The sequence below is a fragment of the Antechinus flavipes genome, chromosome 2, assembly GCF_016432865.1.
Source record: "Antechinus flavipes isolate AdamAnt ecotype Samford, QLD, Australia chromosome 2, AdamAnt_v2, whole genome shotgun sequence".
Classification (NCBI taxonomy): domain Eukaryota; kingdom Metazoa; phylum Chordata; class Mammalia; order Dasyuromorphia; family Dasyuridae; genus Antechinus; species Antechinus flavipes.
Window position 1 is genome coordinate 435,128,296 of NC_067399.1, and position 71,023 is coordinate 435,199,318.

Here is a 71,023-nt window from a genome sequence, read left to right on the forward strand (position 1 = left end):
AAATGTGTTAAGTGACTAGGTTCATTGCTCTAACAGAAGATGTTTTAGCCCATCAACCTAAATGTCACCACCCGTGTGAGCTTCCTGTCAGATTCACAGATATGCCATCTACAAGAAAACCCAACCACAGCACATGGGCAGCCAGAGCCCAGCACCGACTCTGTCTGGGGACTGACCCCCTGCCTCTGGCTGGCACTGCCGCGAAACCCGTCGTTCGCCTCGGGGCAAGTCCGCGAGCCCCCCCCCCCCCCCCCCCCCCCCCCCCCCCCCCCGTCTCCTCACGAGCCTTTGCTAGAACCCTGGCTGGGGGGGCGCGCATGCTCTGGCCCCATCCTGCCCCTCTTCCTCCAGGGCCACAACCCTAGGGGCACAGGACCACCGGCCATGGCAGGGACCCCAAGAAAGAGGCAGGCTGGGGAGGTGTCATCGGTTTGTGCTCTTATCATATTCACGTTTGCATGAAGGAAACAACAGAGACACTGGGTATCGTACAATGAATAAAAGGCATAAAAATCAGTCTTTACATATTGGAACATCAGTGCAGTGCAAGCAAATGCTACCACAGATATGGTGCCATATTGGGTAAGTCACAGTCCCAAAAAGCCTGGCTCAGTGGGGTGACAGGGCCCAGGCCGAGGGCAGGCACGCCACACGCTCAGAAACACGAGGAAGGGGCAGATTATTGCTAGGAACTCACACAGGGACAAGTGGATACTGTGCAATGTGGCTGGAATGTTTTAAAAACTGTCTCCCCCACCCCTGGGAGGGGGGGATGGTGCTATGCTGGGGAGGGAGGAGAGTCTGGCCCCTGGGAAGGCACATGAGCTGGAGGCCCCCAGGGGAGAGGGGAGGCCTCTCAGCTCAGCCCTGGCAGGGGCTTTATGGAAGAGATGCCTTCTGGGAAGACTAAGGGCGGTATGCAGACAACCCGCACCCCATGCACTCCTTTCCAGAGGGTATGGTCCCCATGGCCCAAGTCCCCGGGCAGGGGGTACTGGTCCTATGGGGGGACCCTCTGTCCCCAAGCTTGGGGCCCCACCAAGCGGCCCCAAACTTTCCTATCTGGAAGCAGGCAGGGAGGGAGTTTCCAGCGGTCCCGAGGCTACACCAAGCCACTGGAAACAAGGTAGTGGGATATGTAGGCACAACTGTCACTAGTTCACGGTGGGTGACACAGTGAGTGTGATGGGGGAGGGCCTGGGACCCAAACTAGCTGCCCAGCAGCCCCTATGGGCCAGGGGGGGCCCTTTGGTTTGGCAATAAATCTTCCCCCTCTCTGCTCGGGCCCCGGGCAGGGCCACAGTGAGTATCGTGGGCAGTGGTGGGGAGGGAGATGGCTCCTCTGCCCAGTGATTTAAAAATCTACAGTTGATATATACATACATACAGATATATAAATATATAAAACTCCAATGACTCCTGGGGGGCAGGCTGGGGGCCCAGGACCTGCGGCACCCCGCCAGGCTGGGTAGGAAGGAAGGACGGAGCAGACTTCTCCTCCCTGCTCCACCCCCAGGGTGCGGGGAACGTCCCTGGCAGGCCAAAGATTTAGAACAATCCTGGCGTGGGCAGGGGCTGTCCGGCTCTGAGGCGCCTCCTCGGGCCTTCGCAGACATCGTTAAGGACGATTGTGCAAAACTGTAAACAGGCAGGTGGGCAGCTGCTACCGCCATGCGCCGGGCGCGGGGGTCAGGCCCTCGGGGCTAGAGGCGGGTGGGGGACTCTTCCTCACTGTCGCTGCAGTTCCCACAACAGTCCTAGGAAGGCGAGGGCCGGGAGGAGAGACAGGGGAGAGGAAGCAAAGCAGGCAAGGTTGGACAACGTCACCGGACTCGGGAAGCCGGGGCCGCCCAGAGGTGCTGCAGAGACGCCCCTGCCCACCCCGACCCGGGAATCCGCGGAGTGGCCACCCCAGGGGATTCTGGGAGGGGGCGAGTGCCGAGGCCCGCTGCGGAACACGGAGTTAGGGGCCGAGGGGCTGGGAGAGGGGAAGAGAGAGATGGGGCGAGGGCCGGAGGCACCCAGCGGAGCCCACCCAGGTTTCCCCCGCAGCCTGAGCACCCAGCCGGCCACAGCCCGAAGGAAGGAGGGCGGCAGCCAGAGGGGCTGAGATGCGGCGCGGTCTGCGGGCCACCGCCCCGTTTGAGGAAGGAAGGCTCTCCCACATTTCCCAGAAGCAAGCAGGTGCCCCCGCTGTGGTCTGGGATCTGTTCGCATTGAGAAAGGGGGCCCCATTCCCCCATCAAACCATTGCCTCTGAGGATAAACTTGGTGGCTTCTAGGAGGCACGGCAGCCTGGGCTGAGCAGGGGGCAGCCCAACTCCCTTCCCGGAGCCTCCCCCCAGTCTGAGCAAAGTGGGGCCTGGGCAGCGGGGGCAGCCAAGCGGGGATTAGTGGCTCGGGGCAGTGAGGAGGAAGCAGTGGGCAGGAAGGGGGGGGGGGGCACCAGCACCGGACTCCTCTTGGCCACTGCTGCAGAAGGGATTAGGCCCCGCCGGGACCCACACACTGCTCACCTCTGGAAAGAGAAAACACAGCATGAAGGAGGCCCCGGCAGGGGGGGAGGCCTGAGGCACAGGGAGGGGAGCTTGGGGAGCAAGCCTGGGAGCAGGACCAAGCCCAGAACAGTCCTTCCCCCGGGGCAGAGCCGCGCTTGGGCTCAGTGCCCGGCACCCGGGAGGGCCCAGCGTGGCCGGCTCCGATGGGAAGCCTCCTGGGTACCCACACATGCTTGCCCAGTACCTGTCTGCTGAAGAGCCGCTGGAGCAAGCCCTTTTTGGGCTGTGGGGAGGGCAGGCCCTTCCAGTCGAGGTCCGGGGGCACTGCGCCATCCATGCCAAAGACGTTCAGCTCCTTAAAGCACTCCGTCTCAATCATCTGCGGCCGTGAGGAGAGAGCTGGGTGCCGGGAGCCTCGCCAGGGCAGGCCCCCTCCCCCCCGCGCGCCGGGCTGCCACCTACCTCGTTCTGCCAAGGGATGGGCACGCTTCCCGTGGCAAACTTTTGGTAGAAGTCATTATCTGTAGACTCCAGTTCGACACCCTTGACCGTGGAGAACTGCTCGATATCCAGCACATCTTTGCAGTAAATAGCTTGGGGCTGGGAGGGGGGAAGAGAGAAGGGGCGTCTGGGTGATCCAGAAGCCAGAGAATGGGAAATGCCAAGAGGTGCAGTGGAGTACGGGCTGGACACCCTTTGCCGGGGTGGCTCACGCCCTTCCTGAGCCCCAGCTGGCCCACCGGGCCCTCCTCACATCTGGGCAGGGCAGGTAGCGGGGCTGTCGAGTCTATGACCAGCCCCTGCCCTCTCAATCCCAGTGCTCCAGCCTCTTTTATCTCACCCACGGCCTCTGGCAATTCGTGAGGCTGGGCTTCTGACTCCCTCCAGTTGTCAACAGCAGCGGCCAGGGGAGAAGGGCCCCGGTTCTGCAGCTGTTAGATGGCCTCAGTGCAGGCTGGGTTGCTGGAGCCCAGCCTAATCCTGCCCCGGTCAGTCCCCAAAGCTGGCTCCCACTCTGGGCCACCCAATTCAGGGGAAGGGGCAAGCACTCACATCGGGCTTGAAGGGAGGCTCGAGCATCCCAGCCTCCAACCGCTTAAAGTTGATACGTTTGAAGATGGGGTGCTCCTTGACTTCCTGCGCACCGCCCCCTCGGCAGCCGAGCCTTTCCCGGGGGTCTTTGCACAGGAGCTGCAGAAAGGCAGGGAGGTCAGGACCCCCAGGCCGGCGGGAGGGAGGAAGAGCCTCTTCCGCCCCAGCTGTGGAAGCCCCGCTACATACCGACGTGCAGAGAGAACGGGCTTTGGATGAGAACTTGCCCGAGTATTCTTCAGCCACCTCCTTCACCAGCCGCTCCACCTCCTCTCGCTTTATCTTCTTCTTTCGCTGCTGGAAGGGCGACTGGCCCTCGATCATCTCGTACAGGAGGCACCCCAGGGCCCACCAGTCTGGGCTGAATGTGTACCGCTCGTTCTTCACCACCTCAGGGGCTGGGGACAGAACACAGTACGCCTTCAGTGCCGGGTGGGGGGCGTGGGGCCAGGAGAGGGCCTCCGGAAGGGAGGAAAGAGTGAAGATCACGGACTGAGAGAAGGACCTGAGGGATGACCAAGGCCCAGAGAAAGGGCGGGACTTGACCATGACCAGAAAGCCCCGAGGCAAGAAGAAGCTTGGGTTTCTACTTTCAGATTCAGGGCTCTTTCTACTTTGACTAGCCATGCTGCCTCCCTGGGGCAGGGCAACACAAGCGGTGCCCAGTGTGTCCTTCCACAAACAGGCAGATGAGCACTGTCAGCAGCCACAGGGCCAGGCCGGGTCTTTGGATCAAACACAATCGAGGCTGGCTCTCCCCCGGGCAGCACTGAGGGGGTGATGGGACAGGGAGGACCTGGGGCCCAAGCCAATGCTCTACCAGCCCCTGTGGCACAGTGGTGCAGGAAATATTTTCCCCAAGGTATTACAAAACGGCTGCTGGCAGGATAAAGGCGCTCAGCCCGTGCCTGGACCTCCTCAGTCCTGGAGACTAAGGCCCCATGAGAGCCAACATCTTTAATCACCCCAAAGCAATGAGTTTCCTTGAAGAATTTGTTACTACCCTTGTCCCTCAGGGAGAAGAGACTAGGCAGAGTTGGGGGTGGTGCCCAGAAAGGCTGGCAAGGGGCCGAGGGCTTAGAAGCCTGTCTGGACTAAGCAACAATGGGGAGTAGTGAAGAGCCCACGAAAAAACAAAATGGGAAGAGGGGGAGTGTGTGGGGGGAAGGCAGTTTTGCTGAAGATGAGCGGGCTGACCTAGCCGCGTACGTCTAGCAGAGGATGGATGCAACCCAGACCTGGAAGGCAGCCTTGATTTTCAAGGGAAAAGATACTCACCCATGTAGCCCACAGTGCCCACTCGACCTTTCATGGTCTGACCTTCAGGCACATACACAGCCAGTCCCAGATCAGAGATCCGAATGTGGCCTGAAAAGGAAGGGGCGGTCACAGGGCATCCAGAAGAGCCAGCCCCACCCCCCCAGGCACCTGCTCCCCGACTCACCGTGGTCATCCAGCAGTATGTTCTCTGGTTTCAGGTCCCTGAGGGAAAAGGGGCAGGATTAGTGCCCCATCTGATACGGGCTGGAAGCTGGGCGTTCCCCAGAGGGGGTAACCCTGCCCCTCTGCAGACCAGGCTTTGACCTGGTTTCTTGCAACAATGATCCCTGCAGCCACACAGAGGCCCGGGCTGGAAGGGACCTCACGGAGCTCACGGGTCACTATAGCTCGAGCATGGCTCAGAAATCACCTGAGCCAGTTCCCTTCCAGAGAGGAGGAGAGAGAGCGGCTTGTGCGAGGTCCCTCACGAGTGCCTGACAAAGGCAGGAGGCAAGCCCGGCTCCGAATCCTGCCTAAACCCTGCCAGGTGAGTCCAGCCTCTGCTTCCAAGAGCCTGCCATCTCTGGAGGGGGCTCACGCCACTTCTGGGCAGCTTTAATTTCGAGGAAGTTCTTCATATTAAGGGCAAACCTGCCCCTTCCTTGAACAAGTTCCACTCTTGATCTCTGGGGCCCCCAAAAGAGCTGGATCCCTTTTCTATGGCAGTCCTTCAAAAGCTTGAAGATAATCGTTCCCCATAAGAGGAGGGCTGGGTGGTTCCGACCAGCCCCAGTGCCCCCCTCTGCAGCTATGCCCGCCGCTCTCCTCCCCTGGCCTTGGCCCTGCCCGCCGGTCCTCCGCCCCGGCCCACCTGTACACAATCCGCTCTCGGTGAAGGTCCTCCAGGCCGCAGCAGATCTCCGCCGCGTAGAAGACAGCACGGGCCTCTTCAAAGCCCGCCTCCCCCATATGGTAGATGTGGAATTTGAGGTCTCCGCCATTCATCAGGGTCAGCACCAGGCACAGGGCGTCCTTGGTTTCATAGGCATAGGCCAGGCTCACCTGGAACAGCCAGCAGCGACGGGGGTGAGGTGCCAGCGGACGCTGGGCCGCACCCTGTCCTGGGAGCCTGGGGGGAGCCGGAGCCTTTCCTATTTCAGGGATGAGGAGCCTGCTTTCCAACCCCACCTCGAAGAGCAGACCCAGGGAGGGACGGTGGTGGCCCGAGGCAGCGGGCAAAGTAGGGCCCCTCCCTGAAGCCCCAGATGGGGCGGTGGGAGTGAGCTTTTCTCAGAGCCAGACACCGGCGTGCCTCGGCATGCACAGGGTGACCAGCTCCCTGAGGGCCAGATTATAACTGCCTCATTCACAGACATCCCAGGTGTGATTAAGAAACTACCTGGGGATGTGGAGGAACTGATGCCTTCTGGGGAAGGGCTGCAGCTTTCCCCAACCACCAAGCCACGGCCTCCTGGGTGCCATTAGGGGATGCTGGCCCAGTGGGACGAGTCCTATCCTGCATCAGTTCCCAGGTAAGAAAGTACCCAGGTGGGGCGGGGAGAGCCAGGGGAGGCATGCCAAGGGCAGGCCCAGAGGCCTCTCTGGGAGGTGACTGAGGGGAAAGGAAAAGGCCTCCTCTGTACTTACTACAAACCTACTGTTCACTTTCTCCAGGATCTGCTTCTCGTTGAGGGCCATGGCTTCTCCTTTCCTCTTCTTGATTCGCTTCTTCTCCAGCTTCTTGCAGGCGTACATCTTGCCTGTTGCTCGCACCTGGCATGCACAAACCTGGGAGGGAAGGGGTGTGGGAAGAGGTGTCCCGTGAGTCTGTGTTCTTCTCACCAGCATCCCCAACCAATGGGCTCTTTTTTGTTTTTTAGTTTTATTGAAGTTTTTTATTTTCAAGCATATGCAAGGATAATTTTTCACCATTGGTCCTTGCAAAACCTTGTATTCTAATCCTCGCCCCCCTTCTCCCCCCAGCCAATGGCAAGTAATCCAATATATGTTACATATGGTAAAATTATATGCAAACTCAATATAGATACATATTTCCACAATTCTTTTGCTGCACAAGAAAAATCAGATCAAAAAGGAAAAAAATGAGAAAGAAAATAAAATTCAAACAACAACAAAAGAAGTGAGAATGCTATGTTGGGCTCCACATTCAATTCCCAGACCTCTCTCTGGATGTAGATGGTTCTCATCATCACAAGATCACTGGAACTGGCTGAATCGTCTCCCAGTGATCTCTTTTTGATTAAAGGATCCATCTTTGAGGACCTGCTCTCTAATTCACCTTCCTCAGCTCCAGAGGGAAGGGGGCATTCTGTGCCCCCTTGCCCAGCCCCGCAATCCATCTTCTATCAGTTTCCTAAGGTCCCTTGGTTTGCTCTAGTGTCTGCTCAGCCCTGGAAATAAGGCTCTTTTCCCTTTAAATCCCATTCTGACACAATGGAGAGAAAAGGGAATTTTTATAGGAGAACCAAGGTGAAATATTTCTCAGCAGAAATCATCAATGTGGATATTGTCTAGCACACTCCCTCTCCTTCCTGCCTTCTCATCCCGTGAGACTTTTGTCCACGTTTGGCTGGCTTGAAGGACTGTCTGAATCCCTGCAACTTTTTTTACATCTCTGGGTACTGGCTGATGCACTTGGCTCATTCAAATGTTCTCCATCATCTGGACAATGTTCCTTCTGCCATTTTCTGTGCAGAGGTCAGTAATGGTGCATCTCCCCATGGACCTTGGCACACACACAACTTTGATTCTTTGGTGGCTGTGGTGTTTTAAGATGCACAATTACAGAACAGAGAATCTTAATCTTAAATAGCAGAGGCTGTATGTTAGGGAGAAGCTTGGGATCAATGAAAGGATCTAGTTATTAAGCAAATGCAGCTTGGCCTTTTCTTATCTTCCTAATCTTCTTCATATTTGGGCCTAGCTCACTGTTCATCCCATACAGATATATTAACATTTTTAGACAATAGGCACTTGTTCATTTAGTTTTTCCTACATTTAGAGGCAGTGTTGTATAATGGATAGAGCTAGCCAGAAAGCCCAGGCTCAGATTTTTGACCCATTCTCTGCTGTGTGGCCCTGGGGTATTTAACCTCCATGTATTCTGGAGAATATAAAGTTGCAGAGGGGCTGATTAAAAGTAGTAGAGGGAGTTTCCTCTCCTGCGAGTATACCACACCAAAGAAATCACAAGTTCAATTCCTTATCTTTATATAAAATGTGAGGCCTACCTTTTTTTGATTACAGAAAGAACTCATCAAGGAGCCCAAAAATATACCAGGGCTGAATTAATCAGTGTACCATTTGCAAACATGAGCAACATAGATAAGTATCTTTGGCAGGCATTCATCTCCCTGTTTTCTGTCTTGCTTGATGTTAATATAACCATTTGCCTCAAGAATGTCAATATTGATGTGGTTTAGTTCTATGAATAAAAACATAATTCAATAGTTGGACAAAAATCACAATTTGGAATACCTATAATAAATACTGATTTAAAAAAATCTAAAAAGTATCTAAAGAGAATGTCTCCTCCTTTTGAGTCCTTTGTGGGCTATCTTCATAATACTGGCAAAACTTTGGGCAGAAATGCACAACCTTCATATTTTATGGGTGTTAATAATCTGTCATCTCTGTGGATGCATGTAGTCAGGCCCTTTACAAAGGGATGAGACAACCCTTGTTAGAAGACTCTCTTTAAGGCTGCATTTTATTCTACCAAGTCAAATGAATTTGGCCTTATTTTTCTTTTTTGCATCAAAAAACAATAAATACAATGTGTGACCCTGGGCAAGTGGCTCAGTTTCCTCATTTGTAAAATAGGGGTAATAATAAAACCTACCTCTCAGGGTTGTTGTGAGGAACAAATGAGAAAACAATTGTAAAGCCCCTAGCAGAGTACCTAGCATGTTGTACTAAGTGCTATATAAACGTTAGCTATCATGTGACTTTGAAGAGGGCTCTGCTATGGGGCATCTTCTCCCAAACTTGCAGAATGATTCCTTGATGTTTCTCAGGATATTATTGCTTCTACTTTGGATACTTTGTGTGGAACTTGGTGTGGTCCAGGCACTTTTTTCTAGCTTCATCTTAAGTGCCATTTTCATTCTTTCTTATAGAGACTAAGGCATTAAGATTTAAATGTTATGATTTTACTGTCATTGATGAAAATGAATGGTCCTATTGCACTTGCTCTACTTATCTACTCTATTTGTTATCTTGAGCCAAGATTTCTACAGAATTTAGCCCATGTTGCTTTCCAATGTTCTGGCTGTTAGTAACTTTCTATCTTTCTTTTTTGTAGTATTTGCAAATGTGCTTAATCTTGTATTTTAAACCTGTTCTGTTCTAAGCTACAGTATCTGGCAAGGAGATCCAGTGTTTGCTCAGTAAGGTCACTTTGTTCTAGGCTCCTTTAACCTTCCTGTGGTGGTAACTATTTAATGTTAGTTAACACCTAAAGAAAATGGTGAAAAAATGATCACTGGTTCCCTTCTTGATATCAACAGTTTGTTAGGCCAGGTTAAAGCTGATGGATACATATCCAGTTCTTCTCATTCCTGGCCTTTCTTTCATGCCGATGCCAATTTTTGATTCTGCCTCCCTAGTGGATGATCTGACAGCCCAGAGATGGCTAATTTTCATATGATTCCCATAGCAATAATACCTCTTAGGGTGGCCAATTTCATTTTTTTTTTTTTTTTGTGATGTTGGGAGTCTGCTTCCTCCAACCAACACCTTCTAATTTACTTATTGAAGCATTCCATATATTGTATCTAACATATACTTTAACATATTTAACTTGTATGGGACTACCTGCCATCTAGGGGAGGAGGTGAGGGAAAGAGGGAAAAAGTTGGAACAGAAGTTTTTGCAAGGGTCAGTGTTGAAAAATTACCCATGCATATATCTTGTAAATAAAAAGCTATAAAAAAAGAAAAAAAAAACTTATTTAAGTATTCATAATATATAGACATGAAGCTTCTGAATTAACTTATGAGTTTCAGCCTCTTTTTGTTTCTTAAAATGGAATCATATTTCCCAATGTACTGAGGGCCTCAGAGTTAGAGCTGGGAAGGATCTTGGGGACACTAAGGTCAACCCCATTTTACAGATGAGGAAACTGAGATCTAGAGAGATTAAGTGACTTGCCCAAAACTCGAGAGGAAGCAAACACCAGAGATGGGTGGGAGCCCAGCTCTCCTGACCCAATGTTCTTGCACTTAACATTCTACCCTTTTGGCTATCTATCCATCTTGCAATGTGGTCACTAAATATAAAAGCTTGGATTGACTTGGTTTGTAAGGTTGTCTAGTTTGTCATAGGATTTCTCTACTCATCATTTTCAACGAATGCTGGTGTATTCTCTTTTTGATAGTCTTTTTGCTTATTCTTAATGAGAGCATTACAACGGGAGCTGACCAAGTATGCCATTATATGTTTCTTGTTTCCTCTGAAAGCGCAATAAAGCCAACTTTGCCAAGTCTGTTTATACTTTCCAAAGGAGAACCAGTGAGCCATCCTTTTACTTAGCTGTGACTTATAAGAATGACAATACTGATATGGTTCAGTAATTTCAACAACATGTAAATTCATTGGTGAGAGATCTCCTATTGAGAATAATCTAAAAGTTAGTATTTGTGGATACTCTAAAATTGGATCTTTACCTTCTCTGCCTCCTTTTCTGTAGGCAATAGCAATGAAAGTGGACCCCACAGGTCCAAGAGTCATTTGCAACAGCTAGTGAATTTATTACCTAGCAGACAACCTATGGGGTTAGTCCTGAGTAGACTCAGTCACTGGGACTGTATTCAAAATCTTGTCCTGGGGGAAGAGCTTATACTCAATTGACATGGCCTTTGGGAACTCAGGGTCCCCTTACCTTAATGAGGACTAGGGTCCTCCTAGTAGTAGCAGTAATAGCAGCAGCAGCAGAAGCTGCTACTGCTCCTGTTTACTTCTGCTGCTTCTCTAGGGCTTTAAGGTTTACAAAATCTTTTTAGCCAAATAACCCTATAAAGGAGTCAGGGAAAGCTCTCTTATTCCCACTTTATAAAGGGAAAAACTGAGGATCAGAGAGTGCCCTAACATCCTAAAGCTATTAAGCTTTAGAGCCAAGATTTGGATCTTCCTGATCCAAGCCAAGTCTTCCTGAGCCCATACTCCACATCACAAATGGAACAAAGATCCTTCCACTTAGTTGGCAGGGCCAAGTTTATCATTTCTCTTTCCTTAAATGCTCTAAGCTTGTCTCAGTGGGAATAAGTTGTTTTTCCCCTCTTCTTACCCTGATCTCCAGAAAACAAGCAGAGACTGGGGCAGTGCAGACAAAAGTTCAGGCCCATTAGAGAAGAAAGCCAGAAAAGGTGAGAATTGAGGCTCCACTGCTGCTCTTTCTCCCTTGAGTTATGCTTCTGTGAGTGCTGATGGCAGTGGGAAAAGACACAAAGGCGACTACCATTCTAGAAGCTTTGGGGATTCATAAATAAGAAATTACAGCAGTAGGTACAAGAGCTGACCCCCTTGCTCCATCAAAGTGCTCACAGATTCCATTTTATTCCAGGCCACTCACCTCCCCAAAGCCACCCTTGCCCAGGACACGGTACTGCCGGAAGGTGTTTTTAGTCACTGGCTGCCTGCGGAGAGAAAGGAGAATTAACAGAGGCTTCTGAGCGGGGATGGGATGTCTGCCTGGCACTGCTGAGTTGGGAAGGCTGTGGGTAGTGCTGGAGCGTGATGGCAGGTAGAAATGAGAAGGGGGAATGTTTATTTCTCCTCTTCTTGTCCAGAGCTGGTCTCGTGAACCTCATTCAGGATCACCAGCTGCCCCAGACAATTTCTATCAGGATCCTCCTCCCCTAATTGCTCAATACACACCCTCTGCCCCTACATACAACAGGAGTACAACAAAAGTAGTGAATCTAACCTTTCCATCCATTTCCACTGGAGGAATCGATTGAAGTAGATGCTGTCGAGGTAATCGGCAAAAGGGGCCACGCTCAGGTACTCATGGGTCAGCCTGGAAGTCAAGAGAAGGCCAAAGCCTCAGCTGGCTCCAGCCCTCCCAGGGAGGCCCTGCCCTTCGCCCACAGTGGGAGCTTCCCCTTTCCTTCCCTTGCCAGGCCTTCACTCCACCATAGCGGGCTCTCCCAGGCCAGAGCCCCGTTCTGAGGAGAGTGCTTTCCCGTCCCTTCCCTGCCAGGCTGACCTGCAGGCTAGCTTCCTCCTGTTTTCACTGGCTGATACTCACCTGGTGAGCTCTTTGAAGAGGTCTTTGCAGGGTCCCTGTTCAAGTTTCTCAGCACAGGCACTCACCAGCTGGGAAGGAACTTCGGGGATGTGGTCTGTACACTGGGGATTTTGGCAGAGGCAGAGAAGGGTCAATGTGAAAGGCTGAGCTCCTCATCCTTCTCTAACCCCGAGTGAGCCCCTACAATGGAAGGGGCAGCTGAACTTTCTCCTAGGTCACACTCATGTACCACGGGACTGTAGGCCCTCAAAACTTATAAGACATAGGAACTACTGGTCAGAACCCAAATCACCAGCCCCTTCTGGAATACTTCTTTTAGAACCTCCCCAACAGGAGGTCTACTCTTGCCTTCCTCTGCTGATGGGTTCACTCCCCCCACTGCCGAGCAGCTCTGGATAATTGAGAAGGGGGCACCCGGACTACTCCTGGAGGATTCCATAGCCCAACCCAAGGACACTCAGGGGAGAGATCATCATGGCAGCCACTGGTGAATGCCTTGTAATTTCTTGTTTCCACTTTTGAACCTGCACACAGGTACTCCTTTGGAAAGCAGTGAATCTTTCATGCATTGGTAGGGTGTGGGTAGGAACTGAAGAACAGAATATAGTGTCCTATAAGCTAAGGATAGAAGGCCTTTTTTAAGGAGAGTAGTGGGTTTTAATCTGAGATTTACAAAACTTATTTCTTAAAAAAATTTTAAAACCATATTTCAAATTGGTTTCTTTTGTAGTTCTATGCATTTTCTTTTATATGTTTAGAAATATGCTTCTGTGACAGGGTCCATAGGATTCCCCAGATGGCTGAAGGGGTCCATGACAACAAAAAGGTTAAGTACCTCTTCTGTGGAAAGACTATTCAAGAAGAACTAGGAGTTTAGAGTAGATGACCACCACTGCTCAGTTCTCAAGATCTAGAGGAGTTCCCAACTCTAGGAGTCCTCCTGGTTCTCCCATTTGCATGCCTCTTCCTGTCAGAAAGACTCCCTATATTCTGGCTGCCACCCAGTCTGAGGCTCACTTCCCATCATTGCCCAGACCAAATCTTTTACAGACTCATTTATACAAAATATATATATGAAGCTCTTTCACTGGTCCTAGTAGGTTCAGGTTACAATTCACTTACCTTGGGGTTCAGGTAGTTCTCCATCAGTCTCTGGGCTGCCTCTTTCCGCTTATCATCAGGGGTCACCTCATATTCAGCCTACAGGAAGAAAGACCCTTAGCCTAAGAAAGGCAGAGACTATAGGTAGGCCAGAGGAGGAATATTCAGGGGCGGAAGGCATAGTTTTCTGGTCTGGCCTTGAGAGCCAGGGTCCAGTGGGGGTTGGCTAAGGAAGATATTGAAAGTGTCCCTACTGTGGGACCATTGCTGGTAAGAACGGCCTGCTTAGCTTTCCTGGCCCTTGGCTTTGGGACATGAGGCCCCACAGGAGACCTGCTTCCCTTACCCTGGTTACAGGAGCCCTTGGCAGGCAGGGGAAACCCTTACCACCCCATCCAGGAAACTGATGCATCGGGATAGTTCCGGCCGAGTCTCGCAGAACTGCCGGAAGAGCAAGTGACCGATGGGCTGCTTCTCACACAGGCTGTGGTAGTCCCGCTCTACAAACAGAGGGAGCATCCGTGGCCACCATCAGCCCAGGCAGCACCCCCACCTCCCTGCCACCCCCCAGAGCAGAAGCTGAGTGAGGAGAAACTCTGTTTGGTTGCCAAGGCAGTGTGTTGGCCAGGTACTCTGGGTCTCTCAGCTCTGAGGAAGTGTGGCTGGAGTAAGTCTAGGGAGGCTTCCTGGAGGAGGCACAACAGGAAGGAAAATTCCAGCAAGGAGCATTGTCAAGGGCATTGGATCTGATTCTGCCTCTTCTCTCTAGCTAAGTCATTTTACTTTTTACTTATCCATTGGCCTAAATGATTTCTAAATCCCTTGTGCCTAACAGAAAGATGGCGAGAACACTGGTCCATGAGCCTTCACTATGGGCCTCAGGGCCTCTCTGACCTGAATAGGCCATGAGGAGTGGGAGAAAAGGAGAACATCTCTGCATTCTGGATGTTTTAAGTGTGGCACCCTGGGAAGAAGCAGGGTTTTCCTGTATACCTTTCAAGAATACAGGGCCCAGAGGCAGAGAGGTATCCACTCATCCCTAGTGTTAGGGAGAAGGGAAAACCCTGGTGGTCTCCAGAGAATCCCTCTTCTCCTTTTAAAAACAAGCCCTAGGACTGTCTCTTCTGATATTCCAGCTTCAGCCCTACCTTGGGGAGCCAGCGAAGAGGGACTAAAACTTTTGGGGCCAAGCCAGCTTGGAGTCACCCTAAACCCTTTCCAGAAGCATGAGAGGGAGTAACAAGTTGACTTCTAAATTTCAGGGTCCAGTTGGACTATTCTCCCAATGGGCAGCTGGCACAGTTGGGGATATAGCTCCAGTCTACTTTTCACCTGTCTAATCTCCCATCCCATGACATCTAGCTCTTAGTCAGTCTCCTCCTGGTGAATCTTTTCTGGGATTGACTGGAATCCCTTTCTCTTTCCTACTTGAGGCACCTGCAGCAGTTCATGCGAACCTGTCACAGAACAGTGCAGTTGGTAGGGGCCTTGGCAGCCACCTAGCCCACCCCTTGTAAGAGGGGAAACGGAGGCCCAGGAGAGAGTGCTCTTGGCCACAGCACTAGTTGAGTGGGGGAGCCACGATCTGACCCAGGCCTCCTGCCTCCAAATCCAGCACTGCTTCCTCTGGAGTACAAAAGTAACAACAGTAACAGTGTTCCTATTTGTTACATTTTCAAGTTTACAAAGTACTTTCTTTACAATAGTTCAATGAAATAAGTAACAAATTCCTAAGTGTGAGTTAGGCTTGCTGTGAAATGTTTATCATCTCTAGCCTCCTGTCTAACTCTAGCATTATTTAACATTTCATGGGCAGCCAAGACTGTGAGCTCCCTGAGGGCAGGGCTGGACCTTTGCAGAACACACCGGAAGGGGGCTCAAGAGCAGTAAAGTATCTGAAGAAAGCAGCTGGGTTGAGGAAAAATTGCTTCCCAGAAAAGATCCTATGGCTGAGGCTGCTCCTCTTGAGTTTAAACCAGCCAGAGAACTGGGCCTGGTCAGGCTGAGAGGAGCGCTGTAGCCAGTCTCCTCCCCTCGGACAGCCTGCCTTCCTCCCAGGAGGCGGCTTCCTTCTGTGCAGAAGGGTTGGGGTAGTCTGCAAACGCTAGGGCCCAGGAAGCTCTTACTCGGGGTGGGGCAGGCTTTCCCCCCACCCAGGCTCAGGAACTGAAACCCTCTGGGGAGGGAAGGGGGTGTGGGTGGTGCTCACAGCCCGGCTTCCTGTCACGCCCCCTCCCTAAATGGGGGAACGATTCATCCCAAACCACACCTGGTAAGCTCAGCAGGCTGGGCTCAGAAGAACCCCAACTGGGGCAAAGGTGCAGGAGCAGCCTGGGTAGATAGGCTGCTCTCTCCCAGGCTAGAACCACCCGACTGGAGACATCTAAACCCCTCCTTTGAGAAGCAAAGGCCCAGAGAAGTGGACTGACAAGCTTGGGGTCACACAGCGTATGGCTGAGCTGGGGTCTGGATCTAGTGGTTTCACGTGGCCTGCCCTGATGCCCCTGAGGCAGAGGCCTCCAGGAGCCGCTGGGCCCTTCCTTACCCACACTTTGACGAAGATCCTCACACAGGCTGATGTGGGGGAACTGAAGCATCTGTCGCCATTTCTTGCTTTTTCCTTTCCTGTTGCCACCACCACCTGTGAGGGTCATGGGAGGATTAGGTCATAAAGTGATAGGGGGCTTTAAGTTTCAACCTCCTCCTCTTCACTTCCCTCCTGGGGTACACCCAGGCCCCTAGGGCTAGCCATGGCCCACTTCTCCATGTCCTTCTCCTTCCCCAGGTCCCTGGGGACTTCTGGACAGGAGATTTGGGATTTATACAACTTGGTCTCAGGCTTTCCCTACCCCTTTCCTCTGTGCAGGGGAGACAAGGTTTGGTCTAAGATTCAGGGTAACTTCTGGGCCTATGGGAAGATTGGAGAGACACTTAGACAAGTGGCTGAATGTGGCCTGGACCTCAAAGGTCCTACAGAAAGAATTGAGGTATCATCATGTGGACATTTATTTTACTTAGTTCTGCTAATTTGTTACAAAGGTTTGGTTTTTCTGTTTGTGTTATTTCTCCACCTCCCCCCCACCCCCCAACCCCAAACTAGGGAAGGAAGTGGGAAGGAGAAAAGAAAAAGTGTTTGACAACTAAAAAAATTTAACAACGACAAAAAAAGAACACTGAATAGTAAAAAGAGCACCGGATTTAGGAGCTAATTCTAACTCTCCTTACTACCTGTGTACAAAACACTTTCCCTTTCTAAGCCTCACCTGTAAAATGATGGGGGTGAAGGAGATAACTCCTAAGGTCCTTTCTAGCTCTAAAATCCTAAAATTCCATGAGAGACAGGAAAGAACGGTAGTTTTGAGGAGCTAACCCAAAACAGCTCCCCTCAGCTTTCTTCCTTAGGGAATTCAGAGAGTTATTGAGAGGGATGCTCTATGGATATCCACTGGGCCCTGGACAGAGCCCAAGATAGGGTACTCTGCACCTCAGTACTACCTAGAACATGACTGGGGCACAACTGCTCCAGCCTGAGGCAGAACTTCAAAGAGGAAGTGTCCGTTGGGAAATCCTTCCCTTCCACCCCTGCCCATAGGGGCCTGCCCTCAGATGGTTGCTTCACTCAGTAGCAAGGGTGTCTGAAGGCTTGGCCCCAGCACCAGCCTCAGGCTCAGTTACATGGCTTTTGGAACAGAAAAAGATTTTCCCTCACCTCCTTTCTAATATTGTGGGCTTCAAGGCCTCAAGGGGAGACCAGAAGAAATGGGAGAGACACAAGGGAAGCTTTTCCAACAAACCCTCACTTTCTACAGGTCATTCATGTGTTTTAACCAGCCCATCTTTCCCTTCCCCACAAGCTACTTCCTCCCACCTCTCTTTAGGCCACATCAAGGTTGCTGCAGAAAGTCTCATGCAAATATCCTGTCCCCACCCTATCCCCTGCTTCTTCCTCTTCCTCACCCAATACCTAGGTACCTGTCTCCTGTTCTTTCCAGAGCATATTCTCAGAGGGAGGAAGAAGCTCTAGAAAGGGAAAGGGGAGGGGAGGGGGAGAGAAGGGTGAAAAGAAAGATTTTCCTTCTTATAAGGAAATTCTGGGCCTGAAAATTGGTCTTTGGAAACCAGATGCACTTCACTTTCAAATCTTACCAAAGGTCCTCAAAAGCTATGTTAAGTTCCAATCTCTTCCTCCTGCATAAAAAGGTTCCTGAATGAAAGAAACTCTCTCACAGCTGGAGCTACATTATTAAGCTCTTATCAATTATTTTCCCTCCTCTGGTCTTGCCAGGTTAGTCAAGCCAATGTTCTCCCTCACCCAGGTTATGCATTTATACCCAGGCCAATTTTCCCCAGCTTAAAAACCTAAAGGTATTGAGCTGTCTACAGCCATGGCAGAAGGACCAGCTTGGTCAGGGCCCGGCCTCCCTTTTTCTCCCCCCCCCTCCCCTTGGGGGGATGATGAGGCAGAAAAAAGAAACCAGAAGATGTCTCTCTCAGGGGATGGGAGGAAAGTCTGGTCTGGCTGACCTGATAAGGGAGCTGAGATAAGCCAAGCCAGGCTATCCAGTGCTGTGTATCAGTCTGATGCCTCTTGGGTAGTCAGTTTAGCATTAGTGGCCAGCACTCCATCTCTCAAGGTACCAGCACATACCCAAGAAGGGCTGTCTCACCTGGCTAGGCTATTTTGCCAAAACTGCCAATATAGAGGGCACTACAATCCCCTACTTCTTTTTTGGGTACATCCAGAATCTATGTCCAGCTTTGGATACCTCTGGCAGGAAAACAATCTGTCCATCATGTCTGTCTGAGTGATGATGGGTGCCTGGAGCTAGAGGAAAGGTCAATACTAGCCTAAGAAATACAGCAGGTAGGACTATGGGGCTAAAAAGGCAGAGTAGGCAGGAGAATAAATATAACTGAGGCTGACCTGAGGATCTAATGAGGGCCAATTACTGCCAGTCAATGCAGGTTTATCTGGCTTGAGTCAAATAGCTTAGAAGGCACAGGAGAGCAAGGGCAAAGAAGGCTACGGATATGGAAGGTCACAGAGCTCTTGATACTGAGTCTAGGGACTCTTCAATTCAAGTTGATCTTTAGTGGAGCCTGTGTCTCACCCTTATGAATGGGACACCATGTGTTATGTGTGTGTGTGTGTGTGTGTGTGTGTGTGTGTGTGTGTGTGTGTGTGTATGTAGAATAAAGCAATGAAAGTCTATCAGAACAGAGGCAGAATTTTCTGAGCAATTCAATTCCACAAGCATTTATTGTGTCTATTACACTAAAGATAAATGATTTTTTTTCCAAAAAAAGGCTGTATAACAGATGCCAACCTAGATTGGTAGAGAGAATTTTCTCACTAGAAGTTCCCTATGCTGATAAAAATCATAGGTTTGGGGCACCCCCCCCCCACCAAAAAAAGAAAAAAGAGAGAGACAAACAGGGCATTGTTACTAGGAGGCACTCAGGATACCAAGACAAAATTAAAACCAGTTGCTGCCCTTATGGAGGAGAAACCACATGATTCTAGACTATAGATTAAGGTAGAAGGGGCCTAAGAGATCATTTAGTTCAACTGGCTCATTTTACAGAGGAAGAAATTTAAGCACAGACATTATGTGACCTGTCCAAGGTCATAGGCAACAAGTAGGAGAGTCGAGAGATACAGCTGGTCTGGCAATAGCGCAGGAGCTGTGGATCAGCAATGGCCACTATAATAGGACTCCCATTCTGGAATCATTAAGGCCTTACCTACATGGCCATGTTGGCCCCAAGGTTAGGTGGATCTTATGTTCCCCAACATTGCCAGCTGACATGTAGACTGGGCTTTACCTTGCAGAGAAACATGGTTCCCTAGGGGTCACTGAAACATATACACCTACCAGGGAGTCCTGCAGATGGCTTGTTGGGGTAGTAGATTCCCTGTCCATAGCATGGCTATAGTCAGATCATGCTGGTAACTGAGCATTTTGGGTGGCCAGGTCCCTGCCTGTACATAGCACTATGATGGGTCTGAACTGCTGGAAGAATTTGAGAAAAGAGAAATTATAAGATCAGAGATTTAGAGCTGGAAGAGAATTCAGAGATCAGATTACTTATTCTAACCATCTTTTATGGATGAAAAAATTTAGGGCCCAGAGAATTTAAATGGCTTGCCCAAATTCACACAGGTAATAAAGGATAGAGTTAAGATTCAAACCCTACACCAAATTTAACATTTATTTCACTACACTCACTACACATTACTCTCATTACTTAATTCAGATCTCTCCCTCTCATTAGCTCTCTCCCCCCCCCCCCAATACCCTTCATACATTCCTTTTCCAAAGGTTCCACTTCAGGGGGCTCTAAAGAATGTCTGCTCATCCTTAAAAAACTTTCAGGTTCCCATCATATGTTCCCATTGGGCTACTATACCCTCTTTCTCCTCCTTCCCCCTCATTAAGGCTCACTTTTGGATGGGTTTGACTCCTTAGGCCTACAGAGTCAAAGCAGCATACCCAAGTCTATAAGAAGGCTTCAGCATAGGGCCCACCCATTGAAATTGAAAGCTTCCCCAAGCAGCTAAAACAGCCCTGAGACCAGCTTCCTGGAACAGTCCCCAGAGTCTCCCCCATACAGCACATCACCCTGACTTTGGCCATCCTCAAAAGGTCAGCCTCTACCAATGGGGTCTCAATGCTCAGTCAACTCCCAATCTCTCTTCAACTTGTCTCCAGACAGTAGGGCAAAGGGATCCCCAGCCTAGCCTGGCCTCTTCCTCTTCCCAGGAAGCCTGGGCCCCAAGCTCACCCAAGCACCCCAAGCTCCACAGCGCTCAGCCGGAAACAAGAACCCCGGGTACAAAGGCGGGCGCTGCGCTTGCCCAGCATCACGCAGAGGGGGCCAGGCCCCTGGGGGTTTCTCAAGGAGGGTGCAGAACAGACAGGAAACCAGGGGAGTCTGGACCCAAGAACTGAATTCTCCCTTCTCCTTAGGGTCACCTCCGTGGAAAGTCAGAGCAGGTGTGGTGCGGGGAGATAAACAGGGAGCGGGGGAGGGGGCCAGGCGGCCCAGGGTCCGCAAGGGATGGGGGGGAATCCTGCGCGTGGCCGACCCGCAATGGTTCGGGGCGAGCATCCGCGTGCGCCCGCGGGCCCGGGAGCCGCCCGGCCCCGGCACGCAGGGCCCAGAGTTGCGGTCCCTGGGCCGTGAGCTTGGCGCCGGGAGGCCGGGAGCGGCGCCGGGGGTTGGGCCGCCTCCACCTCTAGCGCAAGCCCGGCCCCAGCCCTGACCCGAGCTCAGCCCAATCAGATCCGAGCCCCAGCCCCATCCTGGCTCACCTTCCCGGGCCTTGAGCAGCACAGTGTTCGCTACGATGTTCTCAAGCTCCATGGGGCTGCGACGCTCGCCCGCCTGTTCGCCCGCTCGCCCGCTGGCTAGCTAGCCGGCCAGGATCGCAGTGACTCCGCCACGGCCTCGGCCTCGGCCTCCCGGGCCGCCGCAGCCGCCGCCTGCTGCCCGCCCGCTGCTGCTGCTGCTGAAGCTGCTGTTGCGGTAGCTGTAGCTGCTGCTGCTGTTGCTGCTCTAACTGCTGCTGCTCTTCTAACTGCTGTTGCTACTCTAATTGCTGCTGCTGCCGCTGCCGCTGCTGCAGCTGCTGCGGCCGCGGCGGCTGCTCAGTCTCCAGTCGTTTCCCCCCTCTCCTTCCCCCCCCCCGCTCTCCCCCATCCGCCACTGGGGGGCCGCGCCGGCGCCGGGACCTCCTACTCCCCGCCTACTGTTTACTTCCTACTGCCAATTGCAATTCACACGCTCCCCGCGCCGCCTTCCCATTGGGCTACACTTGCCCGCCGCCCCACCCCTCCTACTAGGGACTAGCCCCGGCCAAAGGCGTTGAGGGAGGAGGTGGAGGTACTTGAGAACGTCATCTCACCTTGGTTGGTTTGAGCACAGGGCGCGGCGGTCTGGGTTCCGGATTCCAGGCTCTTGATTGGTCATAGATCTGCCAATTACGGACGAGCCCTTCGCCTTCGGAATGTGGTTGGGAGTCAGAAAAGTCCCACCTATTGAATAAGCCCCACCCCCTGAGTTGGGTTGACATTATGATTGGACAGCGAAATTTCACTCAATCTCAGACTAGGATTCCAATAAGAGATTTTACTTAAGGGGTGGGGCCAAAGGAAGACACTCCCCTGAGCGGTGGCTACTTTGCCTCGGGGGTGGCTTTTCCGAAGGCTGGGGCGGCGCCCGCCGGGCACCTGGGGAAGTTCCTACTGCAGTTCACCTCTGGCGGCTCCCAGGCCCGGCGCGAGGTGACCTCGCTGCTGGGAGCTGAACTGTCTAGTCCAGTCCCGGCGGGAATTGAGGGAGCCTTTTCAGGGAGAGAGGCTCCGGGCTCTGTATCAGACGTGCCTCTCTGCTCCTCAGTTGCAGAGAGGCTCCTAGCAGCTACCCAGGCATCCTCTTTGTTCCTTGTGCTCTGCACAAACCTTTCTTCCCTATGATAGGAAGGCAATTTTTCTTGCCTTCCCCGATTGCCCATAATGCATTTCCCAGGACACACCCCGGTCTCGTCTGCTCTGCCCAGCCCCGGAGTTCCAGCCTCGGGAGGTCCGGGGGTAGAAGTCTGAAGCTGTTCCAGTGTGGGTGATAGTTGCAGGGATGGGGGTATAACCTTCCTAGGCTGGTCTGGGCTCAGAGCCAGCATTTATCAGGAACTAAAGCGCTGCTGGGAGGGGGAAGGGAGTTTGTTCCCAGATTACCCCCCATGACATCATGAGGTATCTTATCTTTTCTGGTTTCAGCTTCTATTAAAGGCCTCTTATTGGTTAGAACTCTCCCTACCTACAGGTTTCCAAGAACATCCGGGCTGGTCGATAGGCAAGGGCGCGCTGCAACTTCCTCCATCTCTGAAGTGAGCTTGATGAGCTCATCAAAGAGGGTGCTCTCAGACTGTCTTCTAGATGGGTCACCGAATGATTACAGCTGAGACGGATCTTAGCACCCACTCTCCATTCCCATTCATTTTACAGATGTGAAAATGGAGTCTCAGGATGATTTATCCGAAGGCTCATGTCTACCTATCCAGTTAAATTTCTGAGCACCTTAAAAGCATGGCTATGTTCAGTAAGGACTCTATATCGGGAAAAGCTTTGAATTGGGAGCTTTTCTACTGAGCAAATCCCTTAAATTTTCTGAGCCTTAATCAGCCTCCTTTGCAAGATAAGGATGAAATTTGAACTTCCAATTTCATAGAGCTATGAGGAAAGTCCTTAAAACCGTATATAAATGCGATTTATTATGACGGTTTGTACATAGGGCCTAAAAAACAAAAGCGTTTGTTGCTGCTGATTAAAGCCTTGGGTTTCATCATATCAACGTTAGAGTTGGAAGAAACATTGGAGGCCATAGAGTCCAAACCCCTAACAGTTGAAGGAACTGAATCTCAAAAAGGTTAAATGGTTTTGCCAAAGGCCATTCAGGTACTAAATAGCAAATCCAGGTTTCAAATCAAGGGTTGGTGTCATTCGTTAAGAAACATTCCTTAATTCACAGTTAAAGGTTCTGATAAAGGCCTCATTTCCAAAATATAGAGAGAACTGACTCTAATTTATAAGAAATCAAGCCATTCTCCAATGATAAATGGTCAAAGGATATGAACAGACAATTTTCAGAGAATGAAATTGAAACTATTACCATTCATATGAAAGAGTGTTCCAAATCATTATTGATCAGAGAAATGCAAATTAAGACAACTCTGAGATACCACTACACACCTGTCAGATTGGCTAGAATGACAGGGAAAGATAATGGGGAATGTTGGAGGGGATGTGGGAAAACAGGGACACTGATGCATTGTTGGTGGAGTTGTGAACAAATCCAACCATTCTGGAGAGCAATCTGGAATTATGCCCAAAAAGTTATCAAACTGTGCATACCCTTTGATCCAGCAGTGTTACTACTGGGCTTATACCCCAAAGAGATACTAAAGAAGGGAAAGGGACCTGTATGTGCCAAAATGTTTGTAGCAGCCCTGTTTGTAGTGGCTAGAAACTGGAAAATGAATGGATGCCCATCAATTGGAGAATGGCTGGGTAAATTGTAGTATATGAATGTTATGGAATATTATTGTTCTGTAAGAAATGACCAGCAGGATGAATACAGAGAGGACTGGCGAGACTTACATGAACTGATGCTAAGTGAAATGAGCAGAACCAGGAGATCATTATACACTTCGACAACGATGTTGTATGAGGACATATTTTGATGGAAGTGGATTTCTTTGACAAAGAGACCTGAGTTTCAATTGATAAATGATGGACAGAAGCAGCTACACCCAAAGAAAGAACACTGGGAAACGAATGTGAACTATTTGCATTTTTGTTTTTCTTCCCGGGTTATTTTTACCTTCTGAATCCAGTTCTCCCTGTGCAACAAGAGAAGTGTTCGGTTCTGCAAACATATATTGTATCTAGGATATACTGCAACATATCTAACATATATAAAACTGCTTGCCATCTAGGGGAGGGGGTGGAGGGAGGGAGGGGAAAAATCGGAACAGAAATGAGTGCAAGGGATAAAGTTGTAAAAAAATTACCCTGGCATGGATTCTGTCATTATAAAGTAATTATTAAATAAAAAATAAAAAAAAAGAAACATTCCTTAAGTGTCTTTGTTCAATCTTATCCAATGTGAGCCTTCCTTCCTCCTCCCTCTTCTCCCCCTCTCCTCCCAACACCCCCATTTCAGGGTTTCTTGGAAGAGACACTGGAGTGATTTGCTGTTTTCTTTTCTAGCTTATTTTTACAGATGAGGAAACTGAGGTAAACATGGTTGAGTGCTTTGCCCAGGGTTACACAGCTAGTAAATAGCCAGTAAGTATTTGAGGTGGAATTTGAACTCAGGTCTTTCTGATTCCAGACCCAGTATTCTATCCACTGCCCCATCTAGCGCTGGCGCTGAGATTAAAAGAAAGGTAAAAGTCCCTGTTCTCAAGTTTTACAGTCCGATGGGGAGGACAACATGCAAGCATTTTCAAACGAGCTATTTACAAGACAAACTGGACATGGTCAATGGAGGGAAGGTGCTACAATGAAGGGAGATTGGTTAAGGTTTCTTGTCAAAAGTGGGATTTTAGCTTAGACTTGAGAGAAGCCAGGTAAACTAGAATACAGAGATGAAAGGGAAGAGAATTCCTGGCCTCAGAGACAGTGAAAATGCCTGGATGGAGTGTTCAAAATCCCAAATCCAGTAGTCTGTGCTGCTTTTAGTCATAGGTTGGTTTTTTTTTTTTTTTTTCACTCAGTGTTTGGGTCTGTTCGATGCCTTTGCTAAGAGGGAGAGAGGAGGACCATTGGGTGCTAGAATTTTAGAATATTTGAAAGCCAGTGTGAGGGGCTTCTTACTGCTCACTTGAAAGTTCATTTCTCCAATGAATATAAACTGCTTGCATTTTTGTTTTTCTTCCCGGGTTATTTATATCTTCTGAATCCAATTCTCCCTGTGCAACAAGAGAACTGTTCGGTTCTGCAAACATATATTGTATCTAGGATATACTGTAACCTATTTAACATGTAAAGGACTCCTTGCCATCTGAGGGAGGGGGTGGAAGGAGGGAGGGGAAAAATCGGAACAGAAGTGAGTATAAGGGATAATGCTGTAAAAAATTACCCTGGTAATAGGTTCTGTCAATAAAAAGTTATAAAAAAAAAGAAAGTTCATTTCTCTTTATCCTACAGAAAGAACTCAGAGTATCCTTCTTTATGCCAAACATGCAATATTTTTTACATTAATTTAAATTCTAAAATTATCCTCTATACCATATCCAGATAACTATTTCTTTTTTTTAATATATTTTTTATTATAGCTTTTTTTTAATACAAAACATATGCACGGGTAATTTTTCAACACTGACCTTTGCAAAAACTTCCATTTCAACTTTTCCCCTCCTTCCCTCCACTCCCTCCCCTAGATGGCAGGCAGTTCCATACATGTTAAATTTATTAAAGTATATGTTAAATACAATATATGTATACATATTTATACAGTTCAGATAACTATTTCTTACAACAAAGATTTTGAAAGAAAAAGATCAAGTCATTAGTCCCAATCATCACACCAATTATGTCTAATAGGAGATAAAATATTTCATATCTTTAATTTCCTATTGCTCTTAAAGTATGTGTGTGTGTAGGGAAAGGAAAGGAATTCCATTTTCTTGAATCCTGCAAGGAGTTTTCATAATTGTACATCCATTCAGTTTTGTTTTTAATATTCTTTCCATTTACATTGTATTTATTACTTTCCAGATTTGTAAAACCATAAAGGGTGAGAGCCAGGCTATAAGCCAAATCTTGATGAAACAGAATATAAGAGCTGAAAGGGGCCCTACACTTTAGAATTTCAAAGGGAACTGAAGTGGGAGCTCCTGGGCCTTAGAAATCCTCTGAGACAATCAACAGATAAAAAAAATGGATCCAAAAAGGGAAGTGATTTATCCAAATCACAGAACTAATATATGGTAGAGCTGAAGCATGATCTTCTTACTCCAAATCCAGAGATCTGATCATTACTAGGCTGCTTTTCTATTCTTCCTAATATACCATGCAGTCTCCTTTCTGAGAGAGCAGCTAAATTCTCATGGATATAGGAGTATAAAGAAGGGGCCTATATTAGGTAGTGTATGTCAGATGGAATGTTATAATTACAAAAAAGCACTAGATTTGGAGTCAGAAGAGGAGTTAAAATTTTGGTTCTATCATTTAATTACTTGTGTGATCTTGGAAAATTTCACATAATTTCTTTAAATCTCAATTTTCTCTTTGCTAAATGAAATTGGGACTAGAATCCTCTCAGATTATGCTGTTCTACAATTCTATTACCAAACGGTAGTGTTCAAAAGAATGTCAGGGCTGGGTCCAAACAGGCTTCTGTTTGTCAGTGCTAAGGACTGACTTCAGGTATTGAGCACTGGTCTCCCCACACTCCTTCCTTCAAAGCTCAGAATATGTCTGGTGTGACTTGTGGTTCATGACCACCTCCTACAAGCTCTAGGTTCATATGGACCAGGGGCTAATTTTAAAATTTGTCCTTGGCTCATCTGCCCCTACAAAATTTACTCTTGGAAATCTCCAAATATAGTCTGTGCATGGTTCCTGTCTAGGTTTTCACATGTAGCAGGGATAGATTTGGAGAGCTGTCATAATCATGTGGGAACTTAGAGCAGTATGAGAACAACAAGATGGCACCGGGAATTTCAGCACAGACCAGAGGATACAGATGATACTGGCATCAGCTGTGAAATTGTGTTGTGAGACCAGCAAGAGGAGTAGCAACCTCTGGAGTTCTTTCCCTAGTTTTTTCCAAGCACTTGCTGGGTCACTTTCTTCTCTTATTCTAATCACTATGCCCAGGGGATTTGAGGGTGGAAAATAAGAGGATCAGAAGGGACCCTATTTCTATTTTATAATCATCTTCCTATGTATCAGTAAGTATCATGGCCAATAAAAAGTAAATTGAGGTTATTTGGTTGGTTACAGTGTTTTTCTTCTGTGGAGTAGGGCCTAAGAACAGAGTTGAGAGATTTTCCTATTTCTGTAATTTTTTTTTTTTTTTTTACTATATTCTGGCATTATTCTGGACTTTTATTATAAAGAATCTGGGGCTAGCCTCGCTGCTTGGAGGCTCAGGAAAACTCTGCACAATGGAGGAGTGGGGTATTGTTTAAGTTCCCTCTGTAGCATTTAGGGGGGGAAATCCATATACACACAATATCATTGAACAGAGCTCCTAGATTGGTGATTGTTAGCTGGCACTGCTGGTGCTATATATGATACTTTCTAGCAGGTTAATTAATTCTACATAGAGGCAGCTGGATGATAAAGTGGATAAAGTACTTAGTCTGAAGTAAGGAGGACCTAAATTCAAATCTGGCTTTAGATACTTACTAGTATCTGGCCAAGTTACTTAATCTTATTTGACTTGATTTTCCCATCTGCAAAATGATCTGAAGAAGGAAATGGCAAACCATACTAGTATCTTTGCCAAGAAAATCCCAAACAAGATCACAGGGAGTCCGATACAATTCTGCACAGGATGCAGAAAGCAGAGCAAACTCAGTGTGGATGGATAAAAATTTGGCAACATTGCTAAATGTACTTCTGGTCCATAATACCTATTACATGCTAGTGTTGACATATATGGTTGTAAAGGATTGAAACTCTGGAGAAGTATACTTGAAACAAGGTGTTAACTCAGTAGAATTGATGAGATAATGGTTCTCTAATATACGTATACTTAATACTTAGCAGGATGATGTAATGGTTCTCTAAGTTCACATATAATCAGTGTGCTGTGTGTAATTACAATAAGGTATATAAGGGCTGAGAAGGACTGGAAGACAGACATTCTATCTTTGACCAGCCTCATGGTGGCTCTCCTGCCTTCATCACTTCTCCACTAAGACCGAGGACTCGAGCTGATCCTGAGGTCCTCCAGAAAGCTAGCCCAAACATTACATATGATCCTCAGCTCCTCTTTAAGCTCTTAGGTAGTGTTCAGCCTACAGAAATGGCAGAATGCACATAAATTGCAATTTTCTATTAATAAGGCATTGAATTTGGAGTTTCCAGGAAGACAATACTTTGATATTCCAGTGTATTTCTAGATTTTCTATCATATATAATACAATCCCTTCTAGACTCACAAAGTGCTGTTTTATGAGGAAACATACTTTGAGGCTATTCCTAGCATGACTGTACTGTCTAAATAATGCACAGTAATATCAAATCTTTTCCCCCCTCATTACATCTCATGTTATAGGGCTACCTGGGCAACCTTCTTCCTTTACGATGTATGCGTCTTAGGAAAATGCCTTTTCTCCATAGACATCAGGTCCCTTAACTCTCAAAGTCAGGATTACTTGTGAGACAATGCTGAAGGTTTTCCTTGCCTCCCAATTTTCCCTTTTCTGCTAGAAAGGTAGACTCTGGGATCAAGGTATCTAGAATATTTAAATATATCTTCTTTTGCACAGGAGGTTGAGCTTCGGTAGCATTGCTCATGAGCTTTCTTTTCAGGTAACCTAGTCAAGTATATGCCTGTTTCTGAACTCTTCATATGCTAAATCCTGCCCTGTTTACTGCTATTTCTGGGAGATCAAATCTTGGATTAAAAATTTTGGTTGGGGAGGGATAGTTAAATTGTTGGTACTTGGGGTCCAAGATTTTCCTCTTCATTCACATAGAATCATGTGCATCTGCCCTATGAACCATTAATTGCTCCTGGTGAGAAGAAAAGGAGAAAGAAGTTCCCTATGCTCCCTAACCCCTTTCCAGGCTATGCTATAGAATAAAGGTATAAGGGAAAGGTAGAAGAAAAGGCTTTCTTTTAAAAAGCCACATAGTAGCCACAGATTGGTGGCTACTATGATAAGAACACAGTCTTCTAAGAATTCTAGTTGACCAAATCATCTTGATGTCAGTACTAATGATAGAAAATTAATCAGAAGTTATCTGCCCTCTTAATATAGTGTCAATATGGATGTCAACATTCCCCATAGGCAGGTACCTTTATAACATAGACTGAGCCAATTGGAGGGAAATCCCCTAACAATTTCCCCATCTCAGTTAAATATTTACTGTCTTAACACATCAAACTGGTGCACTTTTGAACACATTTGGTCAACATCCCCTATTCTGAAGAGCTCCCTGGGGACCTGAAAGAAGACTAAATTGTTATCCTCTTCCTGACTGTCGCTGTCAGTGTTTTGTACTGAATCCTAGCAATGTCCGGAAGTATTTCAGCACTGTCCATTGACACACATTTCAAAGTAACCATCTTTTGTGTGATTCCAGACTTCCTAGGCTGAGTAAATCTGGAGCTTTCACATACTCCCAAATACATACTGATACAAATTCAACAAAGTTTTTTTTTTTTTTTTAACAAATTTTCTACTGTTTCACACCTTCAAGAGTGTTTGTCAGAGTCTATCCCAATTCACCACAATAACGAACAGGAAAAAAAGTTTTAAAAAACCCCTAATTTCTAAAAGTAGCAAAAAAAAAAAAAAAAAAAAGCAAAAACCTCAAAGCTAAGCTTTCATTTGCAGAGGTAAAACCCTCAGGTAAACTCCACATATTTACTTGTGTAGTGAGTCTTTGGAGTTTTTGTCTTAGTTACCTGAATTCATGCCACAAGGATAGGAAAGCAATCCAGACCTAAAACCCCCAAATTAACCTATTTGACCTACATGCCAGGGCAAGTAGTTTAGCTCCAAAAAGAACCTGCTCAAACATTCATATGGTTGAATCCTTAAGATATATAGCATCTCCCCCAAAGAAATTTGAAACATCTCACCAGAGATAAAAGACAACTTCTTTTCCTTTGTAGAAGTGGGGCTCACAAGTATTAAACATTAAAATAATATCAGGATTTTTCAGGGTTTTTTTTAGATATCTTAATTGGTTTTACTGAATTTTAAAATATTTTTCCTCTTAAGTTTTTTGTTGTTGTAAGGGATGACTCTCTAGGAGGAATAGTTTGGAGGCAGAATGTGAGATTTTTTTTATGTATGTCTGCGTATATATTTGTGTGTGTATGTATATATGTCTCCCTCTCTCTCTATATATCTTATATACATTCTCTCTATATACATATATCTTATATACATCTATCTATATTCTATATACATACATATCTTATATACACATATATATCTTCTATACATTCTCACAAAAAATCCCTTCCTCATATTGAGGACATTTTAAAAATAGGTTTTAATTGAGATCTTTTACTTTTACATTGATTTAATTTCCCTTCTGTGAACTCCCCACCAGAAAGAAATTCTATAACAAAGAATTTTTTAAAGAGGAAGAGAAGAAAATCAGGAAAATCAATCAATACATCACAAACATTTGACATTATATGCAATGTTTCACATCCATGGGCTTCCTTCTCACCTCTGCTAAGAAAGGGGAGAAGGTAGTATTAAAGTGGACTTTTTAATCCTAAATAAGATAGAGGTCTGGAAAAGTTGCTTCTGGAGAGAAGAAAGTAAATAAACAGATTAAATGCCTGTGGACTTTACTTAGCTGGTAGTCTGCTTTATAGTCCCAAAAAACTTAGATCATGGAGACAAGACTCATCTGGAGAGAAAAGCTATACACATCTAAGAGTGACAATTAGCAGAAGTAACCCCCTACAGAGAGAAAACAGTTAAAAGTTTTTTTTTTTTTAAATCTAGTTCCATAATTGCCTGTGGAAGGGCCTACTTCCCTCACAAAAAAGAGCTAAAACTTAAATTCTTAGTTTCTAAGCCAAAGGGATTTTGAATGAAATAGGAAAGTAAGAAAAATAGCATTATGTCCCCTATAAACTTGTACCACACTCTTACACACATAAAAACACCCCACCAGTGGGAAGAGAACATTTGCCTAAAGAACATTCATAAAAAGACAAAAATTCTAGAGCATATGTGTGGATGAGAAACAACTCACACTTCTGATTTTATAGTCACCAATGGCTTGGTGCACAGAATTGCTCCTTCTCAGTCTGCTCTAAGCTGATCTCACAAGGTGTATAGTGTCTGACTAATAAAGAGTTTTTCTCCTCAGTTTTCCTTGACACTTAGCTCAAGCATTTCTTCTACCTGAAGTTTTTCATTATATGTATAAATATACATATACACACATTAAAATACAGGGTAGCTAGGTGGCCCAGTGGATAGAATGCCAGGCCTTAGGTCACGAAGACTCATCTTCCTGAGTTCAAATCCAGACTCAGAAACTTATTAGCTGAGTGATTCTGGGCAAGTCACTTCATCCTGTTTATCTCAGTTTCCTCATTTATAAAATGAGCTGGAGAAGGAAAAGCAAACCATTCCAATATCTTTGCCAAGAAAATCCCAAATGAGGTCATGAGGAGTTGAACATGACTTAAACAACTGAATAACGATGAAATATATGTCATTATATATGTATGTGGACTATGAACACATGAATTGTCACTATATAAACATAGATGTGTACACATATATAAAATATATAATATATAATAAAGTGTCATTATATAAAATACTTTATGTAAATATATAATACATATAAAGAAATACATGTCATTATATACAAATGTTTGTATACATGTACACATATAATGAAATATATACTCTTGTATATGTGTTGTATAAATGCATACACATATGTAATAACATATACACACACATATAATGAAATAGATGCCCTTTATATATATTGTATCACTATACACATATATAATAAAATGTATACACACAAAAGAAAACACACCACCAACATACATGTATATATGTGTAAGTATGGACATGCATGTGATACACATATCAGTGTATACACATGTGGGTGTGCTTCCATTATGGCAGAGCCTGTGTCATTATGTTTATACGTGTGTATAAGTGTGGGTATATATACATGCATAATTAATTATGTGTCTGTGTATGTATATATATACACACACTAAATTTACATGGCAGGGGTGTGTGTAATGGTGGTGGGTAGGGAGTAGTGAGAAGAATGCTGGATATAGAATGAGCAGATCTGACTTTTAGTCTTGGGTCTTGCTCACTCTCTGTATGACCTTGAGCAAGTCACTTAACTTAATCTATAAAATGAGGGATTTGGATAAGGTAACTTGGACTTCTCTTTTATCTCTCAATCTGACTATCAGCCCATATAAAAATACTTATGGTGGGTCATGAATCAGAATTTTTTGTTTGTTTTTAGTTAGTGCACACTACAAAGTATCTTGAATGGGAGGTAGATTTCTTTGGGGTTTCATGTACCAGAATTACTCATTCTTTGATTTCCCCAAACCTATCTATATGCCTTGCATATAGAAGAAACTTAATAAATGTTTGTGGAATTGAATGGAATACAATCTTTTTAAAAAATACCTTTTTTTTTTTGACACAGTAGATATATTCGAATAAACATTGACGTACAAATACCCCCAAAAGTTAAGCAAAAATGTTCAATATAGTGATTGGGACAAATTATAAACTTGGCATTTTTCAGTTTTGAAGTTTACCATTTTAAAAAAAATACATTTTTATTAATACTTTATATATACACATATATATCACCAAAATTTTCCCCAGGATCTTTCCCTCCACCTGTTTTCCAGAGATTGATTCCTTATAAAGGATAATATTTTTTAAAGAAAAAAAAAGTCAAGAAAACTCATGAAATCATTGAAAAAAATCTGAAAATATATACATCGGCATTTCCCACTTCTGTAAAGGTATGATTGAGTGTATCTTCTCATAGCTCTTTAAAAAATTTTTTTGGAGCAAAATTTGCTCTTAATAATTTTGTAACATTCACTTTAGATTTTTTTGGGGGGGAGTGATTCTTTTAAATTTTTATAATCATCATGCAAATTGTTTTTTTAGCTGTTCACTCTATTGCTCTCTCTCTCTCTCTATATATATATATCTTCACATAGAAGAATCACATATAAATCTTTCTATGCTGCCTTGTGCTTATTATATTATATTCATCATTTTTAATAGCATAGTAATATTATAGTAATGTGATATGTATTGATATGCCAGAATTTGTTCAACTATTCCCCAATGGATATTTCTAAATTCTTTGATATTATAAAAAGTGGGGTTTTTTTGTGTTATTTTAAATATTTTGCTATACATGAGGACTTTTTGTCAATGACTTCCTTAGGATATAAGCCTAATAGTAAACTGTCTGGATCAAAGGGCAGGAACTTTTCAGTCACTTTATTTGAATAATTCCAAATTACTTTCCAGAATACCTGTAATGAATTACAATTCCACTAATGTGTTTATCTTCCCTACCAACCACATTACAAATGACTTTTTTTTTCTGTAGGTTTAGTATTTATAACAGAAAGAAATATAACAACTAATTACCAAAGAAAGGATATGTTCTTTAATAATTTGGAACCATATTTGTTCTTTGTATTTAACTGGAAATTTTGGTATTGTCTTCATTTACACAGTTGCAGTCATTAAAACATGTTTTTGTTATCTATTATCTTTATATTACATCAGTTCAGACAATTCTTCCAAAGATTCTTTGAATATTTCATATTTGTTGTTGCTTATAGAACAATAATGTAGAAAAGAATTATTGGGGCAGCTAGTGGGTAGAGCACAGCCCTGAAGTCAGGAGGACCTGAGTTCAAATGTGACCTCAGATACTTAACATTTCTTAGCTGTGGGACCCTGGGCAAGTCACTTAACTCCAATTGTCTCAGCAGAAAAAAGAAATAAAAGAATTGTTATCAAAGACTTCAAAGCATAGAGGCTTATAAAATTAATTATAAAATAAATGCTTATAAAATTCTCAGATAACATATATTTGGAAGGGGTAGTTAATGAGTTGAATGATAGAATTAAGATCCACCCTCTTCATCCTCCGAAAAAGCTCAACAGGCAAAAATGCCCTCCTCAAAGTTACCAGTGACCACACAGTGGCCTTTTCTGAGTTTTCTGCATCTCTCTGAGCCAAGTGACACTGTTGACCATATATATCTTCTTGGAGAGGAGCCAGCTCCACATGACCTATCCAACTAAGGTGCTATCCTTTTCAAAGAGTCAGCCAGAGTGAGTCATTCATCACTGATGCCACAGCCTTGAATTAACTTAATGAGGTTCCTCCAGAAAAAGAAAGGTCATCAAGGCTTTGTAGTTCATAAGCTGGGAGTTTCCTTGGCCATGTTCCTTTCTATACACATGTACCACTTCCACTGTACTGACAAAAAATATTGATGTCTTTAGTCTTTTTTTTGCATTACATGGTTTTCCCAGTATAATTCCTACTCTTCCCTCCAAAGAGTACTTCAAAATAAGAAATAACATTTTAAAGTTAAAAAGAAGGAAAAGAAAAATCAATATAACTGTTTATTACATTGAAAAGGTCTGAACATATATAAAATGTTCAACACCTGTAGACCTGCAAACCTTTGCAAAGGGATTTGGTAAGAATGTCTTCTCATTTTTTTTTCTTTAAAGTCATGCTTACTTTTTATAATTTTACATTAACTTTTGATTTTTTTTGTTGTGGTTGTTCTGTTTATTTCATTGAAATAATTGTGTATATTGTTTTTTTGGCTTTTCTTACTTCACTCTGCATCAGTTCATGTAGATCTTTCCATGCTTCTCTCTATTTATCACATCCACTTTTTCTTATAGCATAGTGATATTGCATTATGTTTATGTATCACAGTTTGTTTAGCATTCCCCAATCCATAAATATTTATTTTATTTCCAATTTTTTACTACTATAAAAATGATAATATGATTTTTTGTAGTTGTTCTTTCTGTTTACTCTATGAAATAATTGTGTATTTTGTTTTCTTGGATTTTCTTGCTTCACTCTGTATCAGTTCATGTAGATCTTTCCATGCTTTTCTGTATTTATCACTTCCATTTTTTCTTATAGCACAGTAATATTGCATTATGTTGATCACAATTTGTTCAGTCATTTCCCAATCTGTATTTACTTTATTTCCAATTTTTGCTACTATAAAAAATGCTACTATGAATATTTTAGAGTGTATAAAGATTTTCTTCTTATCCATTGCCTTCTTGGAGTATAAACCTAATAATAAGGGATATTACCTAATAAGGGAATCTTTACCTTTAGCCATTTTATTTGCATAGTTCCAAATTGTTTTCCAAATGATTGTACTGATTCCCAACTCTGCCAAAAATGCTCCAGTGTGCCTATCTTCTTACAACCTCTCCAACATCGAGTATTCCCCTCCCCCTAATCTTTTTTTGGTTATTTTCCCCCTAATTTTCAGGGTGAATTTTCAAGTGAAACCTCAAGTTTGTTTTAATTTGTGCTTTTCTTAAATTATTAATTTGGAGCATACTGTCATGTGGCTATTAGTGGTTTCCAATTCTTCTTTTAAGAACTGTTTGTTTATATCTTTTGACCACTTATCTATGAATGACTTTTGGTATCACACATATACACACATGCATATACACACAACATACACATGCACATGTTTTACATACAAGATAAATTTGATGCAGATTTTAAAAAACCATTCCACTCTTCTCTTTTTATTTTAGTTTTTAATCCAAATTATCTACTTTATCTTTGTGATTGTTTTTATTTGGTTTAGACTACATCTTCTAGAGAGCCACCTACATTTAGAGAGAGGACTATGGGATCTGAATGTGGATCACAACATAGCATTTTCACCTTTTTTGTTGTTGTTTGTTTGCTCTTTGTTTTCTTTCTCATTTTTTTCCTTTTTGATCTGATTTTTCTTGTGCAACGTAATAATTGTGGAAATATGTAAAGGAAAATTGCACTATGCAATTCCTTTGATTTTACATATATTGGATTACTTGTAGTCTAAGGGAAGAGATGGGAAAAAACAGGGAGAAAAAATTTGGAACACAAGGTTTTTGCAAGAGCGAATGTTGAAAACTATCTAATGCATATATATATATATATAAAGAATGCATCTCCTGTTAGTATGAACTGCCATAGGTAAGCCAAGCCAATTTAATAAAAATGACAATTCTATAAATTTAATTTACTTATTCAATGCCATACCAATTAAACTATTAAAGAATTATTTTATAGAACTAGAGGAAATAATAAAATCTATTTGGAAGAACAATAAGTTAAGAGCATCAAGAGAATTGATGAAAAAATATGAAAGAAGGAAGTTTAACAGTATCTGATTCCAAACTATATTACAAATTATGAATACAATCTGGAACTGGCTAAGAAATAAAGTTGTGGATCAATGAAATAGATTAGATACTTACACAATACATAGGACTTTAAAACTATAGTAATCTAATGTTTGATAAACCTAAAAATTCAAGATTTGGAGGTAAGAACTTATTTAATTAAATTTCTCAGAAAATTAGAAAGCATTTGGAAGAAACCAAACATAAGCCAATATCTCACACACCATATATCAAGTTAAGATCTAAATGGATAAATGAGTTAGGCATGCAAGGTGATATCATAAGTAAAATTAGGGAAGCATGGGAAAATGTGCCTCTTAGATCTATGGGTAAGAGAAGAGTTTATGACCAAACAAGAAGTAGAGAGACAGACAGGTACTAAAACAGATAATTTTGAATACATGAAATTAGAAAGTTTTGCACAAACAAAACTAATGCATAAATAATTAAAAAGAAAACAGAAAACTGGGGAAAATTTTTATAGCAAGTTTCTCTGATAAAAGCCTCATTTCTCAAACATATAGGGAACTGAGACAAATTTGTGAAAATATGACCCATTTCTGAGGTGATAAATGGTCAAAGGATATGAACAGCAAGTTTTCAGAAAAAGAAATCAAAGTTATCAATAATCATGTGAAAAAAATTCTAAGTCACTATTGATTAGAGAACTATTAATTAAACAACTCAGAGATTCCACCCCACACCTATCAGATTGGTTATTACGAGAGAAAAGGAAAATGACAGATACTGGAGAGGATGTGGAAAAATTGGGATTATTAATGCACTGTTGGAGGATTTGTGAGCTAGCCCAACCATTCTGGGGAACAATTTGAAACTACTCACTAAAATGAGCAGAACCAAGCGATCATTATATACTTCAACAACAATACTATATGATGATCAATTCTGAGGACCTGGCCATCTTTAGCAATGAGATGAACCAAATCAGTTCTAATGGAGTAGTAATGAACTGAACCAGCTACACCCAGTGAAAGAACTCTGGGAGATGACTAAGAACCTACATCGAATTCCCAATCTTTATATTTTTGCCCACCTGCATTTTTGATTTCCTTCACAGGCTAACTGTACAATATTATGGAGTCTGATTCTTTTTGTACAGCAAAATAATGGTTTGGACATGTATACTTATTTTGTATTTAATTTATCCTTTAATATATTTAACATGTATTGATCATCCTGCCATCTAGGGGAGGGGGTGGGAGGAAGGAGGGAAAAATTGGAACAAAAGGTTTGGCAATTGTCAATGCTGTAAAATTACCCATGCATATAACTTGTAAATAAAAAGCTATTAAAATAAACAAATAAAAAATAAAAAAAGAAACTACTCACTAATGGTTATCAGACTGTGAATACCCTTTGATCCAGTAATAATGACTAATAGGTTTGTATCCCAAAGACACTAAAGATAGGGGAAAAGGACCAGTTATATAAAAATATTTATAGCAACTATTTTCATGGTGACAAAGAATTGAAAACTGATGGAATGCCCATCAATTGGAGAATGGTTAAACAAGTTGTAGTATATGATTATGATAGAATATTGTGCTGTCAGGATTAGCAAGATGGTTTCAGAAAAAAACTGGGATGAATTATATTAAATGATACAAAGTCAAGTGAGCAGAACCCAAACATTGTATACAGCAACAGCATATTTGTAATGATTAAATGTAAAAACTACTCTGATCAGGACAATGATCTAAGATAATTCAAAGGTCTCAGGATGAAAAATGCTATCTATCTCCATAGAGAGAACTGGTGAACTTTGAATACAGATTGAAGGCTGCTTCCTACTTTTTTGTGTGAGTGTGTTTTCTTTTGCAGCATGGCTAATGTGAAAATGTTCTGCACGATTTCTCATATATAATCTATATCATATTGCTTGTTTTCTCAAAGGATGGAAAAGAGGAGAGAGGAAGAAAATTTGGAATTCAAAATTCAAAAAAAAATATTTTTTTACATGTTATTGGGAAATGGTGCATCTCTTATCCATAGCTATGAGATGTATGTAATCTGCTTCTTTTCTGTTTTTTATTGTATTCTGTTGTAATACTATTTCTATTTTTATTATTTAATATTAAGTTCTTATATCCATTGAAATGTATTGCATTACACTGTATAAGGTATTAAGTTAAGTGTAATTTCTTTCAGATTGCTTTCTAGCTTTCCTATGAGTTTTTATCAAACAGGGAATTCTTTCCTAATTAATTTATGTTCTTAGTTAAGTGTATTGGTTTGTGTGTTGTTTTTGATACTCCCTTGATCTCTCTCTCTCTCTATTTCCTAATACCAGATAGTTTTGATAATTGTTGCTTTATTATATAATTGAGGTCTGGAAGGGCTAGTTCCCTATTATCCCTATAGCTTTTCATTATTTTTCTTTATTTTATTTTTATTTCTTCTATCTTTTATTTTTTTCAAATTAATTTAAGTATCTCCTTTGACAATTTGATTGGTATAGCCTTAAAACTATAAATAAACTTTGGTAACTTAGCTATTTTTATTATATTTGCATATTCCTTAAGCTATTTAAGCTATTTTTTAAAAGAACACTTCAAAAATTATATTTCATTTTCTTTTTAGTTCCAAATTCTTATATATTTCAATCTGCACTCTGAGTCTATTGGTTCTTTATTTGGAGGCATATAGCATGTTTTTTCATGAGTCCTTGCAATTGTGGTTGGTCATTGTAGTGTTCAGAATTACTAGGTCTTTCAAAGCTGATTATCTTTACAATATTGCTGTTACTATGTGAATTGTTCTCTTTCTGCTCACTTTATTCTGTCAGTTCATACAAGACATCTCAGGTTTTTCTGAAACTATCCCCTTTACAATTTCTTATAACACAATAGTAGTGCATCATGTTCATATATTGTAATTTGTTCAGCCATTCCCTTCAATTTGTTTTTAATTTTTTAATTTATTATTATTTTTTTTCTGAGGCAATTGGGGTTAAGGGACTTGCCCAGAGTCACATAGGTAGGCAGTATTAAGTGTCTGAGACCAGATTTGAACTCAGATGACTTCAGGGCTGTCAATTTCTGTTTGTTTTTTTGTTTTTTTTGCCATCACAAAAAGAGCTGTTATAACTATTTTTATATATATGAGTCTTTTTCTTTCCTTGATTTCTTTGGGAGAATAGATCTAGTAGCGACATTGTATAGTAGAGGATATGTACAGTTTAATAGCTTTTTGGACCTAGTTCCAAATTGTTTTCCAGAATGGCTAGACTAGTTCACAACTATCACCACATTAGTGTGCCTATTTACTCACATCCCCTCCAGAGTTTTTCATTTTCCTTTTTTGTGGTCCTTAGACAATTTAATGAGTGTGAGGTGATATCTCAGAGTTGTTTAAATTTTTATTTCAATAATAATAATAAGAGATTTAGAGCATTATAAAAATATATAGCTACTGATAGCTTTGGGTTTCTTCTCTGCAAACTATCTATTCATATCCTATGACCATCTGTCAGTTGGGGAATGGCTTTATTCTTATAAATTTGACTTAGTTCTTTAGATATTTTAGAAGTAAGGCCTTTATTAGAGAAACTTGCTACAATTTTTTTTCTCCAGTTTACTACTACTTTTCTTCTAATTTTAGTTTCATTGATTTTCTTTGTGTAAAAAGCTTTAAAATTTTATGGGATCAAAATTATCCATTTTAATTTAAGGAACACTTTAAAATTGAATTCCTATAAGTATTTTGTATGCTTGGATAGATTGATTCCCAGATATTTTATGCGTTGCATAGTCATTTAGAATAGGTTTTCCCTTTCTATGACTGCCTACTGGATTCTGTTATTATATAGAGACACTTTCCATTTTTGAGAGTTTATTTTTGTAACCTGTACCTTGTTGAAGCTATTATTTTAATTAGTATTTTTGCTGATTCCTTAGGATTTTCTAAGCAAATCATAATGTTACCAGCAAATAAGAATAATTTTGCTTCCTCTTTATCTATTTTTACAACTTTAATTTTTTTATATTACTCTTGGTAGAGTTTCAGAAACTGTATCAAATAATAGTGCAGAAAGCACATTTCTATATATTACCATATTTCATTTAAACATTTCTCTATGTAACTAACAAAATCCAGATGAAAGAGATAAAAAATAAATTCTAATTAACATAACCATAGATTTGTAAAATATTTATAAGTCTATGTGCCAAGACATCCATACAGGAACTATACGAACACAATTATAAAGCACTTCACACAAATTAAGACAGTTCTAAATAATTGGAGAAATGGATAGATCAGGCCAATATAATAAAAAATTACAATAATACCTAAATTATTCAATGACAATCAAATTATCAAAGAATTACTTTATTGAGCTAGGGGAAAAAACTCATTTGGAGGAACAAAAAAAAGTGTCAGAGGAATAAATGGGGAAAAAATGCAAAGGGAGGGAGGAGTCTACCAGATCTCACACTATACTACAATACTATAACCACAAAGCCAACTTGGTACTGGATAAAAAAATAGGAAGATTTATTAGTGGAACAGATCAGGTACACAATATACAGTAATAGTGAGAACAGTTGTTCTTTTTTTTACTCCTATATTTATTAGGAAAGTTTCTGGTGTAGTTCTATTGCATATGATATTAGATTTTGGTTTTAGATAGATAATTTCTTATAATTCTAAATTAAGACTATTTCTATATTTTGTGAGATTTTTTTAAAAAGCAAAAATGATTGCTGTACTTTATCAAAGTTTTTTTTTCTCTCTCATATATTGAGAAAACTGTGATTTGGGATGATTTTTGCCTTTTTAAAAAAATATAGCTAGGTTTAATTAATTCATTAATTCATAAAGAATCCACTGAAGTTACTCCATGTACTCAGATTCACCCTATTTGAAGTTATAATTCTATAAAATAGAGTAATTAGTTCTAGCCCAATGGAAATATGCAGTGTAAATTCAAATACATGATCATTTAAGGGAATTTATTATTTGAATTAATCAGAACATAGATATGTGATTATTTTTTCTTAATGTTGAATAATACTTATATCCCTGGTTTAAATCCATCTAGATCGTGATGAATAATTTTGCATATAAATCACTGTAATCTTTTTGACAGGATTTCATTTAACTTTTTAAAAATTCATTAATTATATAGGTCGATAGCTTTCCTTGTATATTTCATCCTTCCCAGCTTCATGACTGTTTCAAAAAAGGAATGATTGGGTATTTCTCAGTTTTTGAGAACAATTTATGTACAATTATACTGCCAGCTATTTCTGCTGTGCTTTTCATAAATTCTGCTTTCATAATTCTTTTAACCTATTCAGGAATAACCTGTTATAGTCCTATACTCTTTTAGGAATTCACAGGGTTCTTTGACTTATCAGATATAAATTTTTCTTTGTTTTCAATATTGATTCAAATTTATCTGGACTCTTTTAGTTGATCTTGATGACCATATTTCTGTTATTAATGTCTTCCCTTTTGATTTATCTGCTAATGTTCTAGGTCTTTAATTGAGTTTTTCCCCTCTTAAATATCTGATAATTTTGGTCTTCTATATTTCTATTGCTCACTTTTGGACTCCTTCCCTTTTAATGATAGTTTCCCTGATGTCTGGACCTCAAAGATCTATCAGTCTCTTCCCACATCAGGTAATTCATTTTTCATTGATTTCAGTCTCTGTCTCAAGTCACAGAACTGAGCCAAGCATCATGCTGTGTTCTTTCTCTCAGGCTTGGAGTGTCACACATTGCATGTATGACTTTTGTTGAACTCTATTGTAGCACTGAAAACTGCATGGTCCTGAGCTCAAAATGCTTTTTGTTTTTTTATGACAGAGGGGGAGAGGAGTAGGAAATGTTTGTAAAACTGAATTATGTTGTAAATCTTTGGATATGCTTATATAGCCCTGTTTGAATATAGTGAGGGGATATTGAGTGAGGGCATTAGGAGTTAGGGATTAGCCTTCTTTAATTATTGAATTGCTGCCTCTTTAGGGTTCTTGGTGATTTAGACCACAGAGGCAGCTGAAATAGTTTTATTTCTTGTATTATTTATTCTTAAATCCTATTTTGGAGAGGTTTGAGAGGGCTATGAGCATTGGATAAAATGTCAAGTTAATTAGTTAAATGACCCAGAAATCTACTCTTATAATCTAAATTTATGTCCACTTTTCCCTTCATGGACTCTATATTTGTGGGAGATGATGTCTCAAATTTGGTGGATAATGCTTTGCAACTACAACTTTTGTTATATTTAAACAAATGTCATTGTTAAAGAACTGAGTCTACTGATTTTTTTTTTTTTAAAGGGAAACAAACCATTGGGAGTTCATAAGATTCAATAGTAGGATAGTACTGCAGGGTTACCCTTAGAACTCTGAGTAGCAGCTACCCTAGAGGAACCCAATTTGCCAAAACCAGAGGTGAGCCCTGTAGGAAGTCTACTCTGCATAATGGGTCCAAGACAAGTGAGGAGATAGTCCTGCTATTCTCCATGATTATCAGACCACTTCTATAGTGCTGTGGTCAGTTCTAGATGCTTCATTTTAGGAAAGACATTTGAAATGTGTCCAGAAGAGAGTAACCAAGATGGAAAGAGAATTTAAAGCTGCAATGAATGAGGATAGGATAAAGGAATTATGAGTATTTAGCCTGCTGAGTTAGTCATTCTAAGAGATAATTTAGGAGAGACATGAAAACACTCTGAAAACATTTGAAGTGCCTGATACTAGAAGTCAGAGCTAGGAGCAATGGATAGAAAGGTGGTAATGTAGATTTTCATTTCCTATAAGGAAAAACTTTCTAACAACTAGAATTCTGCTATAATGGAATGGACTGAGGGAATGAATTCACAGGATGTCAAATTTAGACGGGATTTTTAAAAATCATCTCTTTATAAGTTTATAGATCTAGGACTGGAAGGAACTTTAGATTCTGACCCAATCCCTTTAAATATAAGGGAAACGAGTCTGGGGAAGGTTAAATGACTTGCCCAAAGTCACATTAGTTGAAGTATTAGAAGCCAAATCCTTGATGAGATTACAGAATTAGTGATTTATCTTCTCTATGATGCTATCTCCTTACTCTTTATTTTTACAGATGGGTGACAGAAACAAAGTAACTTTCCTAAAGTCTAGCAAGTAGCAGAACTAGAACTAAGTGTTATCCAAAAAGGATTAGAGGTAAAGACAGGGGCAGAAAGCTTCATCATTCTACCTGTCCTCCTCACTTAAACCCATCCATAATTCATGCTTCAGAGTAAGGTGTCCCAGAGATCCCATTCCTCTTACTCAATCTTTCTAGACAAACCTAACTTGGTCCTAATGATGGGCTGAATGAATTCCAGCAAAAGACTATGTCCCTGGTAGCAACCCAGTATCTGAGTGGGCTCTAGAGAGGAGCAAGTAAACCTTGCAGAATTATGTTGTACAGAGCGAGCTTATCCTGTACAGACACCTACTGTTAAACTATAGATTCAACTCCCAAGGTTATCTTGTATAAACAGGAAAGTAGACCACCAGTTGATTAACTAATATATATAATTAGCAGGGTTAGCATATTTTGCTTTGGGTCCTTTTCCATAAAAGATCCCATTTTCTTCCTTTTTAATTGTGTTTATTAAGAACTATGCTTGCTTGCTAAGTATAATAATAAAGCATTCCCCCTTAACCTGGAGATTATTTGAGCCTGTGAATTCATTCTGGATGACTTTTCACCTTTGTGACTTGTACCTTATCATGACTTGTTGGACCTCATCACTGCCTCTCCCAAGATGGCTGATATTTCCTTCTGTCAAATGTACACTGGCTTTGGGCCCTAAACTTGGGTCAGGGTCAGGGGGAGGGACTTCACCCTGTTCACTTTTTTTTACTCCAACTTTTCCCGTGGACCTTACCCCATCATATTGATCCAGGCATACAGACACCATGCATTTCTTACTGCTATTTGGAGCCCTATTGATGGGCCTGAGGCTGGCACTTATGGTAAGACAACCCTAATGGTGAATAAAATCTAGAAGACCTTGTAAAGAGGGAAAAGATTGGGATATATGTATTGTTTTCAGACTCTGGGAGAAGGGGATTATTCCAGGAGAGAAGGATAGGTTGGTTCTAGGAGAGATGAGAGTTGAGTTAAGGGTTCCTTTGGGGAGGGGAAGAGGAACTATGAACAAAAGATTTAGGGTAGTCCCAGGAGAAATCAAATAGGGACAGAGATAATTTCAGAGAGAATAGTTTGGGGGCTGGGTTAGAGGGTCCTAGGTGAAGGAGGAGGGGCTATATTATAGGACCCCAGTGTAAAGGAATCATGGTTTCAGGAAATTCCTAGGGGGAAACATTCCTTTTTGGCGTTGGGTCTCTGCATCTGCTCCTGAATCTGATTAGTTGTTGGCTGGGAAGGAAAGAGAACCAGAGTTCCCAACATGCCTTTCCCCTCACCTACTTTTTCCAGATGTCTAGTACCCCAGCACTGGGAAGGCTTCTGTTCTGGTCCCATTCCTATCTGAATATCCCTAGGCATCGAGTTTTTCTAGGAATACAAGGTGTCTCCTCAATACAAGGGAGACATAAGAAGTAAGATACAAAATGGCAGGATGGTAGAAACATAGTTAAACAGCAACCTGAAAAAGCTCCGGGGGTTTTAGTTCCCGGAAACTCAGTATGAGTCAACAGTGTGATATATTAGACTAGGAAGTTAATATGATCTGAGATTATTATAAGGTATTCAAAGTATTCTGAGATAAGGAGATAGCCCTGATCAAATGAAATATTTGTAAGGCACTTTGCAAATATTAAATAAATGCTAATAGTCTATTACAACTATTAATTATTAATGTAATCTGCCCTAATTAAACTACATCAGGAACAACATTGTAGATACTGGAACTATGTAGGGAGAAAAAGGTTAGGGGTGGAGACTAGTATATACATCTATCTTCAATTATTTGAGGAGCCACCACCTGAAAGGGTTAGATTTGTTTTAGCTCCAGGGAGTTAACTTAGAGCAAAGGGTAGAAATTGTTGAAACAAATTCAAATTTGAGATAAGATAGAGCTTCCCATCTGTTTGAGTCCTCTCAAAGTAGAATGAGGGTCTCTACGCAGTAAGTTCCCTCTCACTGAAGATTTTCTAGCAACATCTAGTGGACCATTTGTTAGATATATTATAGGGGGGACTTTGTTTAGGTATGAGTGGGACTAGACTACTGCTAAGTCCTCCTCTGACTCTGAAACTAGCCTGGGAATGAGGTGAAAGGGTTGGGCTCAGGTTCCCCACGCTGGACTTCCTGAACATGGGGTGAAGAGGTCAAGAATGGGAACTGAGAAGGATGAATCAGGGCTTAGAAAGAAAAAAAATGGGGAAGTTCAGGGTCCTGACCTAGGTGGTAGGGCTATACGTGAAGTGGATCTCTAAATGGGGCAAAGAAAAGACAAAAAAAGTATTTATGGGGAACACAATGAAAAGCGATTTAGGGGATAGTAGGTATCTAGAGGGGCAGGGCTAAGGTGCTACTACTTCTTCCCATCCTAATTTCTCATAGGCCCCACCCTGGAAAACTCCAAAAGAACCCATGACCATTGCAGGTGAGCCTTCTCAGCCGGACTTCTGGCCAAGTGGATGACGGTGGGGGGAGTTGGGAGTTCTAAGGAAAGACGATCCCTTCATTGGGAAAGGACAAAACGACAGTTTGGGATAGAGACCTAGGGCTGAGTTTGGCTGGTCAGGGACACTCTAGCCCCAGTCTTTGAGTGAAGGCCCTGGTCTGGAGGCGGTATGTAAATGAGTTGTTGCTATTATTGTAATTATGAGTGGGGAGGGTGGATGACTTCCTCAGCGGATGACTTCCTCAGCTCCCAACACCCACACCTCTCAGTTTCTTCTTAATGCCTTTTTCATTCCTAATGCCTCCCTCCCTCCCTCTCTTCTTTCTGGGTGTCCCACTCACCTCCCCCAACCTGGGTCACCGATTTGTGAAATGGCAAACACCAAGCACCTGCTTTGTGTAGGCAACTGGGGCAGGCACTGGGGGTGGGGTACACAATGCACAGAGAAGCAACATTAGGTCCCAGACTTAGGCACAATTATTACTAGTTATGTGAACATGGCCAAATCACTTAACCTTTCTAAGATATACTATTTCCTCATTTGTAGTTAGTTCATTCATCAATAAGCATTTATTGAGTGCCTATTATATGTTAGACAATAAATCAACAATAAGCATTTATTAAGGTTTTGCCATGTACTGTGCACTATGTTAGACAATGGATAATATTGTACTATCTTGGAGATGTGAGGAAAATATTTAAACTGCAAAGCACTGTAGAAATTGAAGTTTATATTATATGCAATCTGCTTTTCAAATATTTGGAGAATAGATGAAAAGGCAGTGAAGTACAGTGAGACCACACTACCTTTCCAGAGCCATCGGTCATCACTCAACTTTGTACAATAGAACCGAGTCAGCACTGATAGCCTAGATGGTGTATTATAAAGATTCTTTCCAGTTCTGACATCCAATATTGCAAGAGTTCTCCCGGCTCAAATATTTTATTTGGTGTAGGTCACGAAGAGTCGAACACTAGTCCCTTCTGACTCCATTCAGCAAATTCCAGTGGCTCCCAATTACTTCCAGAATGAAATCTATATGTCTATATCCATATATATCTATATATCTATATCTATATCTATCAATCTATCTATACCTCTTTGACTTTTAAAGCCTTTCATAACTTAGTCCCTTTCTATTCTTCTAGTCTTCATACACCTCTTATCCACATACTATGCGACCCAGACACAATGCTATTACTTGCCCAAGACATTCTATCTCCTGACAGGACATTTTCATTAGCTGTTTCCCTCTCACCACTTCCTGGCTTCCCCAACCCCCTCAGCATCCTTTAAATCTCAAATAAAATCCCACCTTCTACTAGAGACTGGACATTTTTTTTAAAGAGGTAATAAGGATTAAGTGACTTGCCCAAAATCATCAAATTTGAACTCAGGTCCTCCTGAGCTGAGACTCTATGCACTCCCCAATCCAGTTTCCTTAATCTTATTGCCTTCCTCAAGATTATTTCTAATTTATCTAGTGAGTGCATTGCATATATATGTGTATATCTATCTATCTATCTATCTCTATATATATACACACAACCATATATAGACATATATACAAATATATCTATGTCTATTTGTTTGCATGTTATCACCTCCTGTGACTGTGAGACTGTGAGCTCTTTGAGAACAGGGACTGATTTTAGTTTTTACATTTTTTAATATCCTCAATAACTTAATACAAGCCTAGCACAAGCACATTTTGTTAGTTCTTAACAATGCTTGTTGATTTGACTTTTGTCCTGTCCCACTAACTAGACTTTTAGCCTCTGGAGGGTAGGTTTGGGATCTTTTGAAGGCTTTTAGGGTTCATTTGGTGTTTGTGGGTTAATTACAGTCATTACCAGTGGGGATCCCTGTTACTTCCCCTTCCAGTATCGAGGCCAGCTGTACCATAAATGTATCAAGAGAGGCCGTCCAGGGCCCCATGCCTGGTAAGTTCCTGGCTTCCCTCCCCTTGTGAAGCTGCATCATGTTAAGTCACAGTATTCCACAGATCTCCCAAGTGAAAATATTATTCCAGTCAAATAAACTACCTTGTTTTCTTGTTAGAAAGATAGGGAAAAGTGCTGTTCATTAATTTGACACCATACTACTTTTGTGGCCTGGGGCTAATCTGAAGCAATTTCCTGATCTGTAAAACTGAGATGACATTTGTACTCCCTTCTTGCTGGATTATTCATCGTATAAAGATTTATAAATCTTTTAATTCTATAGAAGTGAGAAGGTATGGTTATCATCTTCCAGTTGGAAGGCACGATTTTGGGGGAGGTGGACCTTTGGGGGGTATACCATCTGGGCCTACAGAGCAGGGACAATTATTCCCTCTTTCTGTAGGTGTGCAACCACCAACAACTATGATCGGGATCAGCAGTGGGTCTATTGCTTGGAGTTCAAGAAAGTGAAAGGTACCTTGGTGGGGGGAGTACCTCCTTTCTAATCCCTACTCCTCTTTTTCCTCCCTTCCATTCTGAAGAATGGTTCTCAGAAAGTTCTGAGATATCTCCTCCATCCTACCCTCAAGCTTGGAATTTGGATCTAGCTCTGCTTTATGACTTCACTTCTCCAAAAAGGGCCCCAGGAGTAACTGTCTCCAATCTCAGTCCTTAGTTCCAGAGAAACTGCCGAGTTCTACTGTGGTCCTGATTTTATTCTTTACCACCCTCCCTCAACCCCTCTCTTTTCCTCACCTCTCCTAAGCAGCCATTCTGGATCCTCAGTGCTCATATGGAAGGGTCTTCTGTCCACAGATCACTGCAAGCATTATCCATGCCGGGAGGGAGGGACCTGCATCAACACTTTTCGTGGAGCCCACTGCCTCTGTGCCCCCCACCTCACTGGGCAGCACTGCCAAAAAGGTGCTAATGCATTTGAGGTCCACTCTGCTTGACTCTGGGCCTTGGGCTTCTGAACTCTCAATACAGTCACCCCCCCCCCACAGGGAGGGTGGTCTCCAGGTATGGGGAGGAGGTTCTACCTATGGGGGTCTCATCTATAAAATGGGCTGGAGAAGAAACCGGCAAACCAGTCCAGTGTCCTTGTCAAGAAAACACCAAACGGGATCATGAAGAGTAGTTTGAGACTGAATATCAACAACCTATTCTTAGCCAGTTTTCTTCTGCCTCCAGAGAAGTGCTACGAGCCTCAGCTTAGGCAGTTCTTCGATGAGAACGAGACATGGCTTCGTGCGGAGCCACAGAGAGTGGCCAAGTGCTGGTGTAAGGGCCCCACTGCTGACTGCAAGTGGCTGCCAAACAGCCAGGGTGAGGATTGGCCTGGAACAGCTACAGGGAGGCTGAAGTGGGGAGGATGGGGGAGGGATAAAGCCCCAAGTCCAAATACTTGATTGTGAGTTCTAGATAGACTGATTCACTTGCTATGACTTCCTGTTCATTGTGTCTGAAGCTCTTCACTTTCCCAGTTGTAAAATGGCATTTGACTATAGGGTTTCTAAAGGATCTTCCAACTGAAACTAATCTTATTTTCCAAGATTTCTTTTGAAAGGCCATTTATCTCTGACATTCCATATTCTAGATTCCATATTCTAGACCATATTCTCTTGGATCCCTTCTACTTCTGAATCTTTTATTTCAAGGTCCCTTCCAGTACTGTTGTGTTCTATGCTTTATTCTGTATTCTACAATCTAATCTGTTACTTCTAAGACTATCTTCTAAGTTCTGATGTTGTGTTCTATAATTTCCCTTTCACTTCTATATTGTAAAATGTCTTCTAGCTTTGACATATTTCTTGATCCTTATGGGTTTTTTTTTTAGCTCTAACGTTATTTGTACATCTCTAATATGCATTAAATTTCTTGCCCTCTCTAATGCTCTTTGTTCTAAGATTCCTTTAAATTTTTCTAAGGTTCTAACGGTTTCTTTGTTCTAAGACTCCAACATTCTAATAACCTTAGGCATCCTTCAGTCCAAATAGTTTGTTCTTTTTCTTGATCCCTTCTAGCTTTAAAAACCATATGTTCTATTTTTTCTTCTAGTTCCAAATGTCTTCTGTGTTCTGTGTTTTAGGGTCTCTTCCAGATATAAGGTTCAAAATTTTAAGAAATCTTGTATATGTGACACTATATTCTTCTGGCTCTAACAAAAGGTCCCTTCTAGCCCTGTATTCTAGGTTCTAAGGTCTTTCCCAACTTTTAACTTTTACATTTTATATTCTAAGATACTATCTACCTCTGAGGTTCTATGTTCTTGAATTGTTTCTAAATCTAACACTATATTCCAAAAGCCTTTCCAATTTTAGACATTCTCTGTTCAGTGAGACTGTGTTCTAGTCTGGCCATTGTGAAAATAAGACCTTTTTGAGGACTCTGGGGGTTGTTGGTAGGGGGAGGTGTTCAGGGTTGGAGAAGGCTATAACTTACTTTCTCCTAAAACATTATACTGAACTCTGTCCTCTTCCCAGTCTGCTTGGATAACCCTTGTCTCCACGGAGGGAAGTGCTTGGAGGCAGAGGGCCAGTCTGTCTGCCATTGTCCTCCAAGCTATGCAGGACACTTTTGTGAAATAGGTAGGTCTAAGGTGCCTTTCAAGCCAGGGTACCCAAAGTGGATTCAAGGGGAGATGTGATCACTAAGGCATACAGAGAGGGAGAAGCCCACAGATATATCCTTAGTCTTTCCTCCTCCCTCTTTTAGAAGCTAACAAAGAAAGAGGGGAGAGGGGAGTGTGATCTAGTGGAACAAATAAATTGGTTTCCTCACTTGCCAAAAAAGGGGAATTTAGACTAGATGATTTTTAAAGTTCTTTCTAGCTTGAAATGTTATCATCCTAACTTATAAGACCCAGGTTCTAGTACCAGGTCTTGTTGCATGTAGTTTACTTAACTCCCAAAGGGGGAAAAAGGGAGGAGACAAGGATAAATGACTAAAGTGGGATGAGCCAACTGAAAAAAAGAGCATAATTTTGGGGGGCTCCCCCAGCCTCTTCATTTCTGGATGGCCTCTCTTTATACTAGACACCAGTGCAAAATGTTATAATGGTCCAGGACTCACCTATCGGGGCACAGCCCAGACCACATTGTCAGGAAAGCAATGCCAACCTTGGTCCTCAGAGGCTACGTTCCAGGATCTATCCAAAGAACAGGTGCTGACCAGGGGTTTGGGTCATCACCCCTACTGTAGGTGAGTGGGACTTGGGGTTGAGTATCTTCATGAGAAGATGGGAGCAGGTTGGAGAATGGGGACATGGGGAGGGAGATGCAGGCTTAGGCAAAGCCAGGGAAGAAGAGGGAAGTGAGGATTTTGGGGAAAATTAGTGAGGCCCAGACCAGGAAAGAGGTGAGAAATGGTATTGAAGAGATTGATGAGTATGAGATGGGGAGAACTCTCATTTGTACTGAATACCATTTACATATGGTTTCAGGAACCCGGATAATGACACTAGACCCTGGTGCTATGTTCTCTCTGGGATTCAGATGAGCTGGGAGTACTGTAGTCTGGCCGTATGCCAGCATCCAACTCAGAATCCAGCCATCGAATCACAGCACCCAACTACTCCTGCTCCATCATCTTTCACAGGTAGGATAGGGGCCAAATATTACCATACAGGAGACAGAAGGGGAGAGGGGGAGAACTACCTCTCAAAAGTAAAGGGGGTGGGAACCCCCATAGAAAGAGCATCACAGAGAGGGGGAATGGCAGAGGGCACAGCACAGGCATAGACAGGGCTATCACAAGAGATAGGGTGGGCAGAAAGATATAGGTCTGAACAAATTTAGGTGGAGGTAGAGGATTCAGAGTACAAAAGGATATAGTAGGTATGTCAAAGTATAGGAGAGTAAAGCTCCAGAAGTCATAATATTGTAAACAGCCAGGCTATAATGGAGAGCATTAGATTGAGTACAGGGCAAGCACAGAGCTGGCAATAAAAGTGAGCAAAGGTTGGTTGTAGAGAATGTGGAATGAGCATAAATAATTTTTAAGAGGTGCTTCATGGTGGATACAGACAAGGAATAATAAAGATTGTGCAGAGAAAGAAGGCAGGCAACTATTACAACATGAGATGAGCACAGAAAAAGTATAACACTGGCTTCAATAGAGAGCACAAAGTGTGCATAGATAGGCTTTGGAACAATGAAACAAGTTTGGTGCTTATTGGTGTACAGAGCGAGAGCATCAGTGAGTGCAAAGTGAATAAATAGGCTTTGGAACAAAGAAAAAAGTACGGTGCTTATTGGTGTACAGAGTGAGAGCATCAGTGAGTGCAAAGTGAATAAATAGGCTTTGGAACAAAGGAAAAAGTATGGTGCTTATTGGTGTACAGAACGAGAGCATCAGTGAGTGCAAAGTGAGCAGAGGGGATGGATACAGGTAAGAGGGCAGGCATGATATAGAGATACTGACAGAAGATACTGATTGGGCCAGAGAGGAAGAAACATTGACTGACAAGACAGTAGGCAGGGCAGGCAGAAGTCACTGGATGAGCACAGGCAGATGGAATGGAACACTGAGTGAACATTAAAAACACAAGAAATAGAAACAACAATATAAAAGGGTCAGTACAAGCAGAAGGCATAGGGTTGATAACCAGAGGATAAGCACAAAAGGATAGATGTGAGAGGTTAGAGCATGGGGGACCAACATGGATAGAGGGAATGAGATAAGCATTGGTATGACTGTCATTCATAGAAGGCATGGGAAGGGCACAGATGGATATGTTGTGGATATAATTAAGGTAGGCAAAAAGAGAGGCACAGGTTGGCACAATGTGAGCACTAAGGGGACAAGAGAAGGCTGGCAAAGGCGGGGATAAGTATGAACATAATAAGCACAAAGACCAGATAGTGATAGGCACTGGCAGAGGGTACAAGGAGTAGAATGTAATCTCTATTATAGGACAGGAACTTTTTCATTTTATTTTCATTTTTCATTTATTTTCCTTATATTTTGTAACTGTATTTTGTAACTCCCTGGCACCTAATAGGTGCTTAATAAATGCTGGTTGAATTGAAGTAAATTAAAGATAGATTGCTATCAGAAGAAATGGCACCATGACAGGGCAGGCAACAACATGGGACAAACACAAGAAAAAAGGGCACTGAATGTGTACAAGCAGACCTTGGCCCAACGAAGGAAACTGAATAGGCAGAGTGCACTATCTTCAAATCATTAGATGATTTCGAAAATCCCGTTTAGTCTTAGTGTTGTAACAGCTATTCTCAGGGAAGATTATGTAGCACAATGGCTTCAAAAGGGTGGGAAAAGACTAGAAAAGACAAGACCATGGGAAGTGGAAACAATAGATCAACGGAATAGGTCATGGGGGAAGAGAGGAAGGCAGGGAACTCAGTTTGGGGAACTTAAGAGCATGGGCAGGGCAGTACAAACTTAGGGGCTACTACTATAAGATAACAGGCAGGTCAAGAGGTACACATAGAGGGCATAATGAGAGCATAGAAAAAGGAAATAGGGGTCTCTCTGGTGGGTTTTAGTTTTCATTCTGATGCTTGGATCCCTCCCAGCATTGTCTGGGGAGAGCCTGGCCTCTCAGCCTCCTCAGTGGAAGGTTAACTCGGTAGCATGTGGCCAACGACAAAAGAAGAGGCTCTCTGGGCTGAATCGCGTTGTGGGAGGGCTGGTGGCTTTACCAGGGGCACACCCCTACATAGCAGCGCTTTACCTGGACCAGAAATTTTGCGCTGGCAGCCTCTTTAGCGCCTGCTGGGTTCTCACGGCAGCGCACTGCTTGGAGAGCAGGTGAGTGACCCAGGGCTTTCCCGGTTGTTCCTTTGGGGAGTAATCCAGAGGAGATTCGGGCAATGGGGGAGTTTGAGTTTGGGATGGGAAAAGCTAGACCCTTTATGGAAAGAGAAAACTTGGGGTTTCCTGCTCTCACTCTTATCCCTCCCAATCAGGGAGGTTCAGAAATTTGGGGTTGAAGATCAGACTTGGTGGCCTGCCTGGAGGCGGGAAGCAAGGGGCTGTGTGGGAGGGGGACCCGGGTTGTCTAACAGCGCGCTGCGAAGCTGCCAGCCAGTGACTCCCACAGGCCTGCCCCAGAACTGCTGAAAGTGGTCCTGGGCCAACAACGATTCAACGAGAGTTGTCCGCAGTGCCAAGAGTTCTCGGTGCGCGAATACCGGCTGCACGAGGGCTTCCGGGCCGACACGTTCCAGCATGACATTGGTAAGTGCGGAGCAGCGGGGCCCAGGGCTAGGGGGATGGTCTCAGGCCAACTCGGTGCCCCAGTGCTTTCCTTATACGGGGAAAAGGGGCGTGGAGGCCCGGACCCGAATCCCAGTAGCACTCAAAGTTCTGTCTTTTGTTGATTTCTGGGGGTTAGCGCTTGTGCGGCTGCAGGAGACAAAGGACGGCGGTTGCGCGCGGTTCTCGCCTTTTGTTCAGCCGGTGTGCCTCCCCGAGTCTCCGGAGCCTCCGGGTGAAGCCTTGAGCTGCCAGGTCGCCGGCTGGGGTCACCAATATGAAGGTAGCAAACAGAGAGCAGCGGAGATGACTTTGCCCCTCATATAGGTCTGCTCGCGAGATAACTCGGGACGAGGCAAAGGAGGGTGGCAAATGAAAGGATCAAATTCGCGTGAGAGGATAGATGGCAAAAGATGGCATGTACGGCGGCAGCAAGGCTTTGAAAACCTAAATTCATCTCCTGCCTCTGCTCGATACTAGGAAGCTTTTAACTTTAGGTACACAATCCTCACAGAGCAGCAACTTTCTAAGACAGTAAGGTGCAGAGTTGATGCTAATCTGCGTTGGTGGAAGGACTTGTATTCACTGGGAGTCCCCAGCACTAATGAAATCTAAAATCTTGGGTGTTTTTGTTTTTTAAATTTTGGTTATGTAAACGTGGGCCGGGGCAACCTATTAGTGGAAATATTGCAGGTTTGAAGTGAGAGTACTTCGAGGCCTCTCTGGCTCTGAGCTCTGCTAACTGTGGGGATCTTTGGCAAGACATTTGCCCTCTCTGGTCTTCAGTTTCCTCACCTGTAAAATAAGGGGATGAGGCTAAAGTTCTTTGAAGGTTCCTTGCTAGCTCAGAATTCTATGATCCTATGAGATAGGGATAAAGGAGTCATAGACAGTCAAGAGCTATATGATATTTCCACAGGATTTGGAGGGCCTTGCTCTGGTGTAAGAAATGTTCGGCATTTGTTCTTATCTCAGAGTCCTGGGCTCCGTATAGATTCCAACGGCCTTGGGAGAGATATTTGCTGCTTACATCCTAACTCAGTTTACAAACCATGTAGGAGTGACTTTCTTGGGCAAAGGACTCAGGACTGGGATGAAGGGAGAGATGAAAAGAAGGGTAGGAAGAAAATGTGAATCCCAAACCTAGCTGGAGGGGAGAGATTGGCAGCCTGTAGACCCTGAACTTGGAGGGTTCTGGTGGGCTCTCCATCCCATCACCCTACCAAAAAACATAGTCTGGTCCCCTCTCCCCCACTCTTCAGAGGCCGAGGACTACTCCAGTTACCTGCAGGAAGCCCAGGTGCCGATCATTCCACACGATCGCTGCTCAGCCCAAGATATACATGGGCAAACTGTCACCCAAGACATGCTGTGCGCCGGTTTCTTGGAAGGGGGCACAGATGCCTGCCAGGTGAGCAGAGAAACCTGTCACATGAAAAGGGGAGCGGGGAGGCAAGGGGCAGGAACATCGAACTGACGTGTTCGTGGCTCAGGGTGACTCCGGGGGACCACTCGTGTGCGAAGAGAAGGCGGGTCAGCTCACTCTGCGCGGAGTGGTAAGCTGGGGCGTAGGCTGTGGGAAGCGAAACAGACCTGGAGTCTACGCCAACGTAGCCAGTTACCTCGGATGGATCCAGGAGCACACAGTCTCCTGACGCATCTTGGGCTTCACTTTCCCTGGCTTGGACATTCAGGGGGCGTCATCATGGGGCGGGCCCAGAATAAAAAATGTGAGACGGAGCATTCCCAGGCTTCTTGGTCCTCTCTCCACGGCGTAGAGCAAAAACGAGGAGGTGTCTTTGGGCCCAAGCAAGGCCCGGCAGGAAGGGGGAGGAGACGTGAGGTCAGAACAAATTTTGGTGTCACAGTGGGTGCTGCTGTCACAGAGGGCGCTGACATCACGACGGTAAATGGGAAAGCAGCAGTGGGCGTTGGGACACCCCAGGAGGCTGAGAGCACAGGACAGGGCTCCTCTATCTCCCTGGAATGGGGGACTGGAAGACATACATCAGCGCCGTACTTCGAGACCAGCGCATCGATGACGTGGCGGTAGTGGGACATTCGGACAACCGCTGCGTGTGGGCCTCGAGGCCTGGAGGCCTGCTGGCTGCCATCTCCCCGCAAGAGGTGGGCATACTGACGGGCCCTGACCGCCGCAGCTTCCTGCAGTCCGGGATCAGTCTGGCGGGCCGACGCTGCTGCGTCATCCGAGACCACCTGCTGGAAGAAGACGATGGTGTTCTGGACGCTCGGACCAAGGGACTGGATGGTCGATCTGTGTGCGTGGGACTCACTCCCAAGGCCCTGATAGTGCTCATGGGCCGCCGGGGCGTGCACGGGGGTACACTCAACAAAACTGCTCATCATCTTATTAGGGGCCTGCGGTTCCAGGGGATCTAGGATGCCAGGAGCCAACGTCGAGAGACCGGGAATAAATATACATATAATGTAGCCTGAGCCCTGTTCTAGGAAGTGGGAGGGCTAGGGATCGTCCAGGGGCTTTTGCTCCCTGACTGCGCAGAGATGACCCTTCATTTTTTAGAGCGTGGCCTGGAGCCAGATGCATATTTAGAATCCTGGCGCTGGACTTCAGAGACCCAGTGATTAGAGTCATGAAAGTTCAGTTCAATATCACAGCCAAGGCGGCTCTGAAGGTTCTCACGAAAAACTAGACTCACAGGCCCCTCTAGAACCCTCTAGAACAGTGGGTGTGAGATCAACCCTAGTTCCATCTCCCAGAATGTAGCAGGGCTCTGAGAGCTAGATGATCAGATTAGTATAGATAACAACTCTAGGATTAGGGATTGGAAAAAGTTTTTTTTTTTTTTTTGGTAGAAACCTTATTATTAAGCATTAGATGTCAGGTACATCTTACTAAATTCTGGCCATTAAAAAAAGGCAACGTAGTTTGTCCTTGTTTTCAAGGAGTTCACATTCAAATGGAAAAGAGTAGAGGGGAAAGGTTAAAATAACTACGTACATACAAGATAAAGTGTAAATAGAAAATAATATGAGAGGGAAGATGGTAACTAGCAAGGGGGTCATAGTGGGCCATGAAAAGCCTGCTGGAGAAGGGCAATTTAAATTGCTAGGAAGTAGGCTAGGAAAGCCAGAAGACCCAGGTATAAAGGAATACTGAGATGGAGTTGGGAGTTCTGGCCAAGCCAGATCCTGTTTATCTCCACTTGTTCCTGGGAGCTATCTGGGGTGGGACTGGACCTCATGGAGAACACAACTAGTAGGCTAGAACCAGCTACTCTACAAGAGGGTCTTCTCTCTCCTTGTCTTTAAATTCATCAATCCTTCCTCAGCAAAAACTTTTCCTATATCCATCCTCACAACAATCTGTCAGAGGAAGGCTGGGCTGGGATTATTGCTCACATTTCTCAGACAAGGGAAACTGCTCAGAAAACTTCAAGTATTTTGCTCAAGGTCACACAGCAGGCAAATATTGATGACTGGTTAAGACTTAGGGTCTCTCAACTTCAGAAGTCCAGAACTCTTTTCACTCAACACACTGACTCTTTTTTGGAGGTGACAAGCAGACTACTAAACTTATCCCAGTCTTTTTCTGACATGGAACACTTCATTCCTTTTCCTCTTTTGTTATCCTTTTTCTTCTCCACTTCCTCTCCTTTCTCTTTCATTCCTCAGACATTTTATTATATTGCCATCTCTCAACTTTCTTCTTCTTTTGTTCCTTCCTTCCTTCCTTCCTTCCTTCCTTCCTTCCTTCCTTCCTTCCTTCCTTCCTTCCTTCCTTCCTTCCTTCCTTCCTTCCTTCCTTCCTTCCTTCCTTCCTTCCTTCCTTTGTTTCTTTCTTCTTGAAAAGGGGTCTTAATAGTGAATTAGTCCCAGTGCCTCTTCTTTGTCCTATTGAGGGTGAGTGGGGGCAACCTGAGGCAAATTGTGAAGAGTTGGGAGGTTCTGGGAGGGATAAGACAAGGAAAAGCCATCCCTTCTAGGTTTCAGTTGTCCTTTGGAGACATACATCCAGCTATAAACAAGATGCCTAGGAATCTCCTTCCTCAGAAGAATCTGGTCAACAAGTACTTTAATAAATTCTTACTATGTGCCAAGGACTGTGCTAAACCATAGGGATATCAAGATAAAAAAAAAATCCCTGCTTTTGAGGAGCTCGCAGTTTAATGTGGTAGACAACATGCAATTATCTATGCACAAACCTGTATATATATAAAGATATATATAGTTATATACAGATACATTGAAGATAATTAAGGGAAAACACTAGCATTAAGCAAAATGGGGAAAGGCTTCTTGCATAAAGTGGGATTTTAGCTATGGAAGTAGTTTCCTTCATCCCCAGGTTCCAGAACTCTGAAGTTCTCTTCCTTTCCTCTCTTTGTCCTCATCACTCTTTTGAGGGTAGGGAGGAGCAGTCTGACTTTTAATTATTTATTTATAATCATTATATATGGAGAACACAACTAGTAGAACCTACTAGTAAAATTAATTAAACCTTTGTTCTCTCTCTTCTTTATCTTCATTTTCTTATACTTTCCTCCTTTTCTTTTCAGGTTACGGATTGAAAGGTTTTGGGATGACAAGGGTATTGGATCTCTTGGTTTCCCATTTTTATTAAATGAAACTGTTTCATTTATTATTACTACTAAATGAAACTGCTTTATGTACAACTTATTAGTACTGTCTTACTATCCTTAAGCTCCTGAGCCCATCCCCTTTTTTCCCCTTCCCCTTGAAACCACCTGCTGGCAACTCCTCTTTCCCTGATTTACTCCATGACCTTATTGGGAATTTCTGTAATCTGAACAGCAAGGAACATGAAGGATAATGCTGTTACTTGGACTCCCAAACCCAGTTTTCCTTTAGGGAAACTTCTATAGCATCTTAAAGTTGGAGTGGCACTTGGATGTCATCTGATTCAACCTTACTGAATAGGCAGCCATTTTTCCAGTATCCTTAACAAGCAGTCATCAAAACTATACTTCCAGGAACAGGAAACCCATTGCCTTCTGAAGTATGCCAGTGTCTGTAGTAGGGCAGCCCCAGTGGTAAGAAGTTCTAATGCTGAGCTGTTGATTTCTTTCTTGTACCTTACCCACAGGTGGTTCAAGTTCTGCTGCAGGGCTGGGTTATTGATAGCAGGGTGATTCCAGACAACTATTCTTCTATTTCTTGATCTGATCACCCAAAATCTTAGAATCAAAGAATTTAGAGCTGGAAAGAACCCTCTCTTTTGTAAAGAAGGAAACTAAGTTTTAGAAAAGGGAAGTGACTTTTCCGTGGTCACATAGGATTAGTTCCTGAATTGTCTGTCATAGTTTAAAACTCTACATCTTATTGACACATTGTCCTTAGATTACTCGATTCTGAAAGCTAAATCCTCTAAATCTTCAGATTGAATCCTTATTTGTCACAGATAGTAAGAATTAAACAATATACTGTCTCTAATTTAGAGATTAGATGTATCTAATAATATATACAATATCCTGTTCCCTTTAGGTCCCATACCTCTGCTAAAAATCATTCATAATTAATAATTTAAAAAATAATTAAATTGTTAATTCTGAATTGGATAAGCATCAGTTTGCAATTCTATATTTAAAGAACAGAAAAAGAATTATACTATGAAATCACAAATCTCTCCTAAAGCATATAATGATATTTAACATGTTCAAAAGCTATTCTACCTATTTTCTTTTGAATCAACTTCCCTTTAGCTTTGGGCCCTTTGAAAAATACTTCATTGGTACTCTTCTCTCCCAGCACCACCCCACCCTCCCAATCTTACTATTCTTAACCTCCTTGCTTCCAGTACTACTCTAAATGAAAAAAAAAATCGAAACTAACAAGCATAATAAATATTTATTATATACATATATGTCATTTATAAATTATATATAATTACTAATAGATTTATATATTCTACATAAATATTTAAATACACAAAATAAAACATTTTTAAAAGCACGATATAAAATGAATTTTTTCTTTTTATATATTAATTGATGAACAATATCATTTTCATTTCACAGTTTGAAAGCAAATATGAATAAATATATTTCATTTTTGGAGGAAATTCCATAGTATCTTTTAAAAATATATTTTATTTCAAATATTTCAAAATTGCATGCAATTTTTAAAAATACTCATTTTTTAAAATTTTGAATTCCAAATTCTTTTCCTCATTCCTGCCTTCCCATAGGCAAGCAATAGGTTATCAATTATACATGAAGTTATGTAAAACATTTCCCTGTTAGCAAAAGGAAACACACACACACACACAAGAAATATGAAGTAAAAAAAGTGTGTGTCAGCCTTCCCTCAGATCTGATTCATCAATTCTCTCTCTGGAGATGTATAAGATTTTTATCTTCGGTCCTTTAGAATTGTTCTGGATCATTATCTTGATCATAATATCTAAGTCTTGCTGTTATGGTGTACAACTATTGTACACAGTACAACTATTGTACAGTGTATAATAGTCTCCTGGTTCTTCTCACTTCACTTTGTATCAGTTCATGTAAGTCCAAGTTTTTATGAAACTCTTGTCATTTCTTATAGCACAATACTATTCCACTACAATCCCATCACAACTCCAACAAGCATAAAAAATAGTCTAAATTTAGCAGCAAATAAAATGAACATTTTTATATACATAGTAGAATAGAAAAAGAATTGCACATAAATCTGTGATTCTGTATTCTGACAGCTTATCTTTTCTTTTATAATAAATTCAGCATGTATCTTTCAAAGGTAGTTTGGAGATAGAGATATCTAAAACTATAGGATTCTTCTATGCTTTCTGACATGACATGCCTGCCCAAAGAATATTTCAGGTAACATTTATAGGAATCTTCAGCTATCTCAGCCATATTACCTACCTGAATTTCCTACCTGGAAGATACATTTTAGATTTTCTACCAAATCCTCAGCAAATTTATCATTGGGAAATCTCATCATCTTGAAAAATTCAATTAGTTTTGCTACTCACATCTCATCAGTATCCTCTGCCCCTCTGATTGGAGGTTGAATCCAAAAACTTCATTTAAGAATAATAGGATAAACATTTTTCAGACTTCTCTTTATTTCTCATCCAAATGTTCTCATTTGGGATTTCTTTGAATTTTTCACTACACAAAATACAGTTCCCACCCCATTGCATGTTATCTTTCCCCTTTAGATTGTAAGCTTGAAGATGAGGAAGGACATTTCATTTTTTGTATTTGTGTTCCTTTCAGTTAATACAATGGTGGCACATTGTGTTTTGTTTAGTTGTATCTAATTGTTGGCAAAGATATTAGAGTGGTTTGCCATTTCCTCCTTCTGCTTATTTTACAGATGAGGAAATTAAGGCAAACAGTTAAGTGACTAGCCTAGGTCACAGAACTAGTTAAGTGTCTGAGGTTAGATTTGAACTCATGAAGATGAGCCTTCCTGACAGCAGGTCCAATACTCTAACCACTGCACCACTGAAATGTCCTTGACACATAGTGTGTGCTTAATAAATGTTTATTGACTATTGACTATCTTGAATGAAAGAAAAAAAATCTTTTAAAATACTGAGTAGATTAACATTTCAGAATTGGGCAACCAAGTCACTATTCCATTTCTCTTGGGTTATTAATGGAATCCCTCACTGAGAGCTGTTTCAAGAATCTTAATTAAATAGGAGCCCATGAGAATATTCTTACCATGGAGTAGATTCTAATGCAATTACTTTCAAGGGGGTAAAAAGAAGAGACTATCTTTCAAGCCATTCATCAATTGTAAGATCTTTTTGGCCTCTATCACCAATCTTTCCCCAGGAGTCCAAAAAGACCCTTAAGGAAAAATAATATTTCTTGATATCCTTAGAGAAACTTAAGGTTTTTAAAGAATGCTTCCACACTTAGTAGTGGAATCTCTGGGTCAAAGGTATGAACTTTAACCACTTTATTTACAAATTCCAAATTGCTTTCCCAAGTAATTGTACTAATTCACAGCTCTACCAACAATGTACTGATGTTCCAGTCTTTCTATTTCTCTTTCAACACCGACAATTTCCACTTTTTTGTTATCTTTGCTGATTTGTGGTTGTAAGGTTAAATCTCGGGTTGATATGCATTTCTCTTATTATTAGCATAGTAAGAACTTTCTCTGACTTCACTATCTTAGAACAAAACCAAATGTATCTACCCTCCAAGTTCTAAAAGTCCCCTTAAAGAGATGAAATATTTCTTTAATGCTCTCAGCTTCATTGCTTTCATTGGCTACCATCTATTACATTAATGGCTTGAAATATTCTTTCACATGATTGTTAATACTTTGAAATTCTTTTTGAGAATTGTCAGTTCATATTCTTTGATACTTTATCTATTAGGAGGAATATAGTCTTCTATATTTCTGTTAATTGTCTATATATTTTGTACATCAAACAATTATCTAAGAAATAAGATACAAAGATCTCTCTTGACTGCTTCCCCTTTTGTCCTAGATGCATTAATTTTGTGTCTCCCATGTATTTTTAAAACACTTCAATCACTCTCTTTTCTTTATTTTCTCTTTCTCTTTCCCCCACCCCACTTCATTTCCCAACTAACTGCTTTCTGCAACTTCATAATTTCCAGAAAAATCATTTCAGAAATCTGAAAATCTTATCTCTTCAGGACTCTTTCTAGTTGAAGAAGGTGGGTGGCTGGATATTTGGGATCTTCAGTTTGAGGAGGGCATCTTGATATTTTATTTCATTTCCCACTCAGTTGCTTTCCTGGATTCCATTTTCTCCAGAAAGACATCATTCTATAAGATGAAATCAGCTCTGAAACTTTTACTTCCAGGAACTGCCATCTGGAGTAGAAATATCTCTAGGGACTAGCGAGATTTACATGAACTGATGCTAAGTGAAATGAGCAGAACCAGGAGACAATTATATACCTCAACAACGATATTGTATGAGGATGTATTCCGATAGAAATGGATCTCTTCGATAAAGAGAGCTAATTCAGTTTCAATTGATCAAGGATGGACAGAAGCAGCTACACCCAAAGAAAGAACACTGGGAGATGAATATAAACTGCTTGCATTTCTGTTTTTCTTCCCGGGTTATTTATATCTTCTGAATCCAATTCTCCCTGTGCAACAAGAAAACTGTTCGGTTCTGCACACATATATTGTATCTAGGATATACTGTAACCTATTTAACATATAAAGGACTGCTTGCCATCTGGGGGAGGGGAAAAATTGGAACAGAAGTGAGTGCAAGGGATATGTTGTAAAAAATTACCCTGGCATGGGTTCTGTCAATAAAAAGTTATTAAAAAAAAGAGATATCTCTAAATTTGCTCATCTCACATTTCTTTTGACCTATTGGAATTTCTCTTTGCTCATAGAACACAGCACCTTCTTTGATGTGGTCTTGTGCCAGTATCTCTCATGTCTCACAATCAATTCCAAAGTGTTTCAGAGAGACACTGAGAATATTCTTGTATCGCTTCTTCTGACCTATGTGTGAGCATTTGCCTTGTATGAATGTTCTCCATAAAACAGTTTTTTTAGGCAAACATATGTTTGGTATTCAAAGAATGAACAACCCATCAGAGTTGCACTCTCCTGAGGAGAGTTTGAATGCTTAACCTTCAGTTTGAGAAAGGACCTTAGTGTCTGGTACCTTTTCTTGTCAGGTAATCTTCACAATCTTCCTTGGACAATTGAAATCGAAGCAATTTGGTTTCCTGGTATGCCCTGATAGACTGTCCTGGTTTCACAGGCATAGAGCAGTGAGATCAGTGCAATGGATCTGTAGATCTTTAGTTTGGTAGGTAGCCAAATACCTCTTTCTTTCCCACACTTTCCTTCAGAGCCTCCAAATATTGAGTTAGCTTTGGCAATGCATGTGTCAACCTTATCATCTGTGTGGACAACTCTGGAAAATATACTGCTAAGGTAAGTGAACTTATTCACAGGATTCAAAATTTTTCCATTTGTTACACACATATAGATGGTATAGTGCTGGCTGCTGGACAACTTTTTTCTTGGTTTTGTCAGACCAAAATTAGTATAAGCACGGAGACTCAATCCATACTCTATTGTATTTCAGCCCTAGAGTCTGCACTGAATGCACAATCATCTGCCAACAAAAAGTTGTGTACCAACTCTCCCTCTACTTTATTCTTTATAGCTTTTCAAGATAATTTACTTTCATGCTAAAAAGCATGAGAGAAAGTACTGGGAAAGCACAAAACATTGAACATTATACAGAATTTGTGAAATGAAAATGACGGATAATACTAGTGAACTTCTCCAGGCAATCAATTTTTCCCTCTACTTGAAGAGGGTAGAAAGTAGACATTGGGGAGCTCTTTTTAGAGCCTCCATTTAAGGAGGGGCATAAGGCAGCCACCTCATCGTTTCCCATCTGCTACAGATCATTTCCTGCCATTTCCTTCCCCTCCTCACCTGATTATTTCCCCACTTCCCTCCCAACTCCCCCCCTCCCCCACACACACACTTTTCAGCTTCTTTTTCTGGGCTTCATTAAATTATGAGTTGCTTGAGATCAGTTCTTTTTCATTTCTTTGTATCCCCAATACTTGGCAGTGCCTGGCATATAGTAGTTGCTTAATAAATGTTTATTGACTGACTGACTGATATGGTATTCCTGGGTCAAAGAGAATGCATAGTTTATTGATTTATAGTGTATAGTTCCAAATTGCTTTCCAGAATGGCTAGATCATTTCATAGTGCAACAGCAATGCATTAAGGTATGTTTCCCCATGTCCCCTTTAATAATTTTCATTTTCCTTATTTGTCATCTTTGCCAATATGATATATATGAGGGGAAATCTTGGAGTTGTTTAAATGTACATATTCTCTTATGATTGATTTAGGATTATATTATATATTTATATTTATATATTAGATTTTCATTAGGAAAACTCACTTCAAAGATTTCCCCCCCCAACAACAATTTCTCTTAAAAATTTAATTGCACTGATTTTGTTTGTGCCAAAGTTTTCTACTTTTATTAATCAAAATTGATTTCTGTAATTTTTACATTTCTTTCAGTCACTTGCTTGGTCAAGAACTCTCATCCCATCTATAGTTGCAAAAGACATCCCATCAGAAAGACATTTCTCAATCCTCTATTTTATGATATGGACTTTTATGAGTAGATCCTTGTAGATCTTATTGTGGTACATGTGGTAATGTGGTAAATGCTGATCTAAATCTAATTTCTGCTACATTGCTTTCCTTTTTTTTTTCAGTTTTTTTTTTAATTAAAAAGAGAAACTTCCCAGTAGTAGTTGCGGTTTGGGGACTTTTATCAAATACTCTTTTACTACTTTAATTTACTTGTACCTGCCATCATTCTACTATTTTCATTTGCTTCATTTGCTCAATTAATTAGCACTAAATAGTTTTGATGATTACTGTTGTTTAGCATAGTTTGAGGTCTAGCACTATTACCCTCCTTGCTTCTCACTTTTTTCTTGTCATTTCCCTTGAGATCCTTGGACTTTTTTGTTCTTCCAGATGAATTTTGTTATCTTTTCTAACTCTGTGAAGTTACCCTTATATAGTTAGAATGCCATGGTAATAAGTAAATTAGCTTAGGTAACATTGTCATTTTTATTATTTTGGCATAGCCCAATCATGAGTAATTATATCTGTCTATATTTCTGTAGAGAGGTTGCTTGTGTGTGTCTATGTATTTTTCATAGAATTATTGTGAATGTCTTGATAGGTGGGCTTCCAAGGTGAACTTGGGAAGCACTCACCTACCACAAATTATGAGTAATTAATATTTTCTAAGGCAGAAGGGAGACAGGGTTTTGCTGTTCCTCTCTCAGCAGACTCTCAGGAAATAGTCCTGCTTCCTCACAGCTACAAAGTGACATATGGGCCAGCTGTCCCTTTTGTAAACCTTGTCAGTTATAACTTGTCAGAGTCATTGGTTATTCCAGCTCTGTGGCCATTTAGAAGACTAGTCATCATACAGGACAATCTCCTCAGTCATATGGAGTCAGAAATAGGCTCTCTCCCCTGCTCCCAGCCCTCAAAGTTTTCATGTGGTTGCTTGGATTGGAACCAAACCTCCAAATACCATATACCGGCATTCTGGTTGTTCCTGAAACCTGTAAATACCTCTATTACCTACTTCCAAATGAAATCACTTGCTGCTCTTTAGAAGGATTACTCCTGTGCTTCCCTTTCCCACCTAACTCTATATTATCCAAGTCATTGCCAAGCTAGGGATGGGAGGGTAAAGGTGGGGAATTGAAGAAGAGTTAGGGAAGAGACGGGGTAGGAGTGTTGCACAAAATGGCACTCAGTACACCTGTGTTTGGGCTTTAAATATATATGACTGATTTATTGTCCCAAGGTGATAAGAGATTAGATAAAAGTAAAGGCTTCTGTATATTCATAGAATCACATAATCTCATGGGAAAGTACTTCACAGATCATTCTATCCCAACCATCTGCCACCACTTCTAGTCCTCTTTTGCTCCAGGATAGCTCCAGTTTCTGTTTGAATACCTTCAGTGACAAGGAGCTTGGTCCCTAAAGGAAACAGCCTATTTGTTTGCTGGAGGCTCTTATAGGCAGGGAGACTTTTGTTACTTGGATATACTCTGATGCAGATGCATAGTCAGTCATGGTGCATACAATGGAGGAATCCCTGAGGATGCTGCCTGTCTCTTGGGGTGTGTGTGTGTGTGTGTGTGTGTGTGCTCTCACACTTCAGAAACAGTCTGGGGAATTGGTGAAATGGTAGAAGTCTGGCTGCCAGTGCGCCATATGCTGCTTGTCTTAAATCTTGGGTGACAGGGATGGTAATACTATATAAGCATCCTAATATCCCTGTTGGAGAACATTCCAGCTCCTCTGGGATCCTTCTCTTTGTATCAGTATCTCAGTGAAACTTCCAAATAGACCAGCTTCTCTTCATGTGATCAGGATGCCCTGAAATCTTTGGTTGTCTTCTAATATCTTTACGTGGTTATTGCTTAATCCATTTATTCTTCATAGAAATTATCTCCTCCTCTCTCTCCCTTTCTCCTTCCCCTCTCTTTTTCTTTCTCTCCTTCTCCTCTCTTTACCTAAAGTTCTACCTATCCTTCCAGACTCAGCTACCTCTCCTAAGAAATCTTTTCTCATATCCCATACTAGAAATGATCCCACAATTATCAAATCTCATAGCACTTTTTACTCTTCCTTTGTACTTAATGCATTCTAATTTATTTATCAAATAGGTGTCTATCTCTCTTACTAGGCTGTAAGATCTACGAGGACTGGCACTGTCTTATTTATCTTTCTCCACAGGTACTTTATACATCTATTTTATGGATGTCTCATAATGAATGAAAAAAAAATAGGATAGCTAGATGATGTATTCGGTAAGAATTGTGAGCTTAGAGTCAGGAAGACCAGAGTCTGCCCTCAGACACTTAGTAACTATGTGACTGGGCAAGTTACAGTTTCCACAACTATAAAATGAGGATAATAATAGCACCTTCCTTGAAATGATCAAATGAGATAATTATCAAGTATTTAGCACAGTGTCTGGAACATAGCTGATAGTATATAAGTGCTAGCCATTATTAATCTTATTCTTGAGAATAAATGAATCTTCTATAATATTGACCATACTCTAACAGTTTGAAGAAGACAGAAACTGAGACATGGGAAGAGTTGACATAGGTACCCAAATATTCTAGGGGTTTAGCTACTTGAGGCTGCCAATTCCTAAGGGAAATGAGACTTCAGGCTGATCTTAGAGGCTCAGCTCAAACCCATCTACTCTGTTGGCCTCCTATGAGAGGGGAAAGTGGACAGCTAGGACTGCTCCCAAGAAGGCAGGGGTCCAGGTTTCCTACTTTCTTCTCTTATGTTCTCTTTCCCTGGCCTACTTATAAACCTCAGTTCTGTATGAAATGCCTCCTTCTTCCTCCTTTCCACCTTTTAAGGCCTTTTCCAATTCAGGATATCAGAGCAAATTTCATCGCTAAATATGGGCAACTTACATAGTTCCCATTTCTCAGTTATGGCCAATGAGTCAAAAAAGAATCTGGTTCCAGGTCACCTAAATTGGCTGGAAATCTTGAACAGATGCATTTCCTCATTCAGGCTTCTGGGCTCTGGCTTGGACTGACCTACTCTGAGGCTGGACCAAGCCAAGGATGGGAAAGTGTGTTTGTAAGCAAGGAGGTGAAGTTTCCCTGATGCTTCTGCTTTCTAGGAGTTTCCCTCAGGAGTTATCTCTATCCTTATATAGGAATTTTAATTTTCTTGGAGAATAGGGAGAATGAATGGTGAGAGGTTATATATCTGAGCATCAGGGCATTCTCCCTTCAGGGTTTATTTACTCTCTGATGGAATCAAACCCCAGATCCACTGCCCCTCAGTTGGTGCAGCCCCCAGTCCCTCCTGGACATCTGTGAAATCCAGAGTTTTTTAGCTTCTTTGGAATGAGGGGAGTGCTTTTAAAAAACTGAAGAGATGACTTGGCAGATAAGACTGTGAAGAAACAGATGTTGGAAGAGATATTGGGAAGTAATAATGATGTAAGAAAGAAAGATAGCAATTAAACTTTTTTTTTTTTTTAAAGGAAGGAGTGTCTACTTTGGGTTTCCTCTGTGTAATGAGTTGAATTATTCTGATTTTTGTAAGTCATACCTATAATTCTTTGGCCTTTTTTTTTTCTTTGGTTACTAGGGTTGGAGCTGGGGTTGGGATGAAGTGACTATCTAGGCTAGTGATTATGCAAATCTGTCACTCTATCATTGAAGATTGAACCAGTAAATTTGGAATGAAAAGACCAAAATTCTAATTCTGCCCCTTATTACCTAAGTAACATTGGGCACATCTCTTTACTAACCCAGGGTCTCATTTTTTTCCAGTTTGTATGTAATAATCCCTATGATCCTTCTGGACTTAAAGCCATAATTCTTTTAAAAATGCTTTGCTAGTCTAAAATATGGGGAGATGGAATCATAAAGAGAAACAGATAAAAGACTTAGTCATCTAGGGAGGGTGGGGTTGGGAAAAGGGTAGCAAGACCCTGAGCTACATGTCAAGCAAGGACAGTATCCAGGAAGGGACCTGGGAATCAGGCAAGTCTACAAAAGATAGTGAGGAGTAGCTAAGTGGTGCAGTGGATGTATAGAGCACCAACCATAAAATCAGCTAAGACCGGAGTTAAAATCCCACCTTGGACACCTACTAACTTTGGGAATCTGGGCAAGTCAGTTAACCCTGATTGCCTCAGGAAAAAAAAAAAAAAGGAAGGATCACCCTGGCCTTCCACTAACTTTTCTTTCCTTCCTTTCTTTCTTTCTTCCTTCCTTCCTTCCTTCCTTTCTTTCTTTCTTTCTTTCTTTCTTTCTTTCTTTCTTTCTTTCTTTCTTTCTTTCTTTCTTTCTTTCTTTCTTTCTTTCTTTCTTTTTCTTCCTTCCTTCCTTCCTTCCTTCCTTCCTTCCTTCCTTCCTTCTTTCTTTCTTTCTTTCTTTCTTTCTTTCTTTCTTTCTTCCTTCCTTCCTTCCTTCCTTCCTTCCTTCCTTCCTTCCTTCCTTCCTTCCTTCCTTCCTTTTTTTTTTTCCTGAGGCATTGACCCACCTCACCATTTGAGGCTATATATCCTCCTTTCTGAGGTAAGGGAAGGCTAGATGATGGATCAAGCCAGTATTGTTATTGTCATTATTGCTATAATTATTACTGTTACTTAAAGAATATTGAGAGGCCATGTGACATGGTGGATAGAAAGCTGGCCTTGAAGTTAGGAAATATTGGATTCCAGTTCTGGGTCTGGCATTTCCTGACTATGAACCTGCCAGGCAAGTCCTTCAGTGTTACTTTTAAGACTATTCATGACAGAGAAGGCAATGGTCTGGATTGGTAGAGATGGTAATGAGACCAAGATCTAGTCCTTACCCTGTGGTGGTCTGCAAGTGTGACTTTCATTTGGGCGACTCCTTTGCAAAGGTCTCCTGAGCTGGCTTCAAGGGAATGCTCATGTCCTAGGAAGGCTGCCCAGTTAGGTTTATGTCCTTTTCTTCATGTTCTTTCCCTTCTTCATTCCTTGCTAAAGTTTCATTTTAAGAAAATGAAGCGAAGGAATTTTGTTTTCTCCTTAGGCCAAACAAGCTAGGAAAATCTGAGCAAGGGTGACTGATAACTGCAGAACTATGACCCTTCCTTCTGTTCAGGCCAATTAGAAAGAAAGAAACCCTCCAAAGAGGAAGGATCCAGATCCAGTTATGAATTCATTCTTTTTTTTCCTCTGAGGACCTTTGCATCCTGGCAAGGAACCTCCCACACCTGAGTAACTGCCAAGGGCCAGGTCCTGTCTGCCACTGGCTAACCTAGTCTCCATTTCAGCCTGGTGGGGCCAAGGGCTGTAAGGATGAGATAAAAGGCAATGAAGCAGCCCCTAGTCCTGAGCAGGGAAAGCTCTGGATCTTGAGGGACAGTTTGATGAGTAGAAGCATGGGAAAGCAGTTGTCACATCCCATTTCCCAGCTCTGCATGACCTGACTCAGGCTGAGTTCTCCTTTGGCCAATCCTTAACAGACAGGTTGGGTCAGGACCATAAAGGGGGGAGGGGCTCTGGTGAGATATTGGCCAGGAAATGACAATGTAATTGAGGAGAGGAGAACTCTCAGCATAACTCCTATAGTGTATGTGAGCTCAAGTCAACTATTGGCCAAGAGGGGAAAGGAAGATGAGAAGGAGGAGCAGGAGAATAGAGGGAGAAAAGGAAGAAGAGAAGTAGAAGGAAGAGAAGAGGAAGAGGAGAGGGGATGAGGATGAGGAAGTGGAAAAGGTGTCTAGAGGACTTGATGTCAAGTTACTCTGAAACCTTCCCTCTCATTCCCCATCCCATTGTTTTCCTTTAGTCCCACCTGGACAGATTCCTTCCTAAGAGCAAGATACTAGGGTTGGGGAAAGCCTGAGCATGGGAGTCTAGAACTAAAGACCCTGGGGTGGTGGTGGTAGTTAGGACAATTTTCTGGTCTTCAGAAACCATCCTCCAACTCCTTCTTAGGATCCCAGAGGGGCCATGAAAAACCACTTTTTTTTTCCTGAGGCAATTGGGATTAAGTGACTTGCCCAGGGTCTCACAGCTAGGAAGTGCTAAGTGTCTGAAGTCAGATTTGACTCAGATCCTCCTGACTTCAGGGCTGGTGCTCTATCCACTGCATCACCTAGCTGTCCCGAAAAATCACTTTTTCAGTATCTTTATCATTAAATGGAGAAAGGCCTTTCTTCTCCCAGATCTCCTAGCATATAAGGACATCCAAATGTACAGATATAAAAGCTCACGAGTGTGCAGAAGTAGATCGTGTAGAGATGCATCCCCACCAG

General features: G+C 42.4%; 4 protein-coding genes across 5 annotated transcripts in view; 2 read left to right on the top strand and 2 right to left on the bottom strand.

The window, feature by feature from the left end:
- Positions 1 to 426: 426 nt before the first annotated feature.
- Positions 427 to 20,883, bottom strand: GRK6 (G protein-coupled receptor kinase 6). 2 transcript variants are annotated; one of them, XM_051979050.1, is made up of 16 exons: positions 20,538 to 20,882; positions 15,767 to 15,862; positions 13,609 to 13,721; positions 13,243 to 13,320; positions 12,121 to 12,221; positions 11,797 to 11,889; positions 11,443 to 11,506; positions 6,498 to 6,638; positions 5,722 to 5,912; positions 5,035 to 5,072; positions 4,869 to 4,958; positions 3,780 to 3,988; positions 3,552 to 3,689; positions 2,961 to 3,098; positions 2,743 to 2,877; positions 427 to 1,757 (listed from the first exon to the last, which is right to left on the bottom strand). In XM_051979050.1, the coding sequence occupies exons 1-16, from the start codon at positions 20,587 to 20,589 to the stop codon at positions 1,704 to 1,706; spliced, it is 1,731 nt and encodes a 576-aa protein (XP_051835010.1). In that variant the 5' UTR covers positions 20,590 to 20,882; the 3' UTR covers positions 427 to 1,703. The 2 variants fall into 2 exon arrangements, with proteins under 2 accessions (XP_051835010.1, XP_051835011.1); XM_051979051.1 differs by having other exon boundaries at positions 1,670 to 2,518; positions 20,538 to 20,883.
- A 22,950-nt stretch (positions 20,884 to 43,833) lies between these two features.
- On the top strand, positions 43,834 to 55,435 carry F12 (coagulation factor XII). The gene is made up of 14 exons (XM_051979052.1): positions 43,834 to 43,907; positions 45,463 to 45,505; positions 47,374 to 47,470; positions 47,874 to 47,944; positions 48,287 to 48,394; positions 48,665 to 48,799; positions 49,957 to 50,061; positions 50,509 to 50,674; positions 50,916 to 51,070; positions 53,014 to 53,248; positions 53,541 to 53,677; positions 53,835 to 53,978; positions 54,958 to 55,106; positions 55,189 to 55,435. Exons 1-14 carry the CDS (start codon positions 43,851 to 43,853, stop codon positions 55,348 to 55,350), a joined length of 1,764 nt encoding a protein of 587 aa, XP_051835012.1. The 5' UTR covers positions 43,834 to 43,850; the 3' UTR covers positions 55,351 to 55,435.
- Positions 55,436 to 55,528: 93 nt separating this feature from the next.
- PFN3 (profilin 3) lies at positions 55,529 to 56,146 on the top strand. Its single transcript, XM_051979053.1, has one exon. The coding sequence runs from the start codon at positions 55,682 to 55,684 to the stop codon at positions 56,093 to 56,095; it is 414 nt and encodes a 137-aa protein (XP_051835013.1). The 5' UTR covers positions 55,529 to 55,681; the 3' UTR covers positions 56,096 to 56,146.
- An 8,506-nt stretch (positions 56,147 to 64,652) lies between these two features.
- The window catches only part of SLC34A1 (solute carrier family 34 member 1), a 20,648-nt gene continuing 14,277 nt past the window's right edge, over positions 64,653 to 71,023 (bottom strand). Inside the window, exon 13 of the mRNA XM_051979054.1 lies at positions 64,653 to 71,023. This exon is cut by the window's right edge and continues 923 nt beyond it. The gene's annotated coding sequence lies outside the window, so the exon portion shown is untranslated.

Bases quoted from the DNA above. Each gene is read 5' to 3' on its own strand.
- GRK6 (XM_051979050.1), bottom strand. From the start codon at position 20,589: ATGGAGCTTGAGAACATCGTAGCGAACACTGTGCTGCTCAAGGCCCGG. The intron at 12,222-13,242 runs GTAAGTGAATTG...CAAAATCCCCAG, and splicing joins AGAACTACCTGAACCCCAAG to TGTACAGACCACATCCCCGA. The intron at 5,073-5,721 runs GTGGGCCGGGGC...CTTTTCCCTCAG, and splicing joins CGAGAGCGGATTGTGTACAG to GGACCTGAAACCAGAGAACA.
- F12 (XM_051979052.1), top strand. From the start codon at position 43,851: ATGCATTTCTTACTGCTATTTGGAGCCCTATTGATGGGCCTGAGGCTG. The intron at 50,675-50,915 runs GTGAGTGGGACT...ATATGGTTTCAG, and splicing joins GGTCATCACCCCTACTGTAG to GAACCCGGATAATGACACTA. The intron at 51,071-53,013 runs GTAGGATAGGGG...GATCCCTCCCAG, and splicing joins TGCTCCATCATCTTTCACAG to CATTGTCTGGGGAGAGCCTG.
- PFN3 (XM_051979053.1), top strand. From the start codon at position 55,682: ATGGGGGACTGGAAGACATACATCAGCGCCGTACTTCGAGACCAGCGC.